The 71,382-nt window shown below is 51.7% G+C and overlaps 2 protein-coding genes across 2 annotated transcripts; one reads left to right on the top strand and one right to left on the bottom strand.

Annotated features, from left to right (window-relative positions):
- The first annotated feature begins 19,903 nt into the window (after nt 1-19,903).
- Nucleotides 19,904-20,851, top strand: LOC120394585 (olfactory receptor 52N4-like). Its single transcript, XM_039518812.1, has one exon. The coding sequence runs from the start codon at nt 19,904-19,906 to the stop codon at nt 20,849-20,851; it is 948 nt and encodes a 315-aa protein (XP_039374746.1).
- A 15,431-nt stretch (nt 20,852-36,282) lies between these two features.
- LOC120394587 (olfactory receptor 52K1-like) lies at nt 36,283-37,230 on the bottom strand. Its single transcript, XM_039518814.1, has one exon. It carries the CDS (start codon nt 37,228-37,230, stop codon nt 36,283-36,285), a length of 948 nt encoding a protein of 315 aa, XP_039374748.1.
- Between the last annotated feature and the right edge of the window lie 34,152 nt (nt 37,231-71,382).

Raw genomic sequence — 71,382 nt, 5'->3', positions numbered from 1 at the left:
AAACAGGCGCTTCAGGATTTGGGAACTGAGTAGGATTTTGAGCTAATCGATTTGGACACTCATTTCTCCAGTGTCCCTCCTGACCACAAAAGTGGCATGCAGTGCTCCCAGTCGGGGCAGGACTCTGGGCAGGATATGAGGAACCCCTTCCCATACCTCGCCCACGACCTCGTCCCCGTCCTCTTCTCATTCCCCCACGACCCCTGTGCTGATAAGTTTATAACTGTAAAGCCATAAGTTTTGTTTCACTAGTTTCTTTCTTCTGGTCTATGCAAGCTGTACAATGATTGGCAACTGTCACCAATTCTGAAAGGGGTTTAGTTTGCCAGCCAATACAAATAGTTCTCAATGGTTGCTGAACTTTTGGCAAGAGTCCCTGAACAAAAGCAGCTCCTACCGCTTCCCTGGCATTACCAGCCGGATCAGTAATTCCCGAATGCTGTTCAAAGACCTTTGTTAGTCTATCAAGATAATCAGCAGGGGATTCTCCCTTATTCTGTTTACAGTTTGCAATTTGATGTCCAATCTGTTTTCTTAGGACAAACTTCTGAAATAGAGGTCAAGAGACGGTTCCTAGCTTCTGTCAAAGCATTCCCAATACCAGGGTCGGCATCAGGCCAAGCTGCCTGTCTGTTAAGCCGTTGCTGAACTTCAGCTGGCAGTACCGCTCGTAAAAGCTGATTAATATCTGCCCAAGATGGATTATAGCACTGAATCACTGTCTGGAGCTCTTCTCTAAACTTTACCGGCTCCTCCCTGATTTTAGGAAATTCTTTCACCAAGTTTCTAAGATCTCCAGGTGTCCAAGGGGCATGTACCTTAACTAACCCCCCTACAGCTCCAGCTCCTGGCAAGTCTCTTAAAGGAGCCTGGAGTGCCTGTGTCGTGCTTCTAAGAAAGTAGCCGGCATTGTTATCAGTAGAAGCAGGGTTAACCGGACTACTGGAATCAGTCAGTAAGGAAGAAGATAATTCTTCCGAAGAAGGAGAATGAATAACTTGTGCAGTTGATACTTGCGGCGGCGATACTACCACTGCCTGCACATTCCGAGAAGGGGGAGCAGGGGGAGGAACTGGCTGCGGCTGTGGAATGCTGCTAAAAAAATCCACTATGTCTTCTGCAGTCTCCTCCTCACTTTCAGGCTTAACTAACTGGGGATAAAGAGAAGCAGAGGGCTGCACTGGGGCAGGAAGACATTTGGATGTCTTACATTTAAGTTTTAAATCCTGTACTTCAGTTTTTAATTTTTCTTGGGAGTCCTTCAGACTCCGCACCCGAGACTCATGGAGTCTCTTTGTTGCTTCCTCCCACCAAGACAGAAACTGCTCGCACTGCGCAGCAGAGGCCTGTGATTTAAGGGTTTCCCTGAGGTATGTAAGTTTATCTAACTCAAAGGTACCTTCTAATGGGCATTGTTTAAATGAATTTTCACACGTGTACAGATTCCAATCATTTAAATACCTGCAGGTTTGAGGACCATAATGTACGTACATGTAATATGCTGGGGTACCCTTAGGGGGTAAGGTAGAAAGTTTAGACTGTTCCCCCCCCATTTTCCAATCACACAAACTGAGGGGGGTTCCCTGTCCGCGCTAGCGGATCAGAATCTAAGGATATCTCCCTACAGGGTACTCACACAGGAGAGAGTCACAAGGAAAACTATGACCCTCTTACACCTCCTTTCAGCAAAGAGCGTCGGCTAGTCTCTGGGAGACACGGCGCCGCATACTCTAATTGCATCCAGTGAGACGATCAGATTGTCAGTAGCCCACACAGAAGGGAAAGGGGAGGGAAGATGGGTTCACACACTCCTAGACCCAGGCAGCTTCCTCGCCGGACTATGCCAGGGTCCGGACTATGCCACCGTGGGTCGGATCTCTTAAAGATCCACTAGTTACCGGGCTTGCGTTAGAGTAGTCCTGATCATTAGCTTCCGCTTCACAGGGTACTCTGGGCGTCTTCCGATAACGATCAGTCACACTGGTGTACACACACACACACACACACACACACAACAAGGCCTCTTTTTCTCTTTTTAACCCTTTTTTAACCTTTTTAAATTTTTTTTTTTTAACCAAGATGCATCGTTACCTGGTCCGGACCAATACCATGAGGCGGTATGACAACCCCTCTTGAGGCGGTAAAAACCCCTCAGCACCGGTGCATTCTAATGCATTTACCTATGCATTACCTTATGCATTACCTTATGCATTTACCTGTTGGCCAACTCAGCAGTTCCCAGTACTGCTATAAACTAACCTTATCGGGGCCTCTCCCCAATACCACTCTGCATTTGATCCTGCTGCACAGTCAATAAGTTCAGATGGCGTGAGCCCAACAGAGACAGACATCCCCCACAGACAGTCCTCCTCTGACACCCCAATAGAGATTTCAAAAGGTCTCTTACCTCATTGTGGCGCCATGGGGTTCGAATGGGAACGATCCGTAGTAGCCGTCTGTGTGTCCGTGGGCGTTGCCATCCCGGACGAGCCCCCAAATTGTCGAAGAAAAACTAAGTTCTCGCTTTTTGTTTGGGTACAGGAAAATCAAATACTTTATTAATTTCTCTAGTGAACACAAGAGGGAGAGAGTGTCATAGGAACTGGGTTGCCCCTTGTCCCGGACGGATCTCTCTCAATTAGTAAACAATTCATAACAATCATTTATACCTTTGTAACAGACAGTGGTTAGTAATCTTGGCGACATTGAAGATAAACATTTGCATTTGTTTATACATAAGCCTATTCTCTATCTTATTTGTCTTCATTACTAGAACAAGAAAACAAGACTGTATTTCACAAGGTCGTAATGACTTTTCACACAATTCACTCTGTACCACATTATCTTACAGCATGCAGGGTCACATCCTAACTTCTGCTAAATTAGCTAACATACATTAAGATCCCTTCAAACCTTTATTAATTAATTTTTGGCCTCCACACTCCCCCCCACACAGACCCGGCAGGATTCGGTATGTGGGAGCCCACATCCCTCTAACTGGTCTGTAAGCTTGGAAGGACCACTGTGAATATCCACACCTTCACCCGGAGAACCTCCAAGTATGCCTCCATGGCCATAGATCAGATGGTACCCCTGAAGTGTCTGTAAGGGCAGTGGGCCAGGCCTGGTGTTCGAGATCACTCCGAATGGCCATTAGCTGGTCATTCAGGAAATCCCGAACTTCTGAACATGCCAAGTCACACTGCAATGCCTTCACAGCCTCAGTGACATTTAATACCATTTCTGTTAGCAACTCCCAACAAACATAGTCATGAACAGTGACAATTCCCCCTGGCTTGAATTTACATATACACTGAAGCTGTGGGGGGTTCTAATAGACAGAGTGTCCATTGGTTTCTTATCCCAATCCAAATATTGGGTGTTATTTTAGGAACACTGACTATGAATCGGCTAGGCATACCAGGTGGCTTGATTTCCCAAATGTCTCGGTGAATTACCCAGTCCCACATTCATTTTCCTTACAGACCCGGCAGGATTCGGTATGTGAGAGCCCACATCCCTCTAACCGGTCTGTAAGCTTGGAAGGACCACTGTGAATATCCACACCTTCACCCGGAGAACCTCCAAGTATGCCTCCATGGCCATAGATCAGATGGTACCCCTGAAGTGTCTGTAAGAGCAGTGGGACAGGCCTGGTGTTCGAGATCACTCCGGATGGCCATTATTAGCTGGTCATTCAGGAAATCCCAAACTTCTGAACATGCCAAGTCGCACTGCAATGCCTTCTCAGCCTCAGTGACATTTAATACCATTTCTGTTAGCAACTTCTGGATTATTGAACTAAGGGCGGAAATAACATGCAATTTACCAACCCCAGCCCGAATCTGCGTTAGCTGTGCTCCAGTAATGAGACCAGCGGCTTTTTCCAATTGGCCTAATTTTTCCTCATGCTGTTGGTTTCTATGACTAGTCCAAATCACAACTGCGCTATTGGCCCCATCCCACAGGTGTCCAGTTAAATCTCTTCTCTTTTTGGAAGAAGCCTAGGTCTTTTGCTGTGCTAGCCGAATGGCAGCTCCTTTAGAGCAATTCAGATAGATAAAGGTAACTTGAAAACTGGATAAGGACAGCATGAACTTTATGGTTCCCAGTATAACATTGATTACAGTCCATCGGTGTTCAAACACATCTCTTCTTTGTGAAGTATTATACCACATCCGTTGGTTAAACACCTTTACAAAGGGCAAAGAGACATTAATATCAATGATATAAAAAGGGGTATATTACAATATGGTACAGGCTAATAATTTAGAAAAAAATTATTTTCCCATCCCCACCCTAAGTTCATGAAGAAGGAGAGGCTAAGGAATGTTAAAAGTTTTATGTTCAGGCAGTTTTGGCTAGCTATTTTTTGCAGTCTTAGTTCACGTAGCTGTCTGGTAGTGAGGCAGCAAGGGAGAAGTTACTAGCACAATCACCTTGCTTGGTTGGAGGCTTTATTATGTCCTCAGGTGGAGAGGTTGTTTTAGCAAGATCCAAAGGCACAGTGGGTCTATCAGTGGACAAAGGAGAGGTTACCAGCTCTTTTACCTCATCCATCACTCCTGCTGTCCAGAAGGAACAACAATGCCAGAAGGAAAGATAGACTGATCATTAGTCGGAGAGCTATTACAGTGAGAAATATGGGCAGGTAGTCAATTCTTGGCACTTTACAGCAGTGTTGGTAATTAACAGGACTTGATAAGGGTCTTTCAGCATGGGGCTAGGGCAGTTCCTCACTGATGGACCACTGATGGACCTCTATGTAGATCCAGCGAGTGGCAGGGCTGCTGTATATAAAAAGACCAAACACATTTAATTAGTGCATGGCAATAATTAAGCGGTGTCTTATTTATTAAATGAATGTCCATCTGAGCCAGGGCCAGCAGGGCACTGCCGGTAGTCGCATCGGGCACGCGGGTAGAAATTTTATGAGGGTTGAGTCAGTTTTTCGATTGGGAGTCGCCTTCAAAGGGCATTTGACCCTACTGGATCTGTGAAGCTGCACATAACTCTTTTATAATCAGTCCAGATATGCCAGACTGTGATACAAAATTCTTAAACAAAAGTTTTACAATAGTTTTGGCATCTGCCTTTTTAAAAGGAAATACATTACTAAAACTAACACATACTTACAATTATAACATTTACACATTTGAATAAAATCAATCTGCATATTTACAAAAGGTCCCCAGGGTCGGGGACGCGCTGTCTGCCTAACTTTGACAGCTTTACCAACATTATGTTGCTGGCAGTAGTGCTGGGTCACAGAGGAAAAGTCTTATTTAAATGTAGCAATCAACCCCCCCCCTTTGCTCACGCGTGTCATCCAGTGATGCACATGAGCAAATAGGGCCAGAGCACCTGAGGCGCAACCAGGCGGCCGTCCAGGGAACCCCAAAGGTGATCAGGGTGTAAGGTGTACCCAGCAACACTGTAAGAACAATTTGCCGCTTTTCAGTTGGTATCAGATTTTCCTAGTTTTTTTTGAAGCCAAAGAGACATATTTCTACCCCTTTTGGGTTGGCAGATTATTGCTTAAAATATTTATTTCTTTATAAATACCCTTGCTGATTGCAGACAAAACTGAGAAATTACTCAGATTAATCCCCATATTTTCCTGTATTTGTTTTATAGGCAGGTCAGGTTTTAATGGCTTCTATCTTTATTATTTAGGTGATTTACATTAACACAGACATTTTTGGCTTGCTTTTGGATTCAAAGTTATTAGCCGCTTAGAGACTCTGTCTCAAAAGGACACAATTAACTTTTAATTTCTGCTTTCAAATACGTTGAATTGAAAGGAAAACGCAACCTACTTTGCTCCCCTTTGGGAAAGTGAGTGTTGATTACACAGAACCACCCTAAGGCTTAGTGTGGGGTACTGACTACAGCTTTTATCTGCTTTTTGTTACCAAAACAGATTTCAATTTTTTCCCATTCTCCTGGCTTTGGCTGCCCTCCTGCAGCCACAACTTTGTTTTTTTTTAATTAAAAAACAACAATTTAAATTTTATAACACATTAAATTACCTTAAGGATCAAATGCTAAATACAAAAATTAAACAACACTAGTTTCTTTTGTTTGGAAAAATATTTCTTGGTTTTATAACCCCCAAGCAACATAAATTTATTTTAAACTTATAAAACAAAGTTTGTACACACCAGGAGTGTTCTTTAACAAATTTGACTAATTTTTTCATAGTCAAATGATTTCACTGAGATAGCCTCTTGCCTGGATTATTTACAGACATTCCCAAAGGAATGGCTGCAAGGAAACCAAGAATTTTTCTTAGAATCATAGAATCTCAGGGTTGGAAGGGACCTCAGGAGGTATCTAGTCCAACCCCTTGCTCAAAGCAGGACCAAACCCAACTAAATCATCCCAGCCAGGGCTTTGTCAAGCCTGACCTTAAAAACCTCTAAGGAAGGAGATTCCACCACCTCCCTAGGTAATCCATTCCAGTTCTTCACCACCCTACTAGTGAAAAAGGTTTTCCTAATGTCCAACCTAAACCTCCCCCTCTGCAACTTGAGACCATTACTCCTTATTCTGTCATCTTCTACCGCTGAGAACAGTCTAGATCCATCCTCTTTGGAACCCCCTTTCAGGTAGTTGAAAGCAGCTATCAAATCCCCCCTCATTCTTCTCTTCTGCAGGCTAAACAATCTCAGTTCCCTCAGCCTCTCCTCATAAATCATGTGCTCCAACCCCCTAATCATTTTTGTTGCCCTCCGCTGGACTCTCTCCAATTTATCCACATCCTTCTCGTAGTGTGGGGCCCAAAACTGGACACAGTACTCCAAATGAGGCCTCACTAGTGCTGAATAGAGGGGCATGATCATGGAACAGGTCCTCAAGCAATCAATTCTGAACCACTTAAAGGAGGGAAAAGTGATCAGGAACAGTCAGCATGGATTCAGGAAGGGCAAGTCATGCCTAACTAACCTAATTGCCTTCTATGATGAGATAACCGGCTCTGTGGATGAGGGGAAAGCAGTGGATGTGCTATTTCTGGACTTTAGCAAAGCTTTTGATACAGTCTCCCACAGTATTCTTGCCAGCAAGTTCAAGAAGTATGGGCTGGATGAATGGACGGTAAGGTGGATAGAAAACTGGCTAGATGGTTCGGGCTCAACGGGTAGTGATCAATGGTTCCATGTCTAGTTGGCAGCCGGTATCAAGTGGAGTGCCCCAAGGGTGGGTACTGGAGCCGGTTTTATTCAATATTTTTATTAATGATCTGGAGGATGGTGTGGACTGCACCCTTAGCAAGTTTGCAGATGACACTAAACTGGGAGGAGTGGTTGATACGCTGGAGGGTAGGGATAGGATACAGAGGGACCTAGACAAATTAGAGGATTGGGCCAAAAGAAATATGATGAGGTTCAACAAGGACAAGTGCAGAGTCCTGCACTTAGGACGGAAGAATCCCATGCACTGTTACAGACTAGGGACCAAATGGCTGGGCAGCAGTTCTACAGAAAAGGACCTAGGGGTTACGGTGGACGAAAAGCTGAATATGAGTCAACAGTGTGCCCTTGTTGCCAAGAAGGCGAATGGCATTTTGGGTTGTATAAGTAGGGGCATTTCCAGCAGATCGCGGGATGTGATCATTCCCTCTATTCAGCACTGGTGAGGCCTCATTTGGAGTACAGTGTCCAGTTTTGGGCCCCACACTACAAGAAGGATGTGGATAAATTGGAGAGAGTCCAGCGGAGGGCAACAAAAATGATTAGGGGGCTGGAACACATGACCAGTGGGGCCACTGGCCCATCAAGGTGCTAACGGAGCGCTCAAGGACGATTGGGCCATTGAGGAGAAACTAAATGAAATCTTTGCATTGGTTTTCACGACTGAGGATGTGAGGGAGATTCCCAAACCTGAGCCCTTCTTTTTAAGTGACAATGCAGAGGAACTGATCCAGGCTGAGATGTCATTAGAGTTGGTTTTGGAACAAACTGATAAAATAAATGGTAATAAGTCACCAGGCCCAGATGGGATTTACCCAAGAGTTCTGAAGGAACTCAAATGTGAAACAGCTTCCAACAGCCAGGGCCGGGCTGGGCATTTCCGCGGTCTCACGCCACCCAGCAGCCTATGGAGCCACCCGTTCTGAGTTCTGCTCCTCCCCATCTCCCGCCTGCCCCCTCTCTGGTGTGTTACACTCAGTAGCTGGGTCTTGTCTGAATTTGATTTCTAAGCTCCTTGGGACAGGGGCTGTTTCTGCTTCGGGGTTTGCGAAGGGCCCAGCACGAGTGGCCCTGAACTGGAGCGGGGCCTCTGCAGGCTTCCACAATTCAGACAATAATAATAAATGATAGACACAGTGATCCAGCCAAATCAGGGCCTAGGCCCCTGTGACATTGCACCCCATAAGGTTTTATGGAAATATGCTCATGAATGTAAATATGACATAACTGGAATATGTTTTACGCTACATATGTAACATATCTCTGTAAAGGTTACGCTCTACTGAATCTATTCATCCTATTTGTCTGCATGTGTCATTTTTGTATTCAAAGTTATGAATATTGTCTGTGTACTTGCTTTTGTTTTTAAGTAGCCTTGGTAATGCATTTGGGCAGCTTCTTGAGAAAGGAATGTGCATGTTAAGTGCCCAGTCAAGAAACTCTTAATGGACAATGGATCTTGGAAGGCTCCAATCCACATAAGAAGTCTACATGAGGATGTTCACGGCAGCATGTGAACCATGGTTGCTACCTTTAAGATGGGACTCCAAAACTCCATCTTGTAGCTGGGATTCTACACAGGAGGAGGGGGGTCTCCACCCACAAGAGAAAGTCTACTTCAACCCCTTGGAGACCCCTCCATTTTGTCTTCAACTGGCTAAAGAGGGAGCCTCTCCACCCCCAAAGGATACCTGAAAGAAACTGGAACAAAGGTCAGTAATTATGGGGGGTGGGGGGTGGGGGGTGAGCGATTGCTGGACCCAGACTAGAAGGAGACTAGTCTGTAAAAGGGAGCTTACTGGAACACCTCTGAGGGTGAGGTTTTATCTGTATTCAGTTTTCTTACTGTATTAGTCATAGACTTGCATGTTCTATTTTATTTTGCTTGGTAATTCACTTTGTTCTGCCTGTTAGTACTTGGAATCACTTAAATCCTACTTTCTGTATTTAATAAAATCACTTTTTACTTATTAATTAACCCAGAGTCTTTACTAATACCTGGGGGGAAGGAGGGGTAAACAGCTGTTCATATCTCTCTCTCAGTGTTATAGAAGGTGAACAATTTATGTATAAGCTGTATACAGGGTAAAACAGATTTATTTGGGGTTTGGACCCCATTGGGAGTTGGGCATCTGAGTGTTAGAGACAGGAACACTTCTTGAGTTGATTTCAGTTAAGCCTGCAGTTTGTGGGACGTGGTTCAACCTGGGTCTGTGTTTGTGGGCTGGCAGGGAAGGCAGGGGCAGAAGTAGTCTTGGCACATCAGTTGGCAGCCCCAAGGGGGTTTCTGCGAACCAACCCATCAACCCCCCCTTTGCCTTTAGCTACAAACACATCAAACCAGGCTGGCCAGCTACAGAATGTTAGAAACTTGAATACAGGTGGACACGGGGCCCCTGTTCAGTTTGGACAGGAGAATTTGTTCAGTCTCCTTCCAGTGCTTCAAAACCCAGGCACTCCACATGGAGAAATACCCTCGATGAGCCAGAGGAGCAGGCAGGGAGTTCAGCTGTGGCAATCCAAGCGCCCTCCAGCCGGGGCAGTGCTGGAAAGTCTGACTCAGCCTGGAACATTCGATTTCAATTCCCCCTGAGAGAGACTGGGAGGAAAGGAACCGAGAGGGAGAGAACAAACCCAGTGCAAACACTGAGCCAGCCTCTATCCTACATATAGGGACCCCCTTCTTCCAAGGCAGCTCTTGGGGAGAGAGGGGGCGAGGCCTCTGTCCCCGGGACAGGCCCCCGGCTGCCCTCTGTCCACAGGGACGTTCTGTTGGTGTTGGTTTTCCTGAGTCTGTTTCCCCAAAGCGACCCCAGTGACTGTGATGTGTTGGCAGGTTTCTGAGGGGCAGTGGAAGTGGAGTCCTGGAGTTCAAAGCTCACAGGGGCAGGGAGCTCACAAATTCCTGCTAGTTCTGAAAACCTCAGATTTGCTAAGTGTGTTGAAGATCCTTCAGTGAAAGGTCCTGCACAGTTTGATGATTGTTACCGATGAGAATTACAGATTTCTGATCCCTTAGCAACAGGCCAATACGGCTGCAGAAAGTGTTCATATCTCCCCTAAGTCATCTATCCCCAGATCTGTCTGTCTACTACCTACCCATCCCTCCTGGGCATTTATAGGGTATCTGGCGCTATGGAGGCCCAGACACTCTCCTTAGTTTCTTCCAAATCGACTAGAATTTTTAAATATACACAAATGCACAGAGCAGCCAATTCCTCTCTGACTCACTAGAAAGCACATGGGTTCTCATCTCCCTTTGGGAAGGTCCCTTAATTGCTGCTTACTCCGAAAGCTGGATAAATAGCACAGAAGTGCAGACAGGCCTGTCTCCAGCCTGTTTACATTCAGATGCTGCTTCTCCACTAGAGGCTGAGCGAACCCCACTGGGATTGCACAGGGCTATATTATAAATGGTGCACACCCCTGTGTCGCTCTCAGTGTGGGATGTTGCTGCAGATGCTGGGCTGAGAGAGGTGTGGGACACGGCTACCTGAGGGGGATTCCAAGGGAAGACGCTTCCATCTCAGGATTCACAGGTACCGTCTCTTGCTCAAGAGCTCACCTGTTTAACAATCCCAGTGCAACATGGGCGTGATGGGATAGTTAGTCTGGGGTCCTTTCTCTTCTGCACAGTCATTAAACATCCCAGGGTGTTTCACATCTTGCCACAGGTGATGGGTGAATCACATGTGTTGGGTGAATCACATCTTGCCACAGGTGATGAATTTGCTCCAGTATCACTGGACAAAATGTCATAGGAACATAAGAATGGCCCTACTGGGTCAGACCAAGGGTCCATGAAGCCCAGTATCCTGTCTTGCGACCGAGGCCAGTGCCAGGTGCCCCAGAGGGAATGAACAGAACAGGGAATCATCAAGTGATCCATCCCCTGTTGCTCATTCTCAGCTTCTGGCAAACAGAGGTTAGGGACACCATTCCTGCCCAGCCTGGCTGATATCCACTGATGGACCTATCCTCCATGATCTTCTCTAGTCCTTTTTTGAACCCTGTGACAGTCTTGGCCTTCACACCATCCTAAGGCAGGGAGTTCCACAGGCTGACTGTGCGTTGTGTGAAGAAATACTTCCTTTCGTTTGTTTGAATTCTGCTGCGTATAATTTCATTGGGAGACCCCTAGTTCTTGTGTTATGAGAAGCAGTAAACAACACTTCCTTATCTACTTTCTCTACACCAGTCCTGATTTTATAGACCTCAGTCATATCTCCCCTTAGCTGTCTCTTTTCCAAGTTGAAAAATCCCAGTCTTATTAATCTCTCCTCATATGGAAGCCATTCCATACCCCTAATAATTTTAGTTGCCCTTTTCTGAACCTTTTCCAATTCCAAGATATCTTTTATGAGATGGGGCGACCACATCTGCACGCAGTATTCAAGGTATGGGTGTACCATGGATTTATATAGAGGCGCCATGATATTTTCTGTCCTGTTAGGTATCCCTTTCTTAATTATTCCCAGCATTCTGTTTGCTTTTTTGATGCCGCTGCACATTGAGTGGATGTTTTCAGAGAACTATCCACAATGACTCCGAGATCTCTTTCTTGAGTGGTAACAGCTAATTTAGACCCCATCATTTTATATGTAGAGTTGGGATTATGTTTCCCAAGGTGCATTACTTTGCATTTATCAACATTAAACTTCATCTGCCATTTTGTTGCCCAGTCACCCAGTTTTGTGAGATCCTTTTGTAGCTCTTGGCAGTCTGCTTGAAACTCAACTATCTTTAGTAATTTTGTATCATCTGCAAATTTTGCCACCTCACTGGTTACCCCTTTTCCCAGATCATTTAGGAACATGTTGAATTGATAACTTATCATTTATTCCTACCCTTTGTTTCCTATCTTTCAACCAGTTACCAGTCCTCTCATCCCATGGCAGCTGACTTTGCATAAGAGCCTTTGGTGAGGGACCTTGTCAGAGGCTTTCTGAAATCTAAGTACACTATGTCCACTGGGTCCACATGCTTGTTGACCCCCTCAAAGAATTCTAGTAGATTGGTGAGGTATGATTTCCCTTTACTAAAACTATGTTCACTCTTTTTAAACAAATTATGTACATCTATGTGTCTGACAATATTGTTCTTCATTATAGTTTCAACCAGTTTGCCCGGTACTGAAGTCAGGCTTACTGACCTGTAATTGCTGGGATCACCCCTGGAGCCCTTTTTAAAAATTGGTGTCACATTAGCTGTCCTCCAGTCATCTGGTCCAGAAGCTGATTTAAATGATAGGTTACAAACCACAGTTAGTAGTTGTGCAATTTCACATTTGAGTTCCTTCAGAACTCTTGGGTGAATCTCATCTGGGCCTGGTTACTTATTGCTGTTTAATTTATCAATTTGTTCCAAAACCTCCTCTAATGATACCTCAATCTGGGATAGTTCCACATTTTTGTCACATAAAAAGAATGGTTCAGGTTTGGGAATCTCCCTCACATCCTCAGCCACGAAGACCAATGCAAAGATTTAATTTAGTTTCTCCACAATGGCCTTATCATCCTTGAGTGCTTCTTTAGCACCTCGATTATCCAGTGGCCCCACTGGTTGTTTAGCAGCTTCCTGCTTCTGAGGTACTTAAATCTGGTTTCGGTATTACTTTGGAGTCTTTGGCTAGCTGTTCTTCAAATTGTTTTTTGGCCTGCATAATTATATTTTTACACTGCACTTGCCAGAGTTTATGCTCCTTTCTATTTTCCTAACTAGGATTTAACTTCCACTGTTTAAAGGATGCCTTTTTGCCTCTCTCTGCTTCTTTTACTTTGTTGTTTAGTCACAGTGGCACTTTTTTGGTTCTCTTACTGTGTTTTTTAATTTGGGGTGTACGTTTAAATTGAGCCTCTATTATGGTGTCTTTAAAAAGTTTCCATGCAGCTTGCAGGGATTTCACTCTTGGCGCTGTACCCTTTAATTTCTGTTTAACTAACCTCCTCATTTTTGTGTAGTTCCCCTTTCTGACATGAAATGGGACAATGTTCAGCTGCTGTGGTGTTTTTAAATTTAATTATATTATGGTCACTATTACCAAGCAGTCCAGCTATATTCACCTCTTGTATCACATCCTGTGTTCCACTTAGGACTAAATCAAGAATTGCCTCTCCTCTGGTGGGTTCCAGGACTAGCTGCTCCAAGAAACAGTCGTTTAAGGTGTCAATAATCTTTATCTCTGCATCCCTTCCTGAGGTGACATGTACCCAGTCAACATGGGGATAATTGAAATCTCCCATTATTATAATTGATTTTTTTATTTTTCTAGCCTCTCTAATCTCCCTGAGCATTTCACAGTGACTGTCACCATTCTAGTCAGTAGGTCGGTAATAGATCCCTACTGCTATAGTCTTATTATTAGAGCATGGGATTTCTATCCATAGAGATTCTATGGTGCAGTTTGATTCATTTATGATTTTTACTTCATTTGATTCTACGCTTTCTTTCACATCTAGCGCCAGTCCTCCACCAGCACAACCTGTTCTGTCCTTCCAATAGATTTTGTACCCTGGTATTACTGTGTCCCATTGATTATCCTCATTCCACCAAGTTTCTGTGATGCCTCTTATATCCCTATCCTCGGGACTCTTTTTTATTGACTGTTTCTGATCAGACCCTGCCTTTATTTTATCATCTTCCATCCTCTGGTCCTCGCTAGGACAGAGAGAATCTCCATTAATAGATCCTTCCCTAAAGGATGTCGCTGTCTGAACCACACGCTCCTCTGCACCTGTCAGCTTTCCTCCAGCCCCTAGTTTAAAAACTGCTCTGCGACCTTTTCAATGTTTAGTGCCAGCAGTCTGGTTCCTTTTGGTTTAGGTGGAGCCCATACTTCCTGTACAGGCTCCTCCTTTCCCCCAAATGTCCCCAGGTCCTAATAAATCTAAACCCCTCCTTCCTACAGCATCGTCTCATCCACGCATTGAGAGACTCTGCAGTAATGCCTGTCTCATTGCAAACCCAGCTATCTATGTCTCTAATGATCGAATCGCCCATTACTAATACCGGTGTCTTCCTAATAGCTGGAGTTCCCTCCCCCAGAGAGGTACCACAACATCATCTGGAAGGAGGGTCCTAACTATGGGATCGTTTCCCTCTGCTCCAGTTGGATGTTCTCCTTCCCTGGGACATTCATGCTCCTCAGCAGCACAGAGACTGTCAGACCGGGGCTGGGACCATTCTACTGTGTCCTGGGAAGTCTCATCTGTGTCCCTCTCTGTCTCCCTCAGCTCCTCCAGCTCAGCCACCAGGGCCGGCTCCAGACCCCAGCGCGCCAAGCGCGCGCTTGGGGCAGCATTTTGCCGGCAGGGCGGCAGGCGGGTCCGGCGGACCTTCCGCAGTCATGCCTGCGGGAGGTCCACCGGAGCCGCGGGTCCAGCAATCCTCCCACAGGCATGACTGCGGAGGGTCCGCTGGTCCCGCGGCTCCAGTCGATCTCCCTCAGGCATGACTGCGGAGGGTCTGCTGGTCCCGCGGCTCCAGTCGATCTCCCTCAGGCATGACTGCGGACGATTCACTGGTCCCGCGGCTCGGGTGGACCTCCTGCAGGCATGACTGCGGATGCTCCACCGGAGCCGCGGGATCAGTGAACCGCCAGCAGTCATGCCTGCGGGAGGTCCGCTGGTCCCACAGCTCCGGTGCACCTCCCGCAGGCATGACTGTTTGGGGTGGCCAAATTCCTAGAGCCGCCCCTGTCAGCCACCCTGGTCCCCAAAGCCCGTACGCAGTCTCTGAAGACCAGGAGCTCCTTGCACCGAATGCTCACATACGCCACCCGCCCCTAGGGCAGGTAATCAGACATGCTGCCCTGGGTGCAATAACCTGGGTGGCTCCCACTCTGCTGCTGGACTCCTGCAGGCGTTCTCTTTGTACTGCTGCAGCTGGTTCCTTTTTTGTTGTTTGGCTTTTAAGTTTAAAGAATGTTGAGTTCTAGCCCCTGATCACACTCCCCCTCTAAACTCCTTCGCCAAACTCCCCATTAGCCGCTCCTGTTTGTAGCTCTTCTGGTCGCTTAAGAGCCGGCTTTTTAAAGCCTGGCTCTCCCTGAGGAGCCCTCAGTAGCCCCGCCCCCTGGTTAAGGGTTGATGGTGCTAAAAGGCTTAGGGATCACAGAAGCTCTCAGCTGTCAGCCTTACCTAGCAGGCCGCTAGGCTCAGCACCCACACGGTCAGCACACAATCCCCCAAACAAACAGCGCACACTGTATAGTTCAGTCAAGCAGCAAGCACCCCACAAACACAGATACATACACTACGGACAACAAACTTACCCCAAGGGTCACGAAATCACTCGTCCATCCCTCGCAAAACTCCCCTGTTAGCCGCTCCTGCCCGTTAGCTCCTTCTCTGCACTCCCTGCCGCTGCGGCTGACAGCTGATGGCCTCTAGCCCTGAGGTGGCTGCATTTCAGTGGCACAGGGGATCCTTCAGGATGGAAGGTGTCGGTAGATGTACAATGCAAGGCTAAGTTCTGAGGCCATGGCTTGTACTATACTAAGGCTGCACCGAGGCAAAATTCCCCTTGAAGTAAAAACTGATAAAAGACCTCAGGAGCCAGATGTGTGTTACTGCACAGACTCTGTCACCTCCTCCTCCTGCATTTCAGGGCTCTAGCTGTGAACGGGATGGGGAATGGAGGCTGTTACCTGACTTTTATCTGCTGTAAGACATGGAGGTGCTAGGGCTCCTCACTGGAACAATTATAAGAATTTTTCAAAATGGGCAAGACATCGTCTCTCCTGGCTTCACTCGAGAGGTTGGCTGAACTGTTATGCCTGAAACTTTCACATAACAATTCAGCTGGAAGCAGACACCCAGCGTGGGAAATTTCAGTTCAAACACATAAAATTTGGCAAACTTAGAAGCAACTGAAAATCAGGTCTCCTAATTGAAGGCATCAGACAGACTTAACTAACTTTGGTGCCACCAGCACCATCTACAATGGCCAATCCATTTGTGAATCCCGTTGAGCTAAGCTCTTCTCCAGTAATGTCAGTGCCAAGGAGTTCCATAGGCCAAACAGGGATTATGTAAACAATTTTCTTTTCTCAGTGTTATATGTTCAGATTTTCAATGTAATTGAATATTCCCTTGTTCATGTGTTGTGAGACAGAGTAAATATAAATGTCTGATCTTTATCTTTTCTTTATCAATAGATTCGTAGGGTTCAATGTCAGAAGGCACTATTAGATCATCCTGTCTGAACTCCTGTATAACACGGCCATGAAATTTTACCCAATTACCCCTAGATTGAGCTCAGTAACTTGTGTGTGACTAAGGCCTGGTCCACACTAGGATTTTACAGTATAGAATCACAGACCCAGAGGGTGAGAAGGAACCACAAGGGTCATCTAGTCTAACTCCCTGACTCAATGCAGGATTTGTTGCATCAAAACCATCCCAGACAGATGAGGATCCAGCCTCTCTTGGAAAACCTCCAGCGAAGGAGCTTCAGCTACCTCCCAAGGCATCTGTTTCACTGTCCTGCTGTTGTTACAGTTAGGAAGTTTTTCCTGAAATTTCATCTAAATTTGCTGTGCTGTAGTTTGAACCCATTGACTCTTGTCCACCCACTATGGTGAGACAGATCAACTTTTCTCCATCTTTTTATGGCAGCCTTTCAAGTAGCTGAAGACCATTGTCATGTCCCGGCTCAATTTTCTCTTTTTCAGATTAAACATATCCAATTCCTTCAGCCTTTGCTTGTATGGTTTGTATTCCATCCCTTGGATCATCTTTGTCTCTCGCCTCTGGATCCTTCCCAGTTTCTCTACATACTTCCTATTCTCCAACTGAGGCCTAACCAGCACTGAGTAGGGGAATACTATCACCTCCAGTAACTCGCATGCTATGCCTTTGTTAATGCAACCCACAACTGCATTGCTGCTGTAGCATTTTAAGTGTAGACAAGCCCTCGAGCAGATCTACCAGAAACGCATCTAGTCTGGGTCTGCAGCCACGAGGAGATGGAGAATCACCACTTCCCTTCGCAGTTTGTTCCAAAGGTTAATCACTCTCAGTGCTAAACATCTGGCCCTTATTTCCAGCTGGAATTCTTCTGGTTTCAGCTTCCAGCCATTGGGTCTTGCTCGGCCTTTCTCCGCTTTACTAATGATTTTCACCCCAAGAAAGTCTCTGCTTGATCATTTTTTTGATAAGTTAAATATCTGATGCCCTTTTAGTCTCTCACTGTCTGGCATTTTCTCCATCCTCCAAGCATTTTTGTGGGTCTTTTCTGCACCCTCTCCAATTTCTCAACAGCCTTTTTGAAATGTGGACCCCAGGACTGGACATGGTCGGTTTCACCAATGCCACATGCAGAGGTAAAATCCTTCCCCTGCTCCAACTCACCACTCCCCTGTTTATGCATCCAATGATCACATCAGCGCTTTTGGCCACAGCATCGCACTGGGACCTCACAGTAAGTTGGTTGACCACAATGACCCCTTAATCCTTTTCACGGTCCCTGTGTTCCATAATGCAGTGATCTAGTCTGTGAGTCCGGCCTGCATTGTCTCTTTTGAGACAATAACTTTTCACGTGACTGTATTTGTATGGGCCTATTCTCCCAATCAATCAGTATGCCTGCCCTGGCCTCCTCATTGTAACCAGTGATTTTCTGTTTCCTTCCAAATCATTGATGAAAATGTTGAATAGCATCGGACCAAGAACTGATCCCTGCAGAACCCCATTAGAAACACGCCCATTCATCCCCTTGACAACTGATTTCTGAGATCTGTCAGTTAGCCAGTTTTTAATCCACTTTACATGTGCTCTGCTGATATTTTAGAGTGTTAATGTTTTATCTGAATGTTTTCACCTAATGAATATGTCTCAGAGAAATTGAAGTTTATTGTATCTGCGCAGTGCATTTGATCAATGAAATATGTACTCTCATTAAAGGATGAAACCAGTTTTATTTGACAAGACCTGCTTTTCATAAACCATGTTGTTGACTGGCATTAATTATATACCTAGACTTTTTTTTTAAACTAATCTCATACCAGCTTTTCCATTGTTTCTTAACCTTGTCAAATCTTTTTCTTTTAAATTCCTCTTTTTTACTAGTTTACATTTAACACAGAACTGTCCTGTAGTTGCCTTTTTGTTTTGTTTTGTTTTTTGTTTTTTTGTGGCTCTGCAGCTGACAGATTGTGTACTTCTACTTCCCAAGGAGATGTGTGGTGGTTCGGTCAGTTCGTACCGCTGGTGTTCATAACTCTAAGGATCTGTGTAGATGCTGTTTAACATTCTCCTTGGAAGCTAATGGACTGGAGACTATTCCATCACCTCATGTGATAGCAGCCCCTCATACTGCTTCTTTCCAAATGCAGAACAAAACTATTTCTGCAACACATCTATGTTTTCTGCAACATTAAGAAGTTTCCTTTCTCCCTCTAGGAATTGGCCTAAACCTTTTCCAGGATTTCTTTTGTTCTTAATATACGTAATAACCTTCTATTTGTTGTCCTTAGCCTCACCAAGCATGGATTTTTCCCTGATGTCAGTAGCTGTCGCTTATCAATTTCCATAACTTCCAATTTGTATTGCTTGCTATCTATTCTCCTTTTTCCCCATTTCTATACATTGCTTTCCCCGCAAATTCCTGCCTTCACTTTGCCACTGAATTGGGTTTTTTAGCCAAAAATCTCCACCTCCTTGACTGTGGAATCGTGACTTTTCAGCTATCAAATAAACTTTTCTTAAAGAACTCCCAAGTTTCATTCCCATTTTCCTCTGTAATATTTTCGTCCCAATCAGGTTTCTTAGTAATTTTCTTCAGCTTTGGGGAATTAGCCCTTTTGAAGCACTAAGTGTCAATAGATATTACTGGTTGGGAACTGTTCTCTGTTTCTCTAATTGAATGTAATCAGTTCTATTTTTTCCCTCTATCATATGCCTCCATTAGTGTCTCCTCTCTAAAGTAAACTGTTCCAGATTTTTCAGTTTGTCGGCATATGGCAGCTTTCCCCATTCTCAGAGCCTGTCTCAGAAATCCTCTTTATAATGCTGTATCCTCTTTAGAGACTGGGTGACCAAAACTGAGCACATCTCCAGAGCAGGTTTTCTCCATCCCATTTCTTAGGCATCCAAACATTGTCTTTGATTTGGCCACAACTGCAAATGAGTATGTGTTTTGTTGATCTGCTGTCAATGACCCCCAGGTCTTTTCCCCGAAGTGTTTTCTGGTTGGGATGTTTCTCCCTGGCACATGTCTTGGCAAAGGTTTGATTTTTTTTACAATCTCAGATTTTTAGCAACCGGGTGAATGGGGAACTCCCTACAGCATGAAATTTCTAGCCTGGCTTTCACTGCATTAAGGAAAAACGATGGATAACCAGTATCTACACTCGCGTTTCCTGCTGGTGCCTATTAAGGTTTCCCACACCACGACATGTAGATTTATTGATGAATGGAGCACCATCAAATATGGAATTGGGATTAGTAGGGCCAGTTGTTCATAATTCATTTATCTGAATAATGAAAATGTCATTGTTCAGTGTGTGTAGAGCGACCAATCTGCTTCACCCCTGAGAACAGCCTCCAGTAGTGCATGCAGTGTCTCATGTTAACATTGTCTCTCCATTCAGGCATTTGTATTTTGACCATCACCCTAGAACCTGGGCACATACAGGAAGTCTGAGGAACGTATGGTACGTGCAAGAGACACCGTTCTGCCTCAGAGCTGGACACCTTCTCCCCTACTCCATGTCAGATTCCAACACAACTGAGTTCACCAACCCCTCCACCTTCATCCTACTGGGAATTCCTGGCCTGGAGACAGCCCATGTCTGGATCTCCATCCCCTTCTGTGCCATGTACATCATAGCCATCTTGGGGAACTTCATCATCCTGTTCATCGTGAAGACCGAGCCGAGCCTCCATGGGCCCATGTACTATTTCCTCTGCATGCTGGCCGTCAGCGACCTGGTCCTGTCTACATCCACCCTGCCCAAAACGCTGAGCATCTTCTGGTTCAATTCCAGGGAGATCAATTTCAGTGCCTGCCTCACCCAGATGTACTTCGTTGCCTGCTTCTTAGTGATGGACTCTGGGATCCTTGTGGCCATGTCTTTGGATCGCTATGTGGCCATCTGCCATCCCCTGAGACATTCCACCATCCTGACAAACCCTGTGGTGGCAAAGATCGGCCTGGCCGTGGTGCTTCGTGGCAGCATGCTCATTCTGCCCTATCCCTTTCTGGCGAGGCAGTGGCCATATTGTAGAACCAACATTATCCCCCACTTGTACTGTGAGCACATGGCCGTGGTGAAACTGGCCTGTGCCGACATCCGCATCAGTAATTACTACAGCCTCTCTGTCGCCTTCTTGGTGACTGCTCTGGATGTGTTTTTTATCACTGTGTCCTATATCCAGATCCTCAGGGCCATCTTCAGCCTCCCCACAAAGGACGCCTGGCTCAAGACTTTTGGGACCTGCAGCTCCCACCTCTGTGTCATTTTAGCCTCTTACATCCCAGCTCTCTTCTCTCTCCTCATGCACCGGTTTGGCCACAATGTGGCCCTACATTTCCACATTCCCATGGCCAACGCATACCTGCTCGTGACCCCCGTGCTACACCCCATCATCTATGGGGTGAGGACCAAACAGATACGGGACAGGCTGCTCCGGCTACTTAGTCATAAAGGGATGTAAAGTTTTCTCCTGGTGCTCTGGCTCTCAGACCGAGCTCCGTGCAGAGCTGGCAGGTGACAGGGTGCTGGGCCATTTCCCTGAATCACTGACCGGACAGTCAGAGAGACATGAAACCCTTTCCTGACGTTACTGTGCTGTGTCAGCCTGACAAATGGGGGAATCGGTCTATGTACAATTCAGTGGGTTGTCACATCTCTAATTGCTGGTATCTGGACCCCCAACACCCCACCCCTTCCTCACTTCTTCTGCCAAGGCTCCCTCCCTGCTTTGCCTCTTCCCCCCCAAGGCCCCGCGCCTGTTGCTTGCTCCTCTATTCCCCTCCCCCTGTCACTTGCTGGAGCCTTTCCACCCCCATCCCCCGACCCCAGCTACAAGGGAGCCATTTCAGATTTTGGTGGGGATGGCAACTTCAGCTTTGATTCCAAAGGCTACTTGAAAATGCTATTTTTTTTGGCAGATAACTTAGCAATTAGCTGACAGGAGCACTGTGTCTAATTTCTGATATGAACAAAAGAAATTAAAATAAATGTTAGACCCATTCAGCTCTAATACTAATATGTTCTGACATCTTGTGTCCAGTCACTTAGAATATAATGTATATTCTTACGTTGTTACTAACTCAGCAGAGAGAGACAGACGCCAGCAGGACTCCTGGGTTCTATCTCTGGTCTGGGAGGAGAGTGGGGTCTAGTTCATTGCAGCAGGTAGGGGTGGTGGTGCAAAGGCTGGTGATATATCTGGGGTTTCTATAAGAACATCAGAGTGGACATACTGGGTCAGACTAATGGTCCATCTAGACCATTATCCTGTCTTCCATCAGTGGCCAGTGCCAGGTGCCCCAGAGGGAATGAACAGAACAGGGAATCACCAAGTGACCCATCTCCTGTGCCCATTCCCAGCTTCTGGCAAACAGAGGCTAGGGACACCATCCCTGCCCATCCTGGCTAATAGCCATTGATGGACCTGTCCTCCATGAATTTATCTAGTTCTTATTGGAACCATGTTCTAATTTTGGCCTTCACAAGTTCCCCTGGCAAAGAGTTCCACAGGTTGACTGTGAAGAAATATTTCCTTTTGTTTGTTTTAAATCTGCTGCCAAGTAAATCTATTCAGTGACTCCTAGTTTGTGTGTTATGAGAAGGAGTAAATAAAACACTTTCTTCTTTACTTTCTCTGTACCACTCATGGTTTTATAGACCTCTGTCATATCCCCCCTTTGTCATCTCTTTTCCAAGCTGAAAAGTCACTGCCTTATTAATCTCTCCTCATATGAAGCTGTTACATGTCCCTAATCATTTGTGTTGCCCTTCTCTGTACCTTTCTGCACACAGTATTCAAGGTGTGGGCATCCCATGGATTTATACAGAGGCAATATGATATTTCCTGTCTGATTCTCTATCCCTTGCCTAGTGATTCCCAACATTCTGTTCATTCGTTTGATTACCACTGCACATCGAGCAGATGTTCTAACCCTATTAACTCACATTAGATTGTATGAACTGTCTGTAGCCTTATATCTTTGGTCTTTTCCTGAACTCTTCCCTCATGCTCCTTGCACTAAGGGGAAGTGTACTAGTAGGATTTTATGTTTTTTATTTTACATAATTTAAAAGAAAAAATATAGGATAATAATGTAGCATGTATGAAATGTATTGGTATCTGATTCAATTATATCCGGACAGTCATCCTTTTTAAATAGTGGAAAGGAACGGCCTAGTGGGCCATGGGTAAAGATGCATCAGCCAGAATCTGTGTCTGAGCTGATTTCAAGGCAGTAACAGACCTTTTAGGGTGACCACTTCGTTGTAGGTTTAGCATTTGAAAATAAGTAAAAGAATGTAATGATTGTTTTTCTCTTGCATTGCAGTTTGATGTTCCTGTTCAAATGCTCTGTGTAAATCAATTCTGTTTTGTGTGTGAATGAGGAATGTGTGTGTTAGAAAATAAGTGTAAAGGCCGTCACTGAACCAGATGTTCTAGGGAGGAACCGAGGACAGACTCAAGGGTGCCAGAAAATTACAAGATGCCCCAATTGAAATGTCAGAAAAGGACAAATTAACAACTCTAAAAATAAGACACAGGCACCTATGAATGGGGACAAAATAGCTGCAATCAAAACCAGCCTGGGGGCAACTCCCTAAAAACCTTAATAAAAAACAAAATTAAAAAAGCAATTTTTAAAAACAAGCACTCATCAAACAACAATTGATTACAGCAAAACTCATTGGTTGCAATGAAAAAAAACACACTATATACAGGGTGCCTTGCTGTGAAACTTTGGGTTCGTCCTGACAAGACTTCCCCAGAGCATCGTGTCATGACTGACTGAACCCGGCTCCCCCCTACCCGTGAGGAGAGAGGAGGAGGGGTAAGTGAGCTACCGAGCCGGAGCCCACATCAAGGCCCTATGGCAAGGAGTCATTCTGCCCCTGGGTGATTGGGGTCAGACCCAGGGCCTTGATCTTCTTGAAGGTGGACTTCCGCTGCCACAACAACCTAGGCAGCAATTGCCTTGGCGTTGACGGGGGTACAGCTGGTAAAGGTGCTGGGGGGGTCCATCTGAGGCCCCCTCGGGAAGGGACTCCGAGAGGGGGACGATACCGCTCCCCTCTGCTGTCATGGCGTCTGCAGCCAGCGCCACCTGCTGGGCTGTATCAGCAGGTGAGGCAGAAGTCTCAGCAGCCGCGTCTCCCCTCCTTATCTTCTGGGGGGATTCTCCACCTCCGCATCGAGGGTGAGTTGCCAATCCCATTCCTTTCGTGTGCCACGCTTCCCATGAACAAGCACCCAGTGTGATGCTACACCCCATATCCTTCACCGAACTATTGTTATGATACAGATATGGGATAACTAAGATATATTTCAGGGAACCTGGGTCATGTGAGGTATCATTGGAAAGGTTACAATTTACTAAACATGATTATCCAATTTGTACGCATGGGTCATCTCTGTATCTGAAGATAGCAGTATTGACTATGTAACAATTACAATGGGTGTGTACTTGGGAACGCCCACCAGACAGTAGGCAATCAGCCTGGAGGAGCCATTTCAGAAGGACAATAAAACTGAAGATTCTAATCTCCCACCTTCCTGAGGAGCTTCCCGGGATGTTGCTTTGACGGTGCCGGGGCATCCGATGATGTCACCTGGTACGGAGGACCACCTTGGACACTGCTGGTATTTTTCCACTGGAAACAAAGGATTCCTGCCTCACGTAAATCCTACTCAGGGATGGGAAGTGAGTCAATCAGGGCTCTTCTCCATTGCCTCCCCGCCCAAGAAGGGAGACGGCTGAAAACACCTGAAGAAACAAAGGAACTAAAGTGGGGAGAGACAAGGGTTGAGTTGAGGCTGAGTCAGGGGTTTAGCCTGTGAAGAGAAATAACTGCAACTCTAAGCTACAGAAACTCTGCAACTTCCCTAAAACAACATTTAGGGTGAGAAATGACATGTTGTAACCTCCTTCTTTAGTGAATTAAGCTGAATTAAGCTTAGGTGGCCTGTTTTGTTTTATTTGCTCAGTAATTTGCTTTGTTCTGTTTGCTATCCCTTATCATCACTTACAATTTATCTGTTGTAGCTAAAAAGGGGGGCGGGGAGGGATAGCTCAGTGGCTTGAGCATTCACCTGCTAAACCCTGGGTTGTGAGCTCAATCCTTGAGGATCTGGATTAGGGATCAGATCCTTAGGGAGCTGGGGCAAAATCAGTACTTGGTCCTGCTAGTGAAGGCAGGGGGCTGGACTCAAGGACCTTTCAGGGTCCCTTCCCGTTCCAGGAAATTGGTATAAGTCCATATATTCCTTGTTTGTTTCAGACCCCAGTTTGTGCAATTCATATCTGGGGCAGGGGTAGAAAGCTATGCATATCTCCCCCGACATTGAGGGAGGGGGCAGTTGTTATGAGCTCATGCTGTACAGATCTTTCTATACAGCACAAGAGAATGCATTTTGGGTTTACACCCCGAGGGACGTGTGCACGTGAGTGCTGGGCTGAAGCCTCCCACACAGAGCTGATTTCAGTCTGTGTCCGCAGCGGGTGTGGCCTTGCCTGGGTGTGTGCTGGAGAAGGCTTGAGGGCCTGACACAGCAGGACAGGGTGAGGGAGCCCAGGCTGGTGGAACGGGCGGGCTCAGTGGAGCCCCAGCACATCAGGTGGCATCCCAGATGGTGGGTCCCACCTGTCACAGCCTCCTCCCCCTCCACATTGAGGGGGAGGTGCTGAGTCTGTGCCTTTCGGGTGCCACACTTCCCCTGAATGAGCACCCAGTCCTCCAAGGTGGAGGTGGAGGGCTGGTCAGCAGGGTCGGGGGCAGAGGGCAGGGGCAACGGATCCAAGGATAAGGGAGGCATATAGATCATTGTTTCAACCACTGTCATATATTTGCAAAAATCTTGTACAAAATGTGACATGTGAGATGTCTATGATTTGCTGGTTGCGATGATGCTATCTGTATGCATGGATCACTTTTGTTTTGGGGGCTATAAATACTGGCTCTCTACCTGTATTTCAAGTGTTTTCTCCTGGGGTAACGCCCACAAGGTTTTTAGCCAGCACATCTTGACGGGATTATTAAAATTAAGTGGCTCATCAAGTATCAGTTAACTGAAAATAGACCCTGGGAGACGCCCATCTACACTGAATGGATTGTCCTTCAAACGTGCTGTCTGGGGTATAGGTAACGATTTCCTGCAATGACTTGGTGAAATGCATGGACATGTGACTTGTCCATGTGACTCCAACCACCATCTTGTTACTTTACTTTTCCACAGGACGAACAATGGGATTCCCTCCACCTGGCAGAAGATATAAAAGGCCCTGGAAACTCCTCTATTTTGCCTCTTTCCTGCTCAAACCTCTGGACTCTGGACTTATACTAATGGGAGCATCTAACCAAGAGAGCGAGGCCCTTCCAATGATTTGGAGGCAGCCAGAGACTTGGTTTAACACAGCAGTTTGTTCCATCACTGCTACAAGCCTGAAGCAAGAGCTTTGCAATTACTGTATGTATTTGATGCCTTTAATCAGTTTTAACTCTCACTTTTCTTTTATTTCTTTTTATAAAGGAAACCGCTTTTATGACTTCCTGTTAGCCAGTATGGGGAGAGAGAAGTTCACTCTTGTTGCTGGTTTGGTATATCCTATGGGGGATTAGCCACCAGCCTTGGGGTATATCTGCCCTATATCTCGGCAGTGTGTTGAGAATTCGGCATTCTCAGTTGTGACCCAAGAAGGCACGGTTACCAGACGTAGCACTGGGCCTCCCCCGAAGAACAGTGTACCCATTAATGGGCCCCCGGATGGGGCACCTGGAAGGATCCCTCTAATGCCTGTCCATCATGCGCCGCCGGAGGCAGTCGGATCTGAACCTGCTGGCAGAAGGCTAAATGGGAACGTATGTGCCGTCCCCCACCAGGCCCTTCTCCACTGCCTCCTGGGCAGTGGCCTCCAATGCCAGGAAGAAAGCCACCTTCCCGTACACCTTGCAGGCTCCCGCCACCCTCACCAATGCCTGCCAGGGAGGCAGGGGAGGAGGTGCCAATGGGGGATGTAAAAGCCAGTTGAGGCAGGGAAAGGGGGCACACTGACTGGCGCAAGGCGGGGAACTACAGATCTCTGTTCAAGTCCCTGCTCCAAATCAGGGAGAGCAGAAATTTTGGATCTGGTCCCTCATGTCTCTCTTGGGTCTGGAAGTCTAAATAATAAGATGGGTGAACTTAGAAGCCTGAGCAGTGTAACTTTATTACCCAGCCTGCCCCTCCCTCAGTGTGGCGAGGACAATGAACCAGCCCCTGTTGCAGGGCAGCCTTCCCTTTACGCTGGAAACAACACACGTTTTAGGTTAAAATATAAAAGAGATTTATTACCTAAGGCAAGATAGATTTTAAGTGATTATAAGTAATAAGTGTGCAGATCAAAGGAGCTTACCTAACAAATAAAGCAACATTGCAATCTGAGTGCTACACACCAGACTGGATCTGAATCAAGCAGTGACTCACCCTATCGCACAAATAGTTCACCAGTGTTCTGTACGCAGGCCGGGATTCCTCATTTCCAGCTGGGACCACCTCCCCACTCAAAGTCTTTTCACGCTAGCTGTGTTTTCAGGTGTTCAGTCGTGGGGGGAGTGAGGCCAGCTGCTGATGTCACTTCCCCTTTTCATAGTTTCTGCCATGTGGAGGGAACATCATTTTCCCAAACAAAGCCCCAGCACAGTTAATGGGAAAGTACAGGAACAAGATGGAGTGCAGTGTCACATGAGCAGGTCACATGCCCGTGCATGAATCAGTGAGTCACAGTTCCATGGCACATTGTGTTCAGTGAGGGGCCATCAACTTGAATAGTCCATTCACAGTGTGCTGGCTAGACTGGATGTAAACTACCTTGTGGGAGTTACCACAGGAGGAAACACATTTGAAATTCAGGTGTATAGTCAATATTCATAACTTCAGATACAAAACCTGAGCCATGCCTACAGATAGGATAACCCTGTTCACCAGCCATAACTTTTCCATAGACACCTCACATGAAATATTTTGGAGAAGATTTGTTGCAATTAGTGGTGAATATGGGTCTGCCAGGGTGTTGCTTTGGGGTGCAGAGTGGCACAGCAATATGTCTGTTGAACTAGAGCCTATGAGATCTAATTCTGTATTTTTCTTATTTTTCCGTTGACCTCATGCTGTCTACACCAGGGTAAGGCGGATACAGTGACATCTGTCTGGGGTGTGGAATGTTTTGCTATTGCAAAAAAGCAAATGCAGTTTTGTGCTACCTGAACAGAGGCACAGCATGCGAGTCATGGGAGGTGACAGTGTTCCTCTTCTCTGTGCTGGTTAGGCCACAGCTGGAGCACTGTGTCCAGTTCTGGGTGCCACACTTCAGGAAAGATGTGGAGAAAGAGCAAGAAAAATGATTAAAGTTCTAGAAAACATGACCTGAAGGAAGATTGAAAAAACTGGGTTTGTTTAGTCTGGAGAAGAGGAGACTGAGAGGGGACATGATAACAGTTTTCAAGTACATAAAAGGTTGTTACAAGCAGGAGGGAGAAGAATTATTTTTCTTAACCTCTGAGGACAGGACAAGAAGCAATGGGCTTAAATTGCAGCAGGGGAGGTTTAGGTTGGACATTAGGAAAAACTTCCTAACTGTCAGGGTGGCTAAGCACTGGAATAAATTGCCTGGGGAGGTTGTGGAATCTCCATCGTTGGAGATTTTTAAGAGCAGGTTGGACAAATACCTGTCAGGGATTGTCTAGATAATACTTAGTCCTGCTGTGAGTTCAGGGGACTGAACTAGACGACCTCTCGAATCCCTGCGATCCAACACTACTGTGATTCTGTGCCCACTCCCGGTGCCCCTCCTGCCTAGCTGACATTTTGAGGTTCCTTCCACTCCTCTGATTCCATGATTCTATGCCTTGGCCATGTTGAAAAATTCTTAGAATTGTTCCGGTGAGGAGCCCTAACACCTCCTTACTTTCCAGCAGATAAAAGTCAGGTAACGGCTCCCTCTTCCCCTCCTCCCCTCCCTCCCCCGTTAACAGTCAGAGCCCTGAAATACAAGACCAGGAGGGGACAGTGTCTGTGCATAAACATACAGCTGGCTCCTGAGCTCTCACTCCAAGTGAAGATTTGCCTCAGTGGAGACTAAGCAAATCACAGGTGATGGACTCAAAATTTGGCCTTGTCTTGTCCACATACCGACACCTTTCATCCTGAAGGGTCCTCTGTGCCACTGAAATGCAGCCACTTTGGGGCTGGAGCCCATCAACCTGGGTGGGCAGGGGTCACACAGCAAAGAAGGACATTTTGGCCAGTGATACTGGAGCAAACCCATCCCCTGTGGGAACGGCCCTGTTTAATGGCAGCACAGAGGAGAAAGGACCCCAGACCTATTCTCCATCCCATCACGCCCACGTTGCACTGGGTTTGTCGAGCAGGTGAGCTCCTCAGCAAGAGATGGTGCCTGTGAATCCTGAGACGGAAGCGTCTTCCCTGGGAATCCCCCACAGGTAGCCGTGTCCCACACCTCTCTCAGCCCAGCATCTCACACCGAGAGCTGACACAGAGGTGTGCAGCATTTGAAATATAGCTCTGTGCAATCCCCGTCAGTTCGCTCAGTGTCTACCGGAGAAAGCACATCTGGATGTAAACAGGCTGGAGAGGAGCCTGTCCGCACTTCTGTGCTATTTATACAGCTTTAGGAGTAAGCAGTAATTAAGGGACCTTCCCAAAGGGAGATGAGAACTCCTGGGCTCTGTACTGAGTCAGAGAGCAATTGGCTGCTCTGTGTATTTGTGTATATTTATAAATTATAGTTGATTAGGAAGAAAACTAGGGATAATGCTGAGATCTCCACAGGGTGTGATACCCTGTAAATGCCCAGGATGGATGGATGGATACTAGACAGACAGAACTGGACAAAGATGACTGAGTAGAGAAATGAACATTTTCATTGAAGGCTCTTCAAAACACCTAGCAAAGGAAAGTCACGATGAACATATCCCCATTATACAGATAGGTAAACTGAGGCACGGGAAAACATGAATTGGCCAAGGTCATTCAGAGACTCAATGCCAGGATGACACACAGAACCCAGGAGTCCTGACTTCCCTGCCGTAACTACAGTCTCTCCGACACACCAAGAGGGAAATGCACTCTCGCTCTGGCAGGGGCTGTTCGTTGGGTGGGATGCAGAGGAAAGGCTGGTAGAGGGAGCCTGAGCCTTTGCCATCCTCTGAAGGTGAATCTGAGGTTTTCAGAACTAGCTGGAGTTTGTGAGCTCCCCACTCCTGTGAGGTGTGAACTCCGGGACTCCACTTCCGCTGCCCCTCAGAGACCTGCCAACACATCACAGTCACTGGGGTCACTTTGGGGGAACAGACGCAGTGAAACCAACACAAACAGAATGTTCCAGTGGACAGAGGGCAGCTGGGGGCCTGTTCTTGGCACAGAGGCCTCCCCCACCCCATGAAAGCTGACTTGGAAGAAGGGAGGCCCTATAGGCAGGATAGAGACTGGATTAATGTTTGCATTGGGTTTGTTCCTTTCCTCCCAGTCTCTCCCAGGGGGAACTGAAATCGAATGTTCCAGGCTGAGTCAGACTTTCCAGCACTGCCCCGGCTGGAGGGTGCTTGGATTCCCACAGCTGAACTCGCTGCCTGCTCCTCTGGCCAATCCCGGTACACAGCACCTGGGCTTTTCAGCACTGGAATGGGACTGAATAAATTCTCCTGTCCGAGCGCAACAGGGTCCCCATGTCCACCTGTACTCAGGTGACTGACACTCTGTGGCTGGCCAGCCTGGTTTGACCTTCGTCTGCAGCTAAAGGCAAAGCGGGGGAGGGGCTAGGCCCTGATTTGGCCGGATCACTGTGTCTATCATTTATTATTATTGTCTGAATTGTGGAAGACTGCAGAGGCCCCACTCCAGTTCAGGGCCCCTTGTGCTGGGCCCTTCGCAAACCCAGAAGCAGAAACAGCCCCTGCCCCAGGGAGCTTAGAAATCAAATTCAGACAATACCCAGCTACTGAGTGTAACACACCAGAGAGGGGGCAGGCGGGAGATGGGGGAGGAGCAGCACTCAGAACGGGTGGTTCCATAGGCTGCTGGGTGGGCGTGAGACAGCGGAAATGCACAGCCCGGCCCTGGCTGTTGGAAGTGAGTCCTGGGCCGTTAAGAGCAGATCACTTGTTCGGGGAACTACACTGGGGCGAGCGAGAACCGGCCATTGAGTGGCGGCTGCAGCAGACACACAGCTGGGAGCGCATGACTCTCCGTTAGCTTTTGTAACCTGCTTTAGTTCTACTCACACCTCCCTCCTTCCAGTGCAGACTGAGCCTCCTTCTCATGAATTCCCAGGACAACGCCCGGTACCGGAGGGGGGACCAGAGGAGAGGGCAGAGGTAACAGGGCTGTGGGGAAGTGGTCAAGTGTCTTCCTAAAGAGGGGCGGCTCCAGGCATCAGCACACCAAGCACGTGCTTGGGGCGGCAAGCCACTGGGGGCGCTCTGCCGGTCGCCGCGAGGGCGGCAGGCAGCCTGCCTGCTGTGCTTGGGGCGGCAAAATGCCTAGAGCCACCCCTGTTCCTAAATTTTAATACTCCTTTTTGATCTTTGAATCAAAGCCATATTAATAGACAAGATATGTTTGCTGACATCCCACGACCTGAGCACACAGCTCCCTTCTCTCTCTAACAATGCAGGCTCAGAACATCACACAAAAGATGGACCCCCCTGACCTCCTGAGTCCCTCATTGGCGTGCCCTTCCTGTCAATCAGGCTGACCAGGAGCTTTGGCCTCTCCCCATTGGCCTTTGGGCCTGTCAGTCTCAGGGTCCTGGCTTCCCATCGACCCTCCCCCTTCCTTTTGGTACTGGGAGATGCCAATCAACCCCCACCCCACTAAGTTTTTGTTAGTGTCCAACAGTCCCTGTACACAGAGTTGACGCTAACGAGTCCAACCTGTAGCTGTTCACAGTTAACAGAAACCTTCAGAGCTCAGGCCGGTGGGGTCGGAGCAGGAGATGGCGCCCATCCCATTCTTCAGTCACACACTGGAGTTCAGCCCAAATTCAGTGCACCAGGAATGCTAGATACAAAGCACCAGACACACAGCGGGTTGGTTCGTGCACCGAAGGACGCTGGGAGTGTTATGTAGAGAGACGTAGGGGTGCACAAAGAATCACAGGGAGTCAGTTCGTTTCCTAGCAGCGGCACTGAGCAGCAAGCGTCAGGGGAAAAGGAATTTGATAATAGCAGGCTCTTAAAGCTAGCAGGCCAGGCAAAGAACAGTCAGTGGGTGGGCGTTGAAGGTAGACAAATGGAGACTAGAGATACAGAGGACATTTTTAACACTGAGGATAATTGACCATTAGAACAATTTAGCAAGGATCAGGTTGTGTCTCCATCACTGGCCACATTTCAATCGAGATGGGATTTTTTCTCAAAGATCTGCTCTAGTTCAAACAGGAAGTCATCCAGGGCAGGCCTACGGCCTGTGCAATGCAGGAGGTCAGAGCAGATGACACTAAGATGGTGGAGAGGTAGATAGGCTGGAGGGTAGAGATAGGGTGACGTAGACAAATTGGAGGATTGGGCCAAAAGAAATCTGATGAGGTTCAACAAGGACAAGTGCAGAGTTGTGCCCTTAGGAAAGAAGAATCCCATGCACGGCTACAGGATGCGGACCAACTGGCTAAGCAGCAGTTCTGCAGAAAAGGACCTGGGGATTACAGTGGATGAGAAGCTGGATATGAGTCAGCAGTGTGCCCTTGTTGCCAAGAAGGCCAATGGCATATTGGGCTGTATTAGTAGGAGCATTGCCAGCAGATCGAGGGACATGATCTGATAGAGAGATATGCACAGCTGTTTGCCCCCACTCCACCTATTAATACATATTCTGAGTTAATTTATAAGTAAAATGTAGGATTTAAGTGGTTCCAAGTAGTGACAGACAGAACAAAGTGAATTACCAAGCAAAATAAAATAAAACATGCAAGTCTGAGCCTGTATACAGTAAGAAACTGAATACAGATAAGATACAGATAAGATCTCACCCTCAGAGATGTTTCAATACGTTTCTTTCACAGATGGGACACCTTCCTAGTCTGGGCACAATCCTTTTCCCGGTACAGCCCTTGTTCCAGTTCCGGTGGCAGCTAGGGGAGTCCTCATGATGGCTCCCTCTTTGTTCTGTTCCACCCCTTTATATATCTTTTGCATAAGGTAGGAATCCATTGTCCCACTCTGGGTTCCCACCCTCTAGCAGGGTGCTTACCCTGATCCTGCCCTGAAGGGCTTAAAACAGCCCTGGGGGCTACTAAGCTACTAAAATGGGCTGATTGGGAAGTGGCTGCAGCTGGGCTACACCCCAATCAGGCCACAGCTGGCCCCTATAAAAGGCTGTGAGCCAGAGGCCCAGGGACAGTCTCTCTCTCTGTTTGTAGAGGGAGATGGGCCTGGCTGCAGGGAGCTGGACACAGGGTACCTGAGTGGAGCAGGGCTGGGGAAAGGCTGAGGAGCTGGGCAGCTCCAGCCTGGAAAGCCCCAGGCTGCGGCCTAGCATTGGGCTAACAGGTCCTGAGGGTTGCAGAGGCAGCCCAGGGGTAGGCCAAGGCAGCAGGTCCAAACCCAACCTTGCCAGTGATGAGTGGCTGATACTGCAGTCTGCCCCAGGGCGTGGGGGCTAGACGATGACTGGCAGTAGCCGTATACTGAGGTGAGGTGGGGATAGTGGGTGGGGTTCCTGGGCAGGAGACCCTAAGACTGAGGGGTTACTGCCAGGGCAGCACCCCAGTTAAAGGGAACTGGCATCCAGGGAAGGAGATGGGGCCAGAGGACAGGTGGATTATGGTCTGCAGAGGGTGCTCCGGAGATGAATTGCGCTAGTTCCCGGAAGTCACCAGCAGGAGGCGCCGCAGGGGTGAGTCTGCTCGTCTACACACCCTCCTTCTCAATGGAAAAGCAGCAGGTTGAAGATGGATTCCAGTTCAGGTGACATGATCACATGTCACTGCAAGACTTCATTGCCCACTTGCCAGCACACACATATACAGGAAGACTTACAGGTAAAACAGAGCCATCTGCAGTCAATTGTCCTGGTTAATGGGAGTCATCAAGATTCCAAACCACTATTAATGGCCCACACTTTGCATAACTACAATAGGCCCTCAAAATTATATTTCATATTTCTAGTTTCAGATACAAGAGTGGTACATTTATACAAATAGGATGATCACACTCAGTAGATTATAAGCTTTGTAATGATACACAGAAAGACCTCTGTCAGATACAAGACAACTGGTGGGAGAGCAACGCCAAAGAAATTGAGCACTATCCTGAGACTCACAACTCAAAGATGTTCTTCAGTGCTATTAAGACTGTCTATGGACCTTCTAAACCAAGGACCACCCCATTGTTCTCATCAGACAACACAACGCTGATTAAAGATAAAGAAGGCATCAACGAAAGATGGCGAGAACACTTTAGCAACCTTCTCAATAGACCATCAACCGTGAATAATAATGTCTTCAATGAAATTCCACAACAACCTGCTCTGACAGATCTTGACTTTCCGCCCACTATAGATGAGATTAAGAAAGCTGTTAGCCAGATGAGTTCAGGAAAAGCTCCTGGAAAAGATGGGATACCAGCAGAGATATACAAAGCAGCAGGTCCAGCAGCACTAGCAGCGTTCCACAGCGTGAACATCAGCATCTGGGAGGATGAAAACATACCACAGGACCTCCGCGACGCTACTATTGTCTCTCTTTCTCCGTTGGTGGGAAGATCATCGCCCGCATCATCTTGAAACGCCTAATAGCCAGTATTTCCGAGGCAAATCTACCTGAAAGTCAATGTGGTTTCCGACCTGGCCGGAGCACAGTCGACATGGTGTTTGCTTTCAGACCAATACAAGAGAAGTGCATTGAACAGACTATGCACCTGTATGCTGTCTTCATAGATCTGACAAAGGCTTTTGATACCATCAACAGGGAAGCCCTTTGGACCATTCTAACACGACTTGCCTGCCCAAGAAAATTTGTCCAGGTTATACGCCTTTTTCATGACAGGCGAAGTATTGTCTGCTGGAGCCACATCAGCCCCCTTCAACATCACCAATGACGTGAAACAAGGATGTGTTCTCGCTCCTGTCCTATTTAACCTGTTCTTTGCATGCGTCCTTAACCATGCAATGAAAGATCTGGACCGAGGTATATACTTGAAATACCGGCACGATGGTTCACTTTTTGACCTCCGTCGCCTGAATGCAAAGGCTAAGACAGTGCAGAAACTCCTTCTTGAGGCACTCTTTGCCGACGACTGTGCCTTCATGGCTCACACTGAAAATGATCTTCAGCACATTGTAAACAAGTTTGCTGAGGCCTCGCAATTCTTCGGACTAACTATCAGCCTCGGAAAGACAGAAGTTCTTCATCAACCTGCACCTGGATCAAATGCTTCTGTCCCGAGTATCTCCATTGACGGCACTCAGCTTAAAGTAGTGGAGAACTTTAAATACCTGGGTAGTGTCATATCTAGTGATGGATCACTGGATAATGAGATCAACGCATGAATATCCAAAGCAAGCCAGGCACTTGGCTGTCTGCGTGTCAAAGTTTTAAACCACCACAACATCCGGATGTCAACAAAACTGCTTGTGTACAGAACTGTTGTTCTCTCAACTCTTTTGTACGGGTGTGAAACATGGACACTATATAGGCGTCACATCAAGCAGCTCGAAGCATTCCACATGCGCCGCCTCCACAACATCATGAAGATCCGCTGGCAAGACAAAGTGCCCAAACTCGAGGTCCTCAGGAGAGCCCAGATGACAAGCATCGAAATGATGATCATGAAGTCACAGCTATGTTGGACCGGTCATGTCAGCCGCATGGATGCCAACAGAATCCCCTGCCAGCTTCTCTATGGTGAGCTCTCCCAGGGCATCCGGCATATAGGTCGTCCACGAAAACGTTACAAGGACACCATCAAAGCCAATCTGCAGTACAGCAGTATCAAACCCAGAGACCTTGAAGACGCTGCCAGTGACAGAACACAGTGGCGTGCAGCAGTCAGAAATAGCTGCATCGCCTTTGAGGCAGGCCGCTGCCGGTGTCTACAAGAGGCACGCGAATGATGTCACAGAGCACCAGCAGCGCACAACCCACTGACGCCGAACATCCCATGCACCATCTGCAGCAAAATGTGCACCGCTAGAATTGGCTTGTATAGTCATCAGAGAGCACACCATGAGACCAACAATAGATGATCTGCACAGATTTGTCATCATCAGATCGATGGACTATCAAGAGAGAGAGAATGATACCTTACAAGGGACCTTTTGCATGAAGCATATTTATATTCCCACTCATTAGCATATTTTCATAAAATCATATAGAATGCGTCACAATTAGGAAAACCTTTTTCAGTAGGAGGGTGGTGAAGCACTGGAATGGGTTCCCTAGGGAGGTGATGAAATCTCCTTCCTTAGAGGTTTTTAAAGGGCAGGCTTGACAAAGCCCTGGCTGGGATGATTTAGTTGGGGTTGGTCCTGCTTTGAGCAGAGGGTTGGACTAGATACCTCCTGAGGTCCCTTCCAACCCTGATATTCTATGATTTTATGACAGGGGTGGGAGTTTTGGGGGGGAGGAGAAGATGTAAACAGGGTCAGAGCCTTGGCAGAAGACGTGGGGCAAGGGATGGGATTTTGGGACTCCAGTTACCAGCAATTAGAGAGGTGGCTGCCCACTGAATCATACATGGCCTGATTCCCCAGTTTGTCATGCTGACCCAGCACAGTACGGTCTAGAAAGGATTTCATGTCTTTTTGACTGTCCGGTAAGTTTTCAGGGAAGGGGGCCCAGCACTGCGTCACCTGACAGCTCTGCATGGAGCTCGGTCTGAGAGCCAGAGCACCAGGAGAAAACTTTACATCCCTTTATGACTAAGTAGCCGTAGCAGCCTGTCCCGGATCTGTTTGGTCCTCACCCCATAGATGATGGGGTGTAGCATGGGGGGCACCAGCAGGTACGCATTGGCCATCAGCACGTGGAAATGTAGGGCCACATTGTGGCCAAACCGGTGCATGAGGGCGAAGAAGACAGATGGGATGTAAGTGGATAAAATGACACAGAGGTGGGAGCCACAGGTCCCAAAAGTCTTGAGCCGGGCGTCCTTTGTGGGGAGGCTGAAGATGGCCCTGAGGATCTGGATATAGGCCACGGCGATAAAAAACACATCCAGACCAGTGACCATGAATCCCACAGAGATGCTGTAGTTACTACTGATGCGGATGTCAGCACAGGCCAGCTTCACCACGGCCATGTGCTCACAGTACGAGTGGGGGATGAAGTTGGTTCTACAATATGGCCACCGCCTCGCCAGGAAGGGAAAGGGCAGTACAAGTATGCCACTGCGCAGAACCACGGCCAGGCCGATCTTCGCCACCACGGGGTTTGTGAGGGTGGTGGAATGTCTCAGGGGATGGCAGATGGCCACGTAGCGATCCAAAGACATGGCCACAAGGATCCCAGAGTCCATCACTAAGAAGCAGGCAACGAAGTACATCTGGGTGAGGCAGGCACTGAAATTGATCTCCCTGGAATTGAACCAGAAGATGCTCAGCGTTTTGGGCAGGGTGGATGTAGACAGGACCAGGTCACTGATGGCCAGCATGCAGAGGAAATAGTACATGGGCTTATGGAGGTTCGGCTCCCTCTTCACAATGAACAGGATGGTGAAGTTCCCCAAGACGGCTATGGCGTACATGGCAGAGAAGGGGATGGAGATCCAGACATGGGCCATCTCCAGGCCAGGAATGCCCAGCAGGATGAAAGTGGGGGGGTTAGTGAAATCGGTTGTGTTGGAATCTGACATGGAGTAGGGGAGAAGGTGTCCAAGTCTGAGGCAGAACGGTGTCTTCTACATGTACCGTATGTTCCTCAGACTTCCTGTATGTGCCCAGGCTCTAGGGTGATGGTCGCAGTACAAATGCCTAGAGAGAGAGACAATGTTAGCATGAGACACTGCATGCACAACTGGAGGCTGTTCTCATGGGTGACGCAGATTGGTCTTTCTCCACACACTGAAAAATGACATTTTCGTTATTCAAAGAAAAATGTCGTCGTGTGGGAAACCTTAATAGGCACCAGCAGGAAACGTGAGTGTGGATACTGGTTATCCCTCATCGTTCCTTAATGCAATGAAAGCCAGGCTAGAGAGGCCATGCTGTAGAGAGTTCTCCATTCACCCGATTGTAACAAAAAATAAGAAGCTTTTGCCAAGACATGTGCCAGGGAGAAACATCTCAACTAGAACACACCTCAGGGATGGAGAATAACCTGCTCTGGAGATGTGCTTAGTTTTGGTCATCCTGTCTCTAAAAAGGATACAGCATTATAAAGGGGATTTCTGAGACAGGCTATAAGAATGGGGAAGGCTGCCATATGCCGACAGACTGATAATTCTGGGACTGTTTAGTTTAGAGAAAAGACAAAGAAGGGGGCAGTTGACAGAGGAGAGGAATATAAAGAAAAGAACTGATTACATTCAACTGGACAAAGAGAGAACAGTTCCCAGCCAGTAATATCTATAGACACAGTGTTCCATAAGGGCTAATTCAGAAGAAAATTACCAAGAAAACTGACTAGGAGGAAAATATTAGGCAGAAAAATGGGACTGAAGCTTGGGAATCCTTTAAGAAGAGTTTATTCGATAGCTAAAAAGTCACGATTCCACAGTCAAGGAGGTGGAGAACTTTGGCTAAAAACCCAGTTCAGTGGCAAAGTGAAGGCAGCAATTATGTGGGGAAAAACAATATATGCAAATGGGGATAAAGGGAAAATAGATAGCAAGCAATACAAATTGGAAGATGTTTAAATTGATTGGGGACATTAAAGATATCAGGGAAATATCCATGCTTGGCAGGGCTAAGGATAACAAAAGAGGAGGTTATTAAGTATATTAAGAACAAAAGAAATCCTAGAAAGGGTTTAGGCCAATCCCTAGAGGGAGAAAGATGGAAGAATTCCACGCTTGTTGTATAAAATGTAGATGTGTTGCAGAAACTGTTCTCCATTTGGAAAGAAGCAGTATGAGGTGCTAATATCACATGAGGTGATGAAATATTCCCTAGTCCAGCAGCTGCCAAGGAGAATGTTAAACAGCATCTACAGTAGAACCTTAGAGTTACAAACACCATAGTAAGGAACTGACAGATCCACCACACATCCCCTTCGGAAATGGAAGTAGACAATCTGTCAGCAGAAGAGCTAAAACAAACCAAAGCCAAATACAGGACAGTTCTGCGTCAAATGTAAAGAATTTTAGAAAAGGGAAATATTAAAAACAATTATTTCACAAGGTTAGGAAACAATGGAAAACTGATATGGGATTAGTTTAAAAAAAGCTCGAGGAATCTAATTAATGCCAGTAAACACATGATTAATGGAAAACAGGTCTTGTCAAATAAAACTGATTTAATCGTGAATGTGCACGTTTGGTAGATCAAGGGTACTGTGCAGATGCAATAAACTTCAATTTCTCTGAGACATTGGATTCAATAGGGGAAAACAATCAGATAAAAAATGAACAGTCTATAATATCAGTAGAGCACATGTAAAGTGGTTTAAAAACTGGCTAACTGACTGATCTCAGAAAGCCATTGTCAAGGGGCCAGTGTCAGGTAATGGGGATGTTTCTAGTGGGGTTCTGCAGGGATCAGTTTCACACCCGATGCTATTCAATATTTCCATCAATGATGGGGAAGGAAATAGAAAAATCACTGCAGAAAAAATGTGCAGATAACCCAATGATTGGCAGCATGGTTACAATGAGGAGGCCATGGCAGGCACACCGATTGATCTGGTGCATAGGCCCATACAAACAAAATGTTTTAACACAGCCACATGAAATGTTATTCTCACAGAAGAGGGAATGCAGGCTGGATCAACAGACGAGGACACTGTATTATGGAATGCAGGGACCCTGAAAAGGCTTTAGGGGTCATAGTGGTCCACCAACTTATTGTGAGCTCCCAGTGCGATGCTGTGGCCAAAAGGGCTGATGTGATCCTTGGATGCATAAACAGGGGACTGGTGAGCTGGAACAGGGGAAGGATTTTACTTCTGCACGTGACTTTGGTGAAACGAACTGCATCCACTTGTGGGGTCCACATTTCAAAAAGGCTGTTTAGAAATTGGAGAGGGTGCTGAAAAGAGCCACAAAAATGCTTGGAGGCTGGAGAAAATGCCAGACAGTGAGAAATTAAAAGGGCCCCAGATATTTAACTTATCAAAAAAATGATCAAGGAGAGACTTTCTTGGGGTGAAAATCATTAGTAAAGCGGAGAAAGGCTGAGCAAGACCCAATGGCTGGAAGCTGAAGCCAGAGGAATTCCAGCTGGAAATAAGGGCCAGATGTTTAGCACTGAGGGTGATTAACCTTTGGAACAAACTGCGAAGGGAAGTGGTACTGATCCTCCAGCTCCCCATGGCTGCAGACCCAGACTGGATGCTTTTCTGGAAGATCTGCTTGAGGGCTTGTCTACACTTAAGATGCTACAGCAGCACTGCCATAGCGCTTCAGTGTAGACACTATTTACACCCATAACAGGGGTTCTCCCATCCACGTAGGAAGCCACCTCCCCAAGAGGTGGTAACTAGGTCGATGGAAGAATTCCACTCTTCTCCTAGTGAGGACCAGAGGATGGAAGATGATAAAATACCAGGGCCGCCTGGAGGATTCAGGAAGCCTGTGGTCTTCGGCGGTGGGGGTCCTTCCGCTCCTGGTCTTTGGAGTACTTTGGCGGCGAGTCCTGGAGTTAGTGAAGGACCCCTGCCACCGGATTGCTGCCAAAGACCCAGAGTGGAAGGAGCTCCGGGTCTTCGGCAGTGGGTCCTTCACTTGCTTTGGGCATATTCGGCGGCACTGAAGGACCTGCCGCTGAAGACCTGCCAAAAACTCTGGTGGGGCATTGCCCCAATTGACCCCCCCCCTTCTGGGTGGCCCTGTAAAATACAGGCAGGGTCTGAGCAGAAAAAGTCATTAAAAAGAAGCCCATTCAATTGTGTAATGACAGACAGCTCACAGGAGACAAATTTTTAAAGTGCTTATATACCAATGCTAGAAGTCTTAATACGAAGATGGGTGAACTAGAGTGCCTCTTACCAAATGAGGATATTGATATAAGAGGCATCACAGAAACTTGGTGGAATGAGGATAATCAATGGGACACAGTAATACCAGGGTACAAAATCTATCGGAAGGACAGAGCAGGTTGTGCTGGTGGAGGACCAGCGCTAGAGGTGAAAGAAAGCGTAGAATCAAATGAAGTAATAATCATAAATTAATCAGACTGTACCATAGAATCTCTATGGATAGCAATTACATGCTCTAATAAGAACGTAACAGTAGGGATATCTTACCGACCACCTGACCAGGATGGTGATAGTGACTGTGAAAATTAGAGAGGCTATTAAAATAAAATAATATTAAAATAAAAAACTCAGTTATAATGGGAGATTTCAATTATCCCCATATTGACAGGGTACATGTCACCTGAGGACGGGATGCAGAGATAAAGTTTCTTGACACCTTAAAAGACTGGTTCTTGGAGCAGCTAGTCCTGGAACCCACCAGAGGAGAGGCAATTCTTGATTTAGTCCTAAGTGAAACACACGCTGTGATACAAGAGGTGAATATAGCTGGACTGCTTGTTAATAGTGACCATAATATAATTAAATTTAAAAACACCACAGCGGCTGAACATTGTCCCATTTCATTTCAGAAAGGGGAACTACACAAAAATGAGGAGGTTAGTTAAACAGAAATTAAAGGGTACAGCGCCAAGAGTGAAATCCTGCAAGCTGCTTGGAAACTTTTAAAGACACCATAATAGAGGCTCAATTTAAACGTACACCCCAAATTAAAAAACACAGTAAGAGAACCAAAAAAGTGCCACTGTAACTAAACAACAAAGTAAAAGAAGCAGAGAGAGGCAAAAAGGCATCCTTTAAACAGTGGAAGTTAAATCCTAGTGAGGAAAATAGAAAGGAGCATAAACTCTGGCAAGTGAAGTGTAAAAATATAATTACGCAGGCCAAAAAACAATTTGAAGAACAGCTAGCCAAAGACTCCAAAGTAATACCGAAACCAAATTTAAGTACCTCAGAAGCAGGAAGCTGCTAAACAACCAGTGGGGCCACTGGACAATCGAGGTGCTAAAGAAGCACTCAAGGACGATAATGCCATTGCAGAGAAACTAACTGAATTCTTTGCACTGATCTTCACGGCTGAGGATGTGAGGGAGATTCCCAAACCTGAGCCAATCTTTTTACATGACAAATCTGAGGAACTGTTCCAGATTGAGGTGCCATTTGAGGAGGTTTTGGAACAAATTGATAAATTAAACAGCAATAAGTCACCAGGCCCAGATGGGATTCACCCAAGAGTTCTGAAGGAACTCAAATGTGAAATTGCAGAACTACTAACTGTGGTATGTAACCTATCATTTAAATCAACTTCTGTACCAGATGACTGGAGGGATAGCTAATGTGACGCCAATTTTAAAAAGGGCTCCAGAGGTGATCCCCGCAATTACAGGTCAGTAAGCCTGACTTCAGTACCGGGCAAACTGGTTGAAACTATAATGAAGAACAGTATTGTCAGACACACAGATTAACATAATTTGTTGGGGAAGAGTGAACATGGTTTTAGTAAAGGGAAATCATACCTCACCAATCTACTAGAATCCTCTGATGGGGTCAACAAGCATATGGACCAAGGGGATCTAGTGTACATAGATTTTCAGAAAGCCTTTGACAAGGTCTCTCACCAAAGGCTCTTATGCAAAGTAAGCTGCTATGGGATGAGGGGAAAGGTGGTCTCATGGATTGGTAACTGGTTGAAAGATAGGAACCAAAGGGTATGACTAAATTATCAGTTTTCAGAATGGAGAGAGGTAAATAGTGGTGTCCCCCAGGGGTCTGTTCTGGGACCAGTGCTATTCAACATGTTCGTAAATTATCTGGGAAAAGGAGTAACTAGTGAGGTGGCAAAATTTGCAGATGATACAAAATTACTAAAGATAGTTGTGTTTCAAGCAGACTGCCAAGAGCTACAAAAGGATCTCACAAAACTGGGTGACTGGGCAAAAAAATGGCAGTTAAAGTTTAATTTTGATAAATGCAAAGTAATGCACATTGGAAAGCATAATCACAACTCTACATATAAAATGATGAGGTCTAAATTAGCTGTTGCCACTCAAGAGATTTGGAGTCGTTGTGGATAGTTCTCTGAAGACATCCACTCAATCTGCAGCGGCAGTCAAAAAAGCGAACAGAATGCTGGGAATAATTAAGAAAGAGATACCTAACAGGACAGAAAATATCATGTTGCCTCTATATAAATCCATGGTACACCCACATCTTGAATACTGCGTACAGATGTGGTTGCCCCATCTCATAAAAGATATCTTGGAATTGGAAAAGGTTCAAAAAAGGGCAAGAAAGCGATTAGGGGTGTCATAAACAGATAGTTAAGGGTTAACGCCTTTTTTTATCTGTAAAGGGTTAAGAAGTTCACCTAGCCTAGCTGACACCAGACCAGAGGAACCAATGGGGGAACATGATGTTTCAAGAGAATGGAGGTAAGTTTCCTTTGTTTAGAGTCAGTTTCAGTTTTGGCCGGAGTGGAAAAGATCAAGGAATCAGCCTCTTATCAGAGTAGTGAGTACTAGAAATAGAATAAATAGGTTTATGTTTATTTTCTTGTGTAACTTGTCTTGTGCAATTAGAGGAATCATCAAATTGGGATTTCTTTTGTGTATCTAAGGTTTTGCTCAGGGGAACATCCTCTTTGTTTTAAATTTGTTGTCTGTGAGAGTAGCTTGTATGCTAATCTCTCAGAGGTTTTTCTTTCACCTTTCTTTCCTAATTATAAGTCTTATTTTTAAGAACCTGATTGATATTTTCCTTAGCTAAGATCCAAGGGGGTTGGATCTGGACTCACCAGGAACTGGTGGGGGAAAGGAAAAGGAGGGGGGGATGACTAATTCCTCGTTGTTTTAAGAACCACGGGTTTGGATCGGTGTTCACCAGGGAATTGGTGGAGGAGTCTCTCAAGGCTACCCAGGGAAGGGTTATAATAATTGGGAGGGAAAGATTTTGGGTGGGGGAGACAGAGTTTCCCAAATGACTCAAATATTTGGGTGCTGGCAGCAAAACCAGATCTAAGGTGGTAATTCAGCTGAGAGGTTCTCATGCAGGTCCCCACATATTTACCCTAAAGTTCAGCGTGGGGGTGAAACCTATTACAAGGGGTATACTAAACTGCTCAAGATAGTTAAGACCAAAGCAGATTGTGAAGAACTTCAAAAAGATCTCACAAAACTATGTGATTGGGCAACAAAATGGCAAATGACATTTAATGTGGATAAATGTAAAGTAATGCACATTGGAAAAAATAACCCCAACTACACATACAGTATGATGGGGGCCAATTTAGCTACAACAAGTCAGGAAAAAGATCTTGGAGTCATCGTGGATAGTTCTTTGAAGACGTCCATGCAGTGTGCAGAGGCGGTCAAAAAAGCAAACAGGATGTTAGGCATCATTAAAAAGGGGATAGAGAATAATAAATCCATGGTACACCCACATCTCGAATACTGTGTACAGATGTGGTTTCCTCACCTCAAAAAAGATATACTGGCACTAGAAAAGGTTCAGAGAAGGGCAACTAAAATGATTAGGGGTTTGGAGAGGGTCCCATAGGAGGAAAGATTAAAGAGGCTAGGACTCTTCAGCTTGGAAAAGAGGAGACTAAGGGGGGATATGATAGAGGTATATAAAAGCATGAGTGATGTTGAGAAATTGGATAAGGAAAAGTTAAGTACTTATTCCCATAATACAAGAACTAGGGGTCACCAAATGAAATTAATAGGCAGCAGGTTTAAAACAAATAAAAGGAAGTTCTTCTTCATGCAGCGCACAGTCAACTTGTGGAACTCCTTACCTGAGGAGGTTGTGAAGGCTAGGACTATAACAACGTTTAAAAGGGAACTGGATAAATTCATGGTGGCTAAGTCCATAAATGGCTATTAGCCAGGATGGGTAAGGAATGGTGTCCCTAGCCTCTGTTTGTCAAATGGATGGCAGGAGAGAGATCACTTGATCGTTGCCTGTTAGGTTCCCTCCCTCTGGGGCACCTGGCATTGGCCACTGTCGGTGGACAAATACTGGGCTAGATGGACCTTTGGTCTGACCTGGTACGGCCATTCTTATGTATGGACGGCTTCCATATGAGGAGAGATTAATAAGACTGGGACTTTTCAATTTGGAAAAGAGACGGCTAAGGGGAAATATGATTGAGGTCTATAAAATCATGACTGGTGTAGAGAAAGTAGATAAGGAAGTGTTGTTTACTACTCATAACATAAGAACTAGGGATCACCAAATGAAATTAATAGGCAGCAGGTTTAAAACAAAGAAAAGGAAGTATTTCTTTACACAACAGAGTCAACCGGTGGACCTCTTTGACACAGGATGTTCTGAAGGCCAAGACCATAACAGGGTTAAAAAAAGAACTAGATAAATTCATGGAGGACAGGTCCATCAATGGCTATTAACTAGGATGGGCAGGAATGGTATCCCTAACCTCTGTTTGCCAGAAGCTGAGAATGAGCGACAGGGGATGGATGACTTGATGATTCCCTGTTCTGTTCATTCCCTCTGGGGCACCTGGCACTGGCCTCGGTCGCAAGACAGGATACTGGGATAGATGGACCCTTGGTCTGACCCAGTAGGGCCATTCCTATGTTCCTAAGACATTTTGTCCAGTAATACTGGAGCAAATTCATCACCTGTGCTAAGGGCCCTGGGATGTTTAATGACTGTGCAGAAGAGAAAGGACCCCAGACTAACTATCCCATCACGCCCATGTTGCACTGGGATTGTTAAGCAGGTGAGCTCTTGAGCAAGAGATGGGTACCTGTGAATCCTGAGATGGAAGCATCTTCCCTGGGAATCCTCCTCAGGTAGCCGTGTCCCACACCTCTCTCACTGCAGCATCTGCAGCAACATCCCACGCTGAGAGCGAAACAGGTGTGTGCACAATTTATAATATAGCTCTGTGCAATCCCAGTGTGGATCACTCAGCCTCTAGTGGAGAAGCTGCATCTGGATGTAAACAGGCTGGAGACAGGCCTGTCTGCACTTCTGTGCTATTTATCCAGCTTTAGGAGTAAACAGTAATTAAGGGACCTTCCCAAAGGGAGATGAGAACTCTTGGGCTCTGTGCTGAGTCAGAGAGGAATTGGCTGCTCTGTGTATTTGTGTATATTTAAAAATTCTAGTCAATTAGGAAGAAAGTGTCGTTAGGGAGAGTGTCTGGGTCTCCATAGGGCCAGATACCCTATAAATGCCCAGGAGGGATGGGTAGGTAGTAGACAGACAGATCTGGGGATAGATGACTTAGGGGAGATACGAACACTTTCTGCAGCCGTATTGGCCTGTTGCTAAGGGATCAGAAATCTGTAATTCTCATCGGTAACGATCATCAAACTGTGCAGGATCTTTCACTGACGGATCTTCAACACACTTAGCAAATCTGAGGCTTTCAGAACTAGCTGGGGTTTGTGAGCTCCCTGCCCCTGTGAGGTGGGGGTCAACTCCGAGACTTCAATTCCGCTGCCCCTCAGAGACCTGCCAACGCATTGCAGTCACTGGGGTCGCTTTGGGGAACAGACGCAGTAAAACCAACACCAACAGAATGTTCCAGTGGACAGAGGGCAGCCAGGGGCCTGTCATGGGCACAGAGGCCTTCCCCTCCCCCTAAAGCAGCATTGGAAGAAGGGGGTCCCTATAGGCAGGACAGAGACTGGATTAATGTTTGCTTTAGGTTTGTTCTCTCCCTCTTCAGTCATTTCCTCCCAGGGTCTCTCCGCTGGAATTGAAATCGAATGTTCCAGGCTGAGTCAGACTTTGCAGCACTGGGCGGCTGGAGGGCGCTTGGATTCCCACAGCTGAACTCGCTGCCTGCTCCTCTGGTAATCGTCATGGAGGTCCCCCTCCCATCCCCGTCCCCTCGGCTCCTGAACCCAGTCGAGAGGTGCTGCCCCCTGGTAGCTCAGCTGCCGGGATCCTGATCTCACTTTCGCCCCTGCCCCACTCCTGATCCCACTGCTCACTCCAACCCCGTTCCAGCCCCTGTCACATTGCCCATCCCTTTCCCCTCAACCTTCCACACAGTTGCTGACCCTGGGCTTGTCTCCTTCCCTCTCTGCTTGGACAACCCTCAGGGGGAGTTTTCTTGTCTCCCTTCCCTGACCCTTTAGGGGCTGCTCTCTTCCCTCCGCTGCCCCCTCCCTTGCCGGGGATAGGGATGGGTTGCGCTGCATCACTGAGGCAGGTGCCATGCCGGGGATCTTCCCCGTGTTTGCCCGTCTCTGTGGGCCACGGAGTCATCACAGAGGCCCAGCCGGAGAACAATCGCAGGTCTGTGACCCCATCCCACACTGTGCTGTGGGACGAGCTACATCGCTTCCTGTGGACACCTGTGGTTTGAAGGGTAAGATCAGTGCGCTCTCCAGCACTGGGAGGACTTTCACCTCATCCTCCTGGCTGTGACGGCCATTTGGACGAGGGAAGGGAGAAGGGAGGCAGGATGTTGTGGCCTACCAGGAGGCCTGCAACTTCCATGACTGCCTGCTGGCTTTCGGGGTCAGTCATGGATTGTTGTGAGGCCCGCTGGGGGTCTCCAGCACTGCTGCCAGTGGGGGATCTTCCCCAGATCTCACTACAACACTGACCATCTTTGCCACCTTACCCACCAAGGGCCGCAGGTGGGTCTCCACAGGTGCCAGATGCTCTCCTTCCTTTGGGAGGCAGGATACTCTGATTTTCCTGCAGGAGATCTACATAGATCCAGCCACCAAGGCTAGTTGGCCTCTCAAGTGTAGGCCGGGGTGTACTTTAGCCACCTCAGTGCTCATTAGGCTGGGGTAGTGTAACAATGCTGCCCTCGTGGAACACAACTGAAAGGGCAAATTCAGGACAAATTGCTTAAAGCAGGGCAGTCACAGCCCCAGGTTAGAGTGCCAATGCACACCAAGGCAAACCAAACCAGCCAGACAGAGAGGACTTCGGTCTCACCCCACTGGCTAACCACAAGTCACACAAGCAATTCCCTCAGACACTCCAGTTTCCCAGTATCACCATCAGTGCCACTTGTTATGGGGACAAATAGTTATGAAAAACAACGACCCAGTAAAAAAGAAAGGTTCTCCCGATCCCAAAGGACCAAGCCTCAGACCCAGGTCAATATACAAGTCAGATCTTACCCACTAATCACACTGTTGCCAATCCTCTAGAATCTAAAATCTAAAGGTTTATTCATAAAAAGAAAGAAATATACATGAGAGCTAGAATTGGTTAAATGGAATCAGTTACATACAGTGATGGTCAAGTTCTTGGTTCAGGCTTGTAGCCGGGACGGAATAAGCTGCAGGTTCAAATCAAGTCTCTGGAACATCCCCCGCTGGGATGGGTCATTCAGTCCTTTGTGCAGAGCTTCAGTTTGTAGCAAAGTCCCTCCAGAGGTAAGAAGCAGGATTGAAAACAAGATGGAGATGAGGCAGCTGCCTTTTGTAGCCTCTTCCAGGTGTAAGGACCTCTTTGTTCTTACGGTGGAAAACTACAGCAAAAACGGAGTTTGGAGTTACATGGACAAGCCCCATGTCCATGCATGACTTAGTTCTTTACAGGCGGCAGCCATTGCTCAGGTGTCATCTTGAGCATCCCCAGGTAGACTTCTTATGTGGATTGGAGTCTTCGAAGATCCATTGCCGTTAAGTATTTCTTTATTGGGCACTTAATTGGCAAATTCATTTCTCAAGCAGCTGACCAAATGCTTTACCAAGGCTCCTTCAGAATCAAAACACACCGATATACAAGTACAAAGACAATATTCATAACTTCAACTACAAAAATTATACGTACAGAGATATCATAATCATAATTAACAAATCATAACCTTTCAGACACCTCACATGACAACCTTTGTACAATACTTCCTGCAAATATACAAACAGTGGTTGCAACAATGATTTATACGGTCACAGGTTAGTCATTAACGTCACAGGTGACCACCCTGTTCTCCCCTGACCTATGGCCCGAGGAGCTGGGGGTCGCCAAGGTCATGCCAGGTCACCTGCTGCACCTTCGGGCCTGTGTGGAGGGGCTGAGGTTGAATTTAGTCAATGTGTACACCCCAAACTCAGGCCCGGAGCGGGTGTGTTTTTGTGAGCAGGCGTCCGCCTTCCTCAGCACCTTGGATCTTCGCGAGTGCCTGGTTCTGGGCAGGGATTTTAATACTCCCCATTGAGGACTGGGATAACTCAGAGGCATCCTTAGGGAGATCATTGACGATCATTCCCTGCTGAACGTCTGGCGCGATCACCACCCGGATGGTGACTCCACCTTCACGTATGACCGGGTGGATTTTGATTGGTAGCGCCACTCCCGGTTGGACTGCATTTATCTATCTCACTTCCATCTCGCAGGGGTCCACTCCTCCAGCATCTGAGCAGCCCCGTTCTCGGACCACCATTTGCTGGCCATGATGGCCTCTCTCACCTCTGGGGGGCTGGGGCCTGCCTATTTGGCACTTCAATAATAGCTCACTGGAGGACATGGAGGGGGAGGGATAGCTCAGTGGTTTGAGCATTGGCCTGCTAAACCCAGGGTTGTGAGTTCAACCCTTGAGGAGGCCACTTAGGGATCTGGGTCAAAAATTGGTCCTGCTAGTGAAGGCAGGGGGCTGGACTTGATGACCTTTCAAGGTCCCTTCCAGTTCTAGGAGATTGGTATAGCTCCAGTTATAAAATCCTGGGAGCTCTGGCTGGCCTGGCAGGGGCAGCGGCATGCCTTTCCTTCAGCGCATAGCTTGTCTGTTCTCCAGCCACCACACTTAAAATCATTACCAGTATCTCAAAGCCACCAGCTGTGCCCAGACCCTGCTCGACTACACCACTGTGACGGGTTCAATCACAGAGCCCCCCTTGGGAGCTGCCAAGTGATGTGCCAAGACTACTTCTGCCCCTGTCTTCTCTGCCCTGTCAGCTCAGGACCCCAGCACCCTGTCTTGCTGAGCCAGAAACGCCCGTCTGCTCCAACACAGACCCAGGGTCTGAACCACGTCCCCTAACAGCTGTAGGCTTAACTGAAAGCAACTTCATGAGGTGTTTCTGTCTTTAACACTCAGATGCCCCACTGCCAATGGGAGCTTATACAGGGTAAACTCATAAATTGTTCACCCTCTATAACACTAATAGAGAGATATGCACACCTGTTTGCCCCCCCCCAGGTATTAATACAGACTCCGGGTTAATTAATAAGTAAAAAGTGATTTTATTAAATACTGAAAGTAGGATTTAAGTGGTTCCAGGTAGTGACAGACAGAACAAAGTCAATTACCAAGCAAAATAAAATAAAACATGCAAGTCTGAGCCTAATATAGCATAATCACAACTCTACATATAAAATGATGAGGTCTAAACTTACAGGTAAAACAGAGTCATCTGCAGACAATTGTCCTGGTTCATGGGAGTCATCAAGATTCCAAACCACCATTAATGGCCCATACTTTGCATAATTACAATAAGCCCTCAGAGTTATAGTTCATATTTCTAGCTTTAGATACAAGAGTGGTACATTTATACAAATAGGATGATCACACTCAGTAGATTATAAGCTTTGTAATGATACCTTACAAGAGACATTTTGCATGAAGCATATTTATATTCCCACTCATTAGCATATTTTCATAAAATCATATAGACTGTGTCACAATTAGGAAAACCTTTTTCAGTAAGAGGGTGGTGAAGCACTGGAATAGGTTATCTGGGGAAGTGATGGAATCTTCATAGGTTTCACCCCCACTCTGAACTTTAGGCTACAGATGTGGGGACCTGCATGAACACTTCTAAGCTTAATTACCAGCTTAGATCTGGTTTTGCTGCCACCATCCAGATGTCTGAGTCATCTGGAAAACACTGTCGTCCCCCCAAAAAACCTTCCCCTCCCTGGGTAGCCTTGAGAGACTCCTCCACCAATTCCCTGGTGAGTCCAGATCCACCCTTGGATCTCAAAAACAGGGAAAAAATCAATCAGGTTCTTAAAAAGAAGGCTTTTAATTAAAGAAAAGAAAGGTAAAAGAAAAAAAACATCTGGGAGACAGCATACAAGCTGATTTCAGACAACAGATTTAAAACACAGGATGTTCCCCTGGGCAAAAACCTTAGTACACACAAGAATACCCAAATTTGATTATTCCCCTAGTTGCACAAAGACAAGTTACAAAGAAAATAAACATAAACCTATTTATCCCTTTCTAAAACTTACTACTCTGATAAGAGGCTGGTTCCTTGATCTTTTTCACTCCGGCTGAAACTGAAACTGACTCTAAACAACGGAAACTTCCTCCTTCCTTTTGAAACATCTTGTTCCCCCATTGGTTCTTCTGGTCAGGTGTCAGCTAGGCTAGGTGAACTTCTTAACCCTTTACAGGTAAAAGAGGCATTAACCCTTAACTCTCTGTTTATGACAGAGGGGGATCGTAACCCTGATGAGGGGATATGGGGGGGGGGCTTCCACCTATAGTTTGAGGGCATGTGGCCACCGCCACAGCGAGTGTCCGACCTGCAGCACAGCCAGGGCCTGGGCTGTTTGCGATGTACGCTGCAGCTGCACCACTCTTAGGTCTCCCGTGTAGTCGCTCTGTGCCGATGGGACATGCTCTCCTGCTGGCAGAATTAAACTACCCCCAACAAGTGCCTCCTGCTGACATAGCGCTGTCCACACCGCTGCTCTTGTCGGTCAGCAGGGTGTTTTTTCACACCCCTGGCCGACAAAACTTTTACTGACAAAAGTGCCAGTGTAGACAAAGCCTCTACCTTGCCTATAGGGCCCCCCTTCTTCCAAGGCAGCTTTCAGGGGGAGGTGGGGTGAGGCCTCTATCCCAGGACAGTGGGGAGCTCACAATCTCCAGCTAGTTCTGAAAATCTCAACTTCACTTTCAGAGGATGGCGAAGGCTCAGGCTCCCTGTACTATTGGGTTATCCGGGAGAGGGGGCGGGCGGAAGCCCGCCCCATGCTAACGGATCCCCCCCCCAGCCTAAGGGGAGGATCCACAGTGCCACGGAAACCCACTAAGTGCGGGGGACAACTAATAAAAGAACAGGGGCAGGAGTGAGGTCAAAGGGTCAGAAGGAGGGAGCCTGATGGGGACACCGAGCAGAGAACCCCGGACAGCGCCCACTGCTGCTCGAAGGCGTCAAGGGAGCCAGCGGACGCCGCCCAGAGGAACTCCGCCCGGAGACGTGAGCGGACAAGGGACCGGAAACAAGCCCCACAGTCGCAGGAGTCTCCGTCGGCCAACCTCCTCTCCCTGGTCGCGTGGATGGCCTTTTTAGCCAGGGCGAGGAGGAGGTTGACCAGGAGGTCCCGCGACTTTGTGGGGCCACGGATAGGGAGTGCATGGATAAGGAGGTGGGGGGAAAAGTGCAACCAGAAACGCAAGAGGATATTAGTGAGGAGCCGGTATAGGGGCTGCAACCTGGCGCACTCTAGGTAAACATGCGCCAGGGTCTCCCTCACGCCGCAGAAGGGGCAGGTGTCCGGGACAGGGGTGAACCGCGCCAAGTACACGCCCGTGCTCACGGCCCCGTGAAGGAGCCGCCAGCTGATATCCCCGGCGGGCCTCGGGACCAGGGTGGAGTACAGGCTGGCCCACCGGGGATCTCACCCTCCACAGGTGGTAAGAGGTCCCGCCACTTGGTGTCGGGGCGGGACACGAGGGTGAGGAAGTGAACGGTATGGAGCACGAGCGCCAGAGTTGTTTCCTTGGCGCGTTTGAAACGGACCGCTGCAGATCGCAGCCGGCTGGCGCAGAAGGGGCGGGGGGGCCGGTCGCGTCCACGGGCAGGGGCCCGGCGAAGAGGTCCGGAGGGCTCGGGGTGGGGTGGGCGGGCGTGCCTCACGCAGGACCCGGTCGAGGTAAGCCCGAGCAGCGGGCGGCAAAGCGGCCTTCACCTCCTGTAGTACGCGCCGGGGAGTACAAGGTCTGGAGAGCCCCATCCGCCGAGCGAGCGTCAGGGGATCCAGCCAGTCTCCCCGGTCGTAGTCCAGGAGGTCTCCGACCCTGGTGGCTTCTGCCAGGACCAACCTCTGGCGCACCGCAGGGGACTCCGCCACCTGCACACGGAGCTGAGGGTTGTGTAGCAGGGGCTCCGCAAGGAGGTCTGCCCCCTTGGTGGCCGCCACGGACCTGGTCGCAGAGAACAGCTTCCAGGTCCGGAGGAGGTCCTGGTAGAAGACCGGCAGCCCGGAGAGGTCTCGCGGAAGGCCCCTCGGGTCGAGATAAAGGAGCTGCCGGTCGTATCGGAGCCCTCGGAAGCGGCGCAGGAAGGCGTGCGCCAGGGCTCTCCATGCCGGACTACCCGCACCATAAAGGAGCCTCTGCAGTGCCTGGAGGCGGAAGACGTGGACCTGAGTGCGGAGGCACTTCAGGCCCTGCCCTCCCTCCTCCAGGGGCAGGTGGAGTACCCCTGCAGGGACCCAGTGCAGTCCTGGCCAAAAGAACTCCAGCACCACCCTCCGGAGGTCGGTCAGGAACACCGGGGCCGGGACCAGGGTGTTGAGCCGGTACCAGAGCATGGACAGGACCAGTTGATTGAGCACCAGGGCCCTCCCTCGGAGGGAAAGGCACCGGAGGAGTCCTGTCCATTTCCGAGCCGCTCCGCCACCCTGCCCAGCAACCTTGCCAGTTCTCCGGCGGAGAGGGATGCGTGGCAGAAAGGTAAACGCCGAGATAGAGCAGCGGACCCGCGCTCCACCGGATGGCCTGAAGTGCGGGTGGGAGGGAGCTCGCCTGCCACCCGTCCCCGACCACCAGGCCAGAGCTCTTGACCCAGTTGACCCGGGCGGAGGAGGCCGCCGAGTACACGGCTTGGCAGGCCTCCACCCGCCAAGTCGCCCGGGTCCTGGACCACGAGGAGCACATCGCCGGCGCGCCGACAGGACCAGCCGCAGCCCGCCCCCGAAGCACCAACCCCGTCAACCTCCTGCGGAGGAGACAGAGGAAGGGCTCGATCGCCAGGGCGTACAGCTGGCCCGAGAGGGGGCACCCCTGCCGCACTCCCCGCCCGAAGCTGACCGGCTCGGTCAGGGTCCAGTTGAGCCTGACCAGACACTCTGCGGAAGCGTACAGCACCTGGAGAAAGCCCACAAACTGGGGTCCGAAGCCTAACGCCTGCAGAGTGCCCAGGAGATACCCGTGGTCCACCCTGTCGAACGCCTTCTCCTGATCCAGGGACAGGAGGGCGAACGACAGACCATCCCTGCACCCAAGCTCCAAGAGATCCCGGACCAGATACAGGTTATCGAAGATGGTACGGCCCGGGACGGTGTAGGTCTGGTCTGGGTGGATCACGTCCTCCAGCACGGACCCTAGCCGAATCGAAATGGCCTTCGCAACAATTTTATAGTCCGTACTGAGGAGCGAGATGGGACGCCAATCCAGAATCGCGGAGGTCCCCTCTTCGGCAATAAAGCAGCACGGCTCGCCTGCACGAGAGAGGGAGGAGCCCGCCCGCAAGGACTCGGCCCAGACGGTGACTCAGGTCTGGGCCGAGGACGCCCCAGAACACGCGGTAGAACTCCACGGTCAGCCCGTCCATGCCCGGGATTTATTGGTGGGCATGCGACGGAGGGCTTCCGAGAACTCGGCCAGAGTGAGAGGCAGCTCTAGCCGTCCCGGTCACCCGCGCTGACCATCGAGTCCGTCCCAGAGCACTTTGCAAGCGGCAGGATCGGCCGGGTCCGGGAGAAAAGGCGCGTAGAAGGTCCGGGCCCTTCGCACATCTCCGCCGGATCCGTGAGGGGGAGCCGTCCTCCGCCAGGAGGCAGGTGACGTGCTTCTGGCCCTCCGTTTCTCCAGGGCGAAGAAGCGGAGCCGCGATCCATCTCCGAAGGAGGCGGATGCGGATCGAACAAAGGCGCCCCGGGCCCGATGGTCTTCGAGGACCCGGAGCTCCTCCCGCTTCTCCCGGCACGCCCGCAGCGATGGATCTCGGGCTGGCGGCCAGACGCCTCCAGCTCTAAGACCTCCCGCCCAACTGCCCTATCGCTGCATCCTCCGCCGGCTGGCGCCCCGGGTGTAGTCACGGCAGAAGAGCCGGGCGCGCACCTTCCCACGCCCCACCACCGCCGCGCCGAGGAAAGGCGCGCTGCCCTCGCCAGGCCAGCCAGAACTCCCGGAAGGACGCCACGAAGCCCCATCCTCCAGCAAGCTGTTGTTGAAGTGCCAATAGGCCGCCCCGGCCTCCGCGCAGAGAGGCCGCCACGGTGACGAGGTGGTGGTCCAAAAGGGGCCGGCCGGATGCTGGAGGACTGGGCCCGTGAGAGATGGAACCGACAGATAGATGCGGTCCAACCGGGAGTGGCACGACCGATGGGCTTCCACCCGACATAGGTGTACGTGGAGGCGCGTCCGGGTGGTGGTCGCGCCAGACGCCCACCAGGGAGTGATGGGTGACGATCTCCTGAGGACGCCCGCGCGGCCGGGCTCTGCTCGGTCCCCGAGCGGTCCCGCTCCTCGAGGACGGTGTTAAAATCCCCGCCCAGGACCAGGCACTCGCGAGGATCCAGGGAGCCGAGGAAGGCGGACGCCTGCCGATAGAACTGCAACCGCTCCGGGGCAAATGCCGGGGCATAGATGTTGATGAGGTTGACCACAAGCCCGCCATGCGGACCTGGAGGTGCAGCAGGCGGCCCGGCACAGCCTCGGCGACCCCAGCACCTCTGGCCGTAGGTCGGGGAGAACAGGGCAGCCACTCCAGCCTGATGGGTGGTGAGATGGCTGAAGTAGACCCCGTCCCCACCCAGCCGCCAGCTAGCTGGGCGGCCGGATCCGTGTGGGTCTCCTGCAGGAAAACCACGGAGTACCCCCCCTCCCGAAGGAAGGAGAGCACCTGGCTCCTGCGGAAACCCACCCTACAGCTCCGGGTGTTTAGTGTGGCGAAGGTGATGACTGCCATGAGGAGGGCTGGGGGGGATCCTCGTCAGCAGGGGCGCCATGCCTCTGGGCCGCGCAGCAAACCGTGGCCCACCCCGAAGGCGAGCAGGGAGTCACGGAAGCCGCGCGCCCGGTGGTAAGCCGCGACATTCTGCTTCCCGGTCCCCTTGCCCTCCCCTATGAGGGCCCTCGTGGCCAGGAGGATTCGGTGGAAGTCCCCCCAGCGCTGGAGAGCAAGCACGACCTTGTTGCGGGAGCCCCGGACGTCCTCCAAGAACTCCCGCAATTCCTCTCGCAGCGTTTGGGGGGGCGGGGTCACTGGCCTCCGGGGGTCCACCGGTGGCACCTCTGGCGCAGCCCCGTGGCCCACCGGGACGGGCAAGCAAGGGGCGGGCTCTGGCTCAGTGGGGGGTGGCGGAGGGAAGAGTACAGCCCCGAGTGGGTCGGGACTATGAAATTCAAAGGCCGCTCCCTGGGAGTCATCCTCCGGGAAAGGGAAGGAGACAGCTCCAGGGGCGGCAATAACAGCATGGGAGGTGGAGGGGGCAGGGCTGGGGTCAGGAGCAGGGGTGTGAGGAGGGACAGAGATGGGACCCTGGGCCGCAAGAGCTGGACTCTCAGTGGGTGGCTCCTCGCGGCCAGGCACGGGGGTTTGAGGGGTAGGGAGGGGGTCCCCAGCGACACCGGCTCAGGCTCAACGGCAGGTAGAGCAGCCTCGGCGCGGGAGATGCCGAACCTCGGGGGCCCCACCCGGGAAGGAACTCGATCGCCCGCACCACCGAGGACACCCCAGTAGCGAGGAGTTCAGGGACCCGCGGCGGCGGGAGCGGACGTAGCTGGAGGGAGGGGGGAGCATGGGGATGGGGGGGCTGGGGTGAGGTCTGCCAGGTCAAGGCCCGTCGGCAGAGGGTCGGCCTCCCCCGGGGTGACCGGGGTCAGACCGAGGGCCTCGATCTCCTCGAAGATGGAGGGGAGCTCGCCACCCACCACCCCGGGGTCCTCCCCACTCGCGCCCGAGGCGACGCTCACCTCGGGTATTGCGGGGGGCACAGGAGGCAAGGGAACAGGAGGGGCTCCATCGGGGGCCTCCGCAGGGAGGGACTGCGGAGGAGGGATGGCGGTACCCTCCGGTGCTGCCACGTCTTCCCTAGCCGCCATCGGCAGATGGGGTATCCCCGTGGGCATGGCGGAAGGCTCGGTGCCTGCGGCCCCCTTCCTGGTCTTACGGGGGGCTTCCACGGCAGAAGGCACGAGTTGAGCCCGAGCCTTCCGCTACTCCCGCTTACCCTCCACCCGGGTCCAGCCCTCCATGGCATCGCCTGCGGGCTGGTCAACAGGGATTGGGTCAGGGGGCAGGGAAGACGGTTTGGGGGCTGGGAGAGGCACTGGTGGAACAACAGGAAGGAGGGATGAGTCCCCCTGGGGAGAGCCCTCTCCCACGCCCGGAAGTATCCCTGCCGCACCCTCCTCCACAGGCCCCGCCAGAGTGCAGGTAGCGGAGGCGGGGCTCTCCCGCTCATCAGGGCGCCCTGGAGGACGACCCCCTGAGGCCCGAGCGGGAGCAGTGATGGACTGAGGAGGAGGAGGGGCGGCTCTGGGTACCGGGCAGCCAGGGGCGCCGGCGATGACAGGGCCGGTGCTGTGCCGGGGCTCGGGGGTCCCGAGAGCTCCTCCGAGCCGGGCCAAAGGGCAGTCCCTCCGGACGTGCCCCGTCGCCCGGCAGAGGTAGCACCGGGCCTCCCCCGTGGAGTAGTGCACCCGGTACTGGGCCCCCTGAAAGGGGACCAGGAAGGACCCCTCGAGCGCCTCTCACGCAGCGCCGGGCGGCAGCTGAAGCTGCACCTGCCGGGCGGAACGAGAGGACGTGACAGAGGGCGGGTCCTTGCAGCCCAAGGAGAGGGCTCACAATGGAAATGGGCTTCCCAGGGTCGAGAGGGCGGGTAACAGGGCGGCATTGGGCAGGAAGGGAGGGACGGAGGTCAGGACGACACGGACCCCAGGTCCTCCAGCGGCCCAGGGGACGAACACGCCCCACCGCCAGGCCCTTCTCCACCGCCTCCTGGGCGGCGGCCTCCGAGGCAAGGAAGAAGACCACCTTGCCGTACATTTTGGAGGCCGCCACAATGGCCGTGGGCCCCACCACCCTCGCCAACGCCCGCACGTAGGTCTCCACGTGGGGCGAGGCGGGCACCAGGAGGCAACGGATGCCGTGCTTCCAGGTCAAGGTGGGGAAGGGGCCCCGGCCGCTGTAGATGGTAGCGGAGGCGGCGGTTGGGGAAGATGACGAGCGCGGCGGGGGCCGCCACCTGGGCGACGCCTGGGGGCCGAGGAGGGGCACCGCAGAGCTGGTGGAGGGAACAGCGGGAGGACGCCGCGCCGGTGGCGGGCCGCAGCAGCGGTGGCAGGCCCCGCCATGGAGGGCTTAGTCTTTCTAGCGGGCCCTTCCTTCTTGCCTTGCCCTTTCCGCCGGCTGGGGGGGTTCCCCCAGAGGCGGAAGGGGCGAGGGACGTGGCAGCAGCAGAGGGCACCCCATCGGTCGCCGCTGCCGGCGCCTCAGCGGTAGCGGTGGCAGGAGGTCCGGCAGCGGCGGTTGAGGTTGAGACCGGGAGGCGTTTGGGGGGAGCAGGCGAGGCAGGGGACAGACGTCATCCGGAATCCCACCCGCCGCGCCTCCCGCCATGCTGACTGGGGTGGGAGGGCAAACACCGGATAAAGGGGGCGGGGGGGAAGAACAGGTCTCCCACTCCGCCCTGCTAGGCTGTGGGCAGGGAGGAGGGTGCCAACAATAGAGAGGGGGGGGCAGATAAGGGGACTATCGAGGACTTCGGGGGGGGGGTCAGGTACCGACCCAGGAGCAAAATCCGGCTCCGCTAGCTGCACTAAGGGAGGGGGCGGGGGAAACAAGAGCAATGGGGGTGCAGTGCAGGAGGGGAAACGTAAACAGGGGAGAGGCACTAGCGCACTTATGGGACTATGGGCGCACGAGGGGAGGGGCTAATCAGGGTGAGGGGCCGCGGAGGGAGGGGAGCAACCAGGCTGGGAGTGGGTCAGAGGGACCAAGGGGCTGGCTTCAGGGCCGGGGCAGGACAAACAAAGCTTCAAAGGGAGACGGGCGGGGCAGGCAAACAAACTGAAGCTGGGCAGGGGGGTGGGGGGGGAAGGCTACTAGGGGCGAACGGGGCAGGCAACAAGGGGCAAAGATGGGGGCCTGTTGCAGAAGGGAAGGGGTCAGTCCAGGGGAAGGGGGGGGTGCATGCACCCACAAGCACTTGTGCACAGTCAATGGCTAGCTGGCTGCTGCTGGAGGCCCAAACGGTGGCAATAGGGCGTGGCAGGCCAGGCGAGCAGCTGAGTCCCAGAGGCAGGAACTGAGGCAGATGGTAAGGGACTGCAGGGGTGGTGGAGGGGGCAGCGGTGGTGGTGGGGGTTGGGGGGGGACACAGATGGACCAGGGGGCAGGCTCCACGCCACACCCCCGTGTCCCCACAAACACAGTCTAAACCCCCACCACTAGAGCACAGTCAAAAAGTTACTCAGTTTTTAAGGCCCCCTCCACAGTGGTCTTCAGATTCCTGTGCACTTTCCAGCAGCCGGTGGTCTTCTCAGTCCTCCTCCAGGCTCCAGCAGCTCCCCGGGACAAACACAGCTCCAGCAGCAGCAGCAGCCTCTCCCCCTCCAGCAGCCCTCGTGGCCAGGCGGGAAGGACCCCCCGCAGGGGGTCGCTGGAGTGGTGGTGGTGGGGTCCTGGCTTCTCCCTCCAGAGATGGGGGAGTGGGGGCTGGCCAGCAAGGCCCCCCCCCACCCCGCACTCACTCAGCAGCAGTAGCAGTCCTGGGAAGAAGCACTCCAGCCAGCAGCAGCAGCCCAGGAAAGGAGAAGGGGCTCCAGCCAGCAAGGCAGCTAGAGAAGGGGGGGGGGTACTCCAGCCAGCAGGGCAGCCCAAGCAGGCAGAGCGCTTCCTGTACTATTGGGTTATCCGGGAGAGGGGGCGGGCGGAAGCCCGCCCCATGCAAACGGATCCCCCCCCCAGCCTAAGGGGATGATCCACAGGGCCACGGTAACCCACTTAGTGCGGGGGACAACTAATAAAAGAACAGGGGCAGGAGTGAGGTCAAAGGGCAAGAAGGAGGGAGCCTGATGGGGACACCGAGCAGAGAACCCGGACAGCGCCCACTGCTCCTCGGCGCCAAGGGAGCCAGCGGACGCCGCCCAGAGGAACTCCGCCCGGAGACGTGAGCGGACAAGGGACCGGAAACAAGCCCCACAGTCGCAGGAGTCTCCGCCAACCTCCTCTCCTGGTCGCGTGGATAGCCTTTTTAGCCAGGGCGAGGAGGAGGTTGACCAGGAGGTCCCGCGACTTTGTGGGGCCACGGATAGGGAGTGCATGGATAAGGAGGTGGGGGGAAAAGTGCAACCAGAAACGCAAGAGGATATTAGTGAGGAGCCGGTATAGGGGCTGCAACCTGGCGCACTCTAGGTAAACATGCGCCAGGGTCTCTCACGCCGCAGAAGGGGCAGGTGTCCGGGACAGGGGTGAACCGCGCTGGCACACGCCGTGCTCACGGCCCCGTGAAGGAGCCGCCAGCTGATATCCCGGCGGGCCTCGGGACCAGGGTGGAGTACAGGCTGGCTCACCGGGGCTCTCACCTCCACAGGTGGCAAGAGGTCCCGCCACTTGGTGTCGGGCGGGACACGAGGGTGAGGAAGTGAACGGTATGGAGCACGAGCGCCAGAGTTGTTTCCTTGGCGCGTTTGAAACGGACCGCTGCAGATCGTGCAGCCGGCTGGCGGAGAAGGGGCGGGGGCCGGTCGGGTCCACGGGCAGGGGCCCGGCGAAGAGGTCCGGAGGGCTCGGGTGGGGTGGGCGGGCGTGCCTCACGCAGGACCCGGTCGAGGTAAGCCCGAGCAGCGGGCGGCAAAGCGCCTTCACCTCCTGTAGTACGCGCCGGGAGTACAAGGTCTGAGAGCCCCATCCGCCGAGCGAGCGCCAGGGGATCCAGCCAGTCTCCCGGTCGTAGTCCAGGAGGTCTCCGACCCTGGTGGCTTCTGCCAGGACCAACCTCTGGCGCATGGGGGACTCCGCCACCTGCACACGGAGCTGAGGGTTGTGTAGCAGGGGCTCCGCGAGGAGGTCTGCCCCTCGGTAGCCGCCACGGACCTGGTCGCAGAGAACAGCTTCCAGGTCCGGAGGAGGTCCTGGTAGAAAACCGGCAGCCCGGAGAGGTCTCGCGGAAGGCCCTCGGGTCGAGATAAAGGAGCTGCCGGTCGTATCGGAGCCCTCGGAAGCGGCGCAGGAAGGCGGGCGCCAGGGCTCTCCATGCCGGACTACCCGCACCATAAAGGAGCCTCTGCAGTGCCTGGAGGCGGAAGACGTGGACCTGAGTGCGGAGGCACGTCAGGCCCTGCCCTCCCTCCTCCAGGGGCAGGTGGAGTACCCTGCAGGGACCCAGTGCAGTCCTGGCCAAAAGAACTCCAGCACCACCCTCCGGAGGTCGGTCAGGAACACCGGGCCGGGACCAGGGTGTTGAGCCGGTACCAGAGCATGGACAGGACCAGTTGATTGAGCACCAGTGCCCTCCCTCGGAGGGAAAGGCACCGGAGTAGTCCTGTCCATTTCAGGAGCCGCTCCTCCACCCTGCCCAGCACACCTTGCCAGTTCTCCGGCGGAGAGGGATGCGTGGCAGAAAGGTAAACGCCGAGATAGAGCAGCGGACCCGCGCTCCACCGGATGGCCTGAAGCGCGGGTGGGAGGGAGCTCGCCTGCCACCCGTCCCCGACCACCAGGCCAGAGCTCTTGACCCAGTTGACCCGGGCGGAGGAGGCCGCCGAGTACACGGCTTGGCAGGCCTCCACCCGCGCCAAGTCGCCCGGGTCCTGGACCACGAGGAGCACATCGTCGGCGTACGCCGACAGGACCAGCCGCAGCCCGCCCCGAAGCACCAACCCCGTCAACCTCCTGCGGAGGAGACAGAGGAAGGGCTCGATCGCCAGGGCGTACAGCTGGCCCGAGAGGGGGCACCCCTGCCGCACTCCCCGCCCGAAGCTGACCGGCTCGGTCAGGGTCCAGTTGAGCCTGACCAGACACTCTGCGGAAGCGTACAGCACCTGGAGAAAGGCTTCGGACCCCAGTTTGTGGGCTAACGCCTGCAGAGTGCCCAGGAGATACCCGTGGTCCACCCTGTCGAACGCCTTCTCCTGATCCAGGGACAGGAGGGCGAACGACAGACCATCCCTGCACCCAAGCTCCAAGAGATCCCAGACCAGATACAGGTTATCGAAGATGGTACGGCCCGGGACGGTGTAGGTCTGGTCTGGGTGGATCACGCCCTCCAGCACGGACCCTAGCCGAATCGAAATGGCCTTCGCAACAATTTTATAGTCCGTACTGAGGAGCGAGATGGGACGCCATCTCAGAATCGCGGAGGTCCCCTCTTCGCAATAAGGCAGCACGGCTCGCCTGCACGAGAGGAGGACCCGCCCGCAAGGACTCGGCCCAGACGGTGACTAGGTCTGGGCCGAGGACGCCCCAGAACACGCGGTAGAACTCCACGGTCAGCCCGCCCATGCCCGGGATTTATTGGTGGGCATGCGACGGAGGGCTTCCGAGAACTCGGCCAGAGTGAGAGGCAGCTCTAGCCGGTCCGCCGCCCGCGCTGACCATCGAGTCCGTCCCAGAGCACTTTGCAAGCGGCAGGATCGGTCGGGTCCGGGAGAAAAGGCGTGCGTAGAAGGTCCGGGCCCTCTCGCACATCTCCGCCGGATCCGTGAGGGGGAGCCGCCTCCGCCAGGAGGCAGGTGACGTGCTTCTGGCCCTCCGCTTTCTCCAGGGCGAAGAAGCGGGAGCCGCGATCCATCTCCCGAAGGAGGCGGATGCGGGATCGAACAAAGGCGCCCCGGGCCCGATGGTCTTCGAGGACCCGGAGCGCCTCCCGCTTCTCCCGGCACGCTCCGCAAAGGGATGGATCCTCGGGGCTGGCGGCCCGACGCCTCTCCAGCTCTAAGACCTCCCGCTCCAACTGCCCTATCGCCGCATCCTCCGCCGGCTGGCGCCCGGGTGTAGTCACGGCAGAAGAGCCGGGCGCGCACCTTCCCACGCCCCACCACCGCCGCCGAGGGAAAGGCGCGCCGCTGCCCTCGCCAGGCCAGCCAGAACTCCCGGAAGGACGCCACGAAGCCCCCATCCTCCAGCAAGCTGTTGTTGAAGTGCCAATAGGCCGGCCCCGGCCTCTCCGCGCAGAGAGGCCGCCACGGTGACGAGGTGGTGGTCCGAAAGGGGCCGCCGGATGCCGGAGGACTGGGCCCGTGAGAGATGGAACCGGGACAGATAGATACGGTCCAACCGGGAGTGGCACGACCGATGGGCTCCCACCCGACATAGGTGTACGCGGAGGCGTCGTCCGGGTGGTGGTCGCGCCAGACGCCCACCAGGGAGTGATGGGCGACGATCTCCTGAGGACGCCCGCGCGGCCGGGCTCTGCTCGGTCCCCGAGCGGTCCCGCCTCCTCGAGGACGGTGTTAAAGTCCCCGCCCAGGACCAGGCACTCGCGAGGATCCAGGAGCCGAGGAAGGCGGACGCCTGCCGATAGAACTGCAGCCGCCCGGGGCAAATGCCGGGCATAGATGTTGATGAGGTTGACCACAAGCCCCGCCATGCGGACCCGGAGGTGCAGCAGGCGGCCCGGCACAGCCTCGGCGACCCCAGCACCTCTGGCCGTAGGTCGGGGAGAACAGGGAATCCACTCCAGCCTGATGGGTGGTGAGATGGCTGAAGTAGACCCCGTCCCCCCACTCCAGCCGCCAGTTAGCTTCGGCGGCCGGATCCGTGTGGGTCTCCTGCAGGAAAACCACGGAGTACCCCCCCTCCCGAAGGAAGGAGAGCACCTGGCTCCTGCGGAAACCCACCCTACAGCTCCGGGCGTTTAGTGTGGCAAAGGTGATGACTGCCATGAGGAGGGCTGGGGGGGATCCACGGCAGCAGGGGCGCTCACGGCCCCCGTTGGGCCACGCAGCAAACCGTGGCCCACCCCGAAGGCGAGCAGGGAGTCACGCAAGCCGCGCCCGGTGGTAAGCCGCGACATTCTGCTTCCCGGTCCCCTTGCCCTCCCCTATGAGGGCCCGCGTGGCCAGGAGGATCCGGTGGAAGTCCCCCCAGCGCTGGAGAGCAAGCACGACCTTGTTGCGGGAGCCCCGGACGTCCTCCAAGAAGTCCCGCAATTCCTCTCGCAGCGTATGGGGGGATGGAGCCCCTGGCGCAGCCCCGTGGCCTACTGGGACGGGCAAGCAAGGGGCGGACCCCGGCTCAGTGGGGGGCGGCGGAGGGAAGATTGCAGCCCCTAGTGGGTCGGGACTGTGGAACTCAAAGGCCGCTCCCTGGGAGTCATCCTCCTGGAAAGGGAAGGAGACAGCTCCAGGGGCGGCAATAACATCACGGGAGGTGGAGGGGGCAGGGCTGGGGTCAGGAGCAGGGGCGGGGGGAGGGAGAGAGACGGGACCCTGGGCCTCAGGAGCCGAGCCATCAGTAAGTGGCTCCTCGCGGCCAGGTACGGGAGTTGGAGGGGTAGGGAGGGGGTCCCCAGTGACACCGGGCTCAGGCTCAACGGCAGGCAGAGCAGCCCCGGCACGGGGAGATGTGGAACCCTCAGGGGGGCCCCCACCCGGGAAGGAACCCGATTGCTCCGCACCACCGAGGGACACCCCCGGTAGCCCATCTCCCTGCCACGAGGCACCGGCCGTCACCTCAACAGGCTCGGCGGCCAGCAGCGGGGTGCCATCCGCAGCCGGGCAGGTCGAGGTGTCCAGGGGACCCTCGGAGGCGGGAGCAGACGCAGCTGGAGGGTTGGTGGAGCACGGGGAAGGGGAAGCTGGGGTGAGGTCAGCTAGATCAAGGCCCGTCGGCAGAGGGTCGTCCTCCCCCGGGGTGACCGGGGTCAGACCCAGGGCCTCGATCTCCTCGAAGATGGAGGGGAGCTCGCCTCCCACCACCCCGGGGTCCTCCCACTGCGCCCGAGGCGACGCCACCTCGGGTGTTGCAGGGGTACAGGCGGCAAGGGACCAGGAGGGGCCGCAGCGGAGGCCTCCGCAGGGGGGGCCTGCGGAGGAGGGAGGGTGGTACCTCCGGTGCTGCCACGCCTTCCCTAGCCGCCATCGGCAGATGGGTCAACCCTGGGGCGCGCAGAAGGCTCGGTGTCGGCGGCCCCCTTTCTGGTCTTACGGGGTTTCGCCTCAGGTGGCACGGGCGAGCTCGAGCCTTCCGCTTGCCCCGCTTACCCTCCACCCGGGTCCAGCCCTCCATGGCATCATCGGTGGGCCGGTCGACAGGGGTTGGGTCGGGGGGCAAGGAGGCCAGTTCGGGGGCTCGGAGAGGCACTGGGGGGACAGCAGGAGAGAGGGAAGAGTCCCCCTGGGGAGAGCCCTCTCCCACGCCCGGAAGTACCCCTGCCGCACCCTCCTCCACAGGCCCCGCCAGAGTGCAGGTAGCGGAGGCGGGGCTCTCCCGCTCGTCAGGGCGCCCTGGAGGACAACCCCCTGAGGCCCGAGCGGGAGCAGTGATGGACTGAGGAGGAGGAGGGGCGACTCTGGGTACCGGGCAGCCAGGGGCGCCGGCGATGACAGGGCCGGTGCTGTGCCGGGGCTCGGGGGTCCCGAGAGCTCCTCCGAGCCGGGCCAAAGGGCAGTCCCTCCGGACGTGCCCCGTCGCCCGGCAGAGGTAGCACCGGCCTCCCCGTGAGTAGTGCACTGGTACTGGGCCCTGAAAGGGGACCAGGAAGGACCTCGAGCGCCTCTCGACGCGCGCCGGGCGGCAGCTGAAGCTGCACCTGCCGGCGGAACGAGAGGACGTGACGGAGGGCGGGGTCCTTGCAGCCCAAGGGGAGAGGGCTCACAATGGAAATGGGCTTCCCCAGGGTCGAGAGGGCGGGTAACAGGGCGGCATTGGGCAGGAAGGGAGGGACGGAGGTCAGGACGACACGGACCCCCAGGTCCTCCAGCGGCTCCAGGGGGACGAACACGCCCCCCACCGCCAGGCCCTTCTCCACCGCCTCCTGGGCGGCGGCCTCGAGGCAAGGAAGAAGACCACCTTGCCGCATTTTGGAGGCCGCCACAATGGCCGTGGGCCCCACCACCCTCGCCAACGCCCGCACGTAGGTCTCCACGTGGGGCGAGGCGGGCACCAGGAGGCAACGGATGCCGTGCTTCCGGGTCAAGGTGGGGAAGGGGCCCCGGCCGCTGTAGATGGTAGCGGAGGCGGCGGTTGGGGAAGATGACGTAGCGGCGGGCGGGGGGGCCGCCGCCACCTGGGCGGACGCTCTGGGGGCCGAGGGAGGGGCACCCGCAGAGCTGGTGGAGGGAACAGCGGGGAGGGACGCCGCGGCCGGTGGCGGGGCCGCAGCAGCGGTGGCAGGCCCCGCCATGGAGGGCTTAGTCTTTCTAGCGGGGCCCTTCCCCTTCTTTTTGCCCTGGCCCTTTCCGCCGGCTGGGGGGGTTCCCCCAGAGGCGGAAGGGGCGAGGGACGTGGCAGCAGCAGAGGGCACCATCGGTCGCCGCTGCCGGCGCCGGCGGAGCGGTGGCAGGAGGTCCGGCAGCGCGGTTGAGGTCGAGACCGGGAGGCGTTTGGGGGAAGCGGCGAGGGAGGGGGACAGACGCCGCCTGAATCCCACTCACGCGCCTCCCGCCATGCTGAACGGGAGGAGGGCAAACACCGGAGAAAGGGGGCGGGGAAGAACAGGTCACCTACTCCGCCCTGCTCGGCTGTGGGTTGGGAGGATGGTGCCAACAATCGCGGGGGGGGCAGATACGGGGACTATCAAGGACTTGGGGGTCAGGTACCGACACAGGAGCAAAATCCGCCCTCTAGCTGCACTAAGGAGGGGGCGGGGAAACAAGAGCAATGGGGGTGCAGTGCAGGAGGGGCAACTTAAACAGGGGAGAGGCACAAGCGCACTGATGGGACTATGGGCACGAGGGAGGGGCTAATCAGGTGAGGGGCCGCGGAGGGAGGAGCAACCAGGCTGGGGTGGGTCAGAGGGACCAAGGGGCTGGCTTCAGGGCTGGGGCAGGACAAACAAAGCTTCAAAGGGAGATGGGCGGCAGGCAAACAAACTGAAGCTGGGCTGGGCTGGGCTGGGCTGGGCTGGGGAAGGCTACAAGGGGCGAACGGGCAGGCAACAAGGGGCAAGGCTAGGGGCCTGTTGCAGAGGAAGGGGTCAGTCCAGGGAAGGGGGTGCGTGCACCCACAAGCACTTGTGCACAGTCAATGGCTAGCTGGCTGCGCTGGAGGCCCAAACGGTGGCAATAGGGCGTGGCAGGCCAGGCGAGCAGCCGAGTCCCAGAGGCAGGAACTGAGGCAGATGGTAAGGGACTGCAGGGGTGGTGGAGGGGGCAGCGGTGGTGGTGGGGGTTGGGGGGGGGGGACACAGATGGACCGGGGGGCAGGCTCCACGCCACACCCCCGTGTCCCCACAAACACAGTCTAAACCCCCACCACTAGAGCACAGTCAAAAAGTTACTCAGTTGTTAAGGCCCCCTCCACAGTGGTCTTCAGATTCCTGTGCACTTCCCAGCAGCCGGTGGTCTTCTCAGTCCTCCTCCAGGCTCCAGCAGCTCCCCAGGACAAACACAGCTCCAGCAGCAGCCTCTCGTCCTCCTCCAGCAGCCCTGGTGGCCAGGCAGGAAGGACCCCCCCAGGTGGTAGCTGTAGTGGTGGGGTCCTGGCTTCTCCCTCCAGAGGTGGGGGAGTGGGGGCTGGCCAGCAAGGCCCCCGCCACCCCGCACTCACTCAGCAGCAGCAGCAGTCCAGGAAGGAGCCCTCCAGCCAGCAGCAGCAGTCCAGGAAGGGAGAAGGAGCTCCAGCCAGCAGGGCAGCCCCAGCAGACAGAGAGGTCCCTGTAGCAGGGTGGTCCCCTGCTAATGCCCTGAAGGGCTTAAAACAGCCCTGGGGGAAGGTTGTGGCTGGGAGCTCCTAAGCTGGGCTGATTGGGAAGTGGCTGCAGCTGGGCCACACCCCAATCTGGCCACAGCTGGCCTGGATAAAGAGGCTGGGAGCCAGGAGCTCAGGAGTCTCTCTCTGTCTGTAGAGAGAGATCGGCCTGGCTGCAGAGAGCTGGACCCAGGGTACCTGAGTGGAGCAGGGCTGGGGAAAGGCAGAGGAGCTGGGGAGCTCCAGCCTGGAAAGCCCCAGGCTGCGGCCTAGCACAAGGCCAACAGGTACTGGGAGTTGCAGAGGGCAGCCCAGGGGTAGGCCAAGGCAGCAGGTCCAAACCCTCCTTGCCAGTGGTTTGTGGCTGATCCTGCAGCCTGCCCCAGGGTGCGGGGCTAGACAGTGACTGGCAGTTGCCTTATACTGAGGTGAGGTGGGGATAGTGGGTTGGGGGTTCCCCAGGGAGGGGAGACCCTAAGACTGAGGGGTTACTGCCAGGGGGCAGTGCCCCAGATAAAGGGGCACTGGGTCCAGGGAGGGACACAGGGCAGAGGACAGGCAGATCACTGGCCTGCAGAGGGCGCTCCAGAGCTGAATTGAGCTAATTCCCAGGAGTCACCAGCAGGAGGCGCCGCGGGGGTGAGTCCGCTCGTCTACACTCCCTCTTCCAGCCTTTCCTCTGCATCCCACCCAACAAACAGGCCCTGCCAGAGCAGGAGTCCATTCCCTCTTGGTGTGACGGAGAGACTGTGGTTACGGCAGGGAAGTCAGGACTCCTGGGTTCTGTCTGTCATCCTGCCACTCAATCTCTGTGAGACCTTGGCCAAGTCACCTCTCCCTGTGTCTCACTTTCCTATCTGTATAATGGGGATTTGTTCATAGTGACTTTCCTTTGCTAGGTGTGTTGAAGATCCTTCAGTGAAAGGTGCTGCACAATTTGATGATTGTTACTGATGAGAATTATTGATCTCTGATTCCTTAGCAACAGTCCAGTATGGTTGAAGAAAGTGTTCGTATCTCCCCTATCTCCAGATCTGTCTATCTACCCATCCATCCTGGGCATTTACAGGTATCACACCCTGTGGAGATCTAAGCACTATCCCTAGTTTTCTTCCTATTCAACTATAATTTTTAAATATACACAAATGCATAGAGCAGCCAATTCCTCTCTGCCTCAGGGGAGTACCCAAGAGTTCTCACCTCCCTTTGGGAAGGTCCCTTAATTGCTATTTACTCATAAAGGTGGATAAATAGCACAGAAATGCAGACAGGCTCGGCTCCGTCCTGTTTACATCCAGATGCAACTTCTCCCCTAGAGGCTGAGCGAACCCCCTTGGGATTGCACGGAGCTATATTATAAACAATGCACACCCCTGTGTCGGCTCTCGGTGTGGGATGCTGCTGCAGATGTTGGGCTGAGAGAGGTGTGGGACACGGCTACCTGAGGGGGATTCCCAGGGAAGACGTTTCCGACTAAGGATTCACAGGTACCGTCTCTTGCTTAGGAGCTCCACTGCTCGACAAACTCAGGGCACTCTGAGTGTGAAGGGACAGAGAATAGGTCTGGGGTCCTTTCCATTCTGTGGAGCCATTAAACATCCCAGGGCCTTTGCCACAAGTGATGAATTTGCTCCAGTATCACTGGCCAAAATGCCACTCTTTGCTGGTGGCCTCGAGCCCTGAGGTGGCTGCATTTCAGCAGCACAGGGGATCCTTCAGGATGGAAGGTGTCAGTAAATGTACAATACAAGGCCAAATTCTGAGGCCATGGCCCGTAGTTTGCTCAGACCCCACAGAGACAAAACTCCCCGTGGAATAAAAACTGATGAAAGAGCTCAGGACCCAGCTGTGTGTTAACACACAGACACCGTCACCTCCTGCTCCTGCATTTCATGGCTCTGATTGTTCACGGGGGGGGGGGGGGCTGTTTCCTGACTTTTCTCTGCTGGAAAGCATGGAGGTGCTAGGGCTCCTCGCTTGTACAATTCTAAGAAGTTTTCAACATTTACAAGACATCTTCTCTCGCATCTTCATTTGAGAAGTTGGCTGAACTGTTACATCTGAAACTTTCAAAAAAAACAACTCAGCCAGAAGCAGACACCCAGTGTGAGAAATTTTAGTCTGAACGGTTATAATTTGGCCAAGTTATAAGCAACTGAAAATCAGGTCTTCTAATGGAAGTGTCAGACAGACTTAACTAACCGTGGAGCCACCAGCACCACCTACAATGGCCAATCCATTGGTGAATCCCATTCAGCTAAACTCTTCTCCAATAATGTTGGTGTCAGGGACTTCCACAGGCCAAATATGAAATATGTAAACAATTTTCTTTTCTCAGTGTTATATGTTCAGATTTTCAATGTAATTGAATGTTCCCTTGTTCATCTGTTGTAAGACACAGTAAATATAAATGTCTGATCTTTATCTTTTCTTTATGAATGAATTCGTAGGGTTCGACGTCAGAAGGCACCATTAGATCATCCTGTCTGAACTCCTGAATAACACAGGCCATGAAATTTTACCCAATTACCCCTAGATTGAGCTCAGTAACTTGTGTGTGACTAAGGCCTGGTCCACACTAGGATTTTACATTGTAGAATCATAGAGCCACAGGGTGAGAAGGGACCGCAAGGGTCATCTAGTCTAACTCCCTGCCTCAATGCAGGATTTGTTGCATCAAAACCATCCCAGACAGATGAGGATCCAGCCTCCTTTGGAAAACCTCCAGCGAAGGAGCTTCCACAACCATCCAAGGCATCTGTTCCACTGTCCTGCTGTTGTTACAGTTAGGAAGTTTTTCCTGAAATTTCGTCTAAATCTGCTCTGCTGTAGTTTGAACCCAGTGACTCCTGTCACACCTGCTGTGGTGAGACAGAACATTTTTTCTCCATTTTTTTAACGGCAGCCTTTCAAGTAGCTGAAGACCAGTCTCATGTCCCTGTTCAATCTCCTCTTTTCCAAATTACACATATCCGGTTCCTTGAGCTTTTGCTCGTATGGTTTTGTAGACTGGTCGGACTCACCCCTGCGGCACCTCCTGCTGGTGACTCCGGGAATTAGTTCTCTGCAGCGCTGGAGCGCCCTCTGCAGGCCGGTGATCCACCTGTCTTCAGGACCCCCGGTGTCCCTCCCTGGACCTGGTGCCCTCTTACATGGGGTGCTGCCCCTGGCAGTAACCCCTTTCTCTCTGGGTCTCCCCTCCTTGGGGAACTCCCACTCTCTATCCCCACCTTGCCTCAGTAGTGGCTACTGCCAGACATTGTCTAGCCCCACACTCTGGGGCAGACTGCAGCATCAGCCTACTCATCACAGGCAAAGGGGTTTGGACCTGCTGCCTTGGCCTACCCCTGGGCTGCCCTCTGCAACCCCTAGTACCTGTTGGCCCAATGCTAGGCCACAGCCTGGGGCTTTCTAGGCTGGAGCTCCCCAGCTCCTCAGCCTTTCCCCAGCCCTGCTGCACTCAGGTATCCAGTCTCAAGCTCCCTGCAGCTAGGCCCTTCTCTCTCTCTGAAAGCAGAGAGAGACTGCCTGTGCCTCTAGCTTCCCTGGCCTTCTTATAAGGCCCTTGGCTCAGTTTGGGGCATGGCCCCAGCTGCAGCCACTTCCCCAATCAGCCCAGCCTAAAGCAGCAGCTCTCAAGTCCTGCCAGGCCACTTTTAAACCCCTCACAGCAGGAGCAGGGTCCCCCCTGCTACAGGTTTGTATTCCATCCCTTGGATCCGCTTCGTCTGTCAGCTCTGGATCCTTTCCAGTTTCTCTACAACCTTCCTATACACTGGTGACACAAACCCTGGGTGGACTCGCTGTGGGAAGCGCACGGTGGGGCAGGAAATGCTGAATGCTCCGAGGTCAGACCCAGGAAGGTGGAAGCTGTGGAAGCTTCTTGCCCTGGAGACAGTCTGCTGAGAGAGAGGAGGCTTCACCAGAGTCCTGCCTGGCTTCATTTGGAGCAGTTCCAGAGCATCGCCCGGGGACTCCGTGACACCTTCGGTGCCTTATTTCCAGCTGGCATTTGTCTGGTTTCAGCTTCCAGCCATTGGGTCTTG

This window comes from Mauremys reevesii, unplaced genomic scaffold, assembly GCF_016161935.1.
Source record: "Mauremys reevesii isolate NIE-2019 unplaced genomic scaffold, ASM1616193v1 Contig69, whole genome shotgun sequence".
NCBI lineage: Eukaryota > Metazoa > Chordata > Testudines > Geoemydidae > Mauremys > Mauremys reevesii.
This window is presented reverse-complemented; position numbering and strand designations above follow the sequence as displayed.

Coding starts and splice junctions, on each gene's coding strand:
- LOC120394585 (XM_039518812.1), top strand. CDS start 19,904: ATGTCAGATTCCAACACAACTGAGTTCACCAACCCCTCCACCTTCATC.
- LOC120394587 (XM_039518814.1), bottom strand. CDS start 37,230: ATGTCAGATTCCAACACAACCGATTTCACTAACCCCCCCACTTTCATC.